General features: G+C 32.5%; 2 protein-coding genes and 1 long non-coding RNA gene across 6 annotated transcripts in view; 2 read left to right on the top strand and 1 right to left on the bottom strand.

Moving 5' to 3' along the window:
- The first annotated feature begins 15872 nt into the window (after positions 1-15872).
- Positions 15873-49553, top strand: LOC139528627 (lim and transglutaminase domain protein ltd-1-like). Of its 3 annotated transcripts, none has more exons than XM_071324693.1 (7): positions 15873-16893; positions 39991-40107; positions 41294-41677; positions 42341-42481; positions 43280-43362; positions 47052-47195; positions 47813-49553. In XM_071324693.1, exons 1-7 carry the CDS (start codon positions 16564-16566, stop codon positions 49158-49160), a joined length of 2547 nt encoding a protein of 848 aa, XP_071180794.1. In that variant the 5' UTR covers positions 15873-16563; the 3' UTR covers positions 49161-49553. The 3 variants fall into 3 exon arrangements, with proteins under 3 accessions (XP_071180794.1, XP_071180795.1, XP_071180796.1); XM_071324694.1 differs by lacking the exon at positions 15873-16893 and adding an exon at positions 20719-20940; XM_071324695.1 differs by lacking the exon at positions 15873-16893 and adding an exon at positions 39227-39351.
- A 4111-nt stretch (positions 49554-53664) lies between these two features.
- Positions 53665-58842, top strand: LOC139528636 (uncharacterized). Its single transcript, XR_011665652.1, has 3 exons — positions 53665-54173; positions 55635-55716; positions 58518-58842. It is a non-coding gene; the product is annotated as an uncharacterized lncRNA (long non-coding RNA).
- A 10573-nt stretch (positions 58843-69415) lies between these two features.
- The window catches only part of LOC139528594 (arylacetamide deacetylase-like), a 14022-nt gene continuing 11348 nt past the window's right edge, over positions 69416-72089 (bottom strand). For both annotated transcript variants that reach the window (XM_071324627.1, XM_071324628.1), the window contains exon 5: positions 69416-70424. In XM_071324627.1, the coding sequence (XP_071180728.1) occupies positions 69638-70424 (787 nt within the window). In that variant the 3' untranslated portion in view covers positions 69416-69637. The remainder of the gene's footprint in view (positions 70425-72089) is intronic.

The raw sequence follows: 72089 nt of genomic DNA on the forward strand, positions 1-72089 counted from the left end.
TGTAGCCATGTCCGTTTTGTTTTGTTTTTTGTCATGTTTGTTTTGTTGACAACTTTAACCAGTATGAAAGTCGTCATTTACTTACAATATTCCGCATAACTGACCACAATCTATTTAGAATTCGGCATATACGCATGTATCAAAACAGAACTCAAGTATCTTTTCACTTCTTTACTATATCAGCTTGTATTGATTTGGCAAATTTTGTCAAGCTTTGAAGCATCAACAATTGATTTTGAATCATCGGGATCAATATACTCACGTGTTGGAACTTAATCTTTAGTTAAGTTTCATTTCAAAGACCTCTTTCAAAGTTAAGTAAGTTTGGAATAAAGAAATCCGATTTGACATTACATTAGATTTTACTACCACCCCTAAAAAAACTGAACTTAGACGATTGACACAAAATATCAACGGACAACACCTTAGAAAAATCAGTCCTCTGCACAGACGGCCTATATTGAAAAAATCAGCTGTAGGACTTTAAAGTAACACTTAACTTGTCCTTTGTTATTCTGAGTTTTGTCAATCCAATTTCGTTCTTTATCGGCCATTTTGTTTTAATTCGAGCGTCTAATGAGTTCTTGTTGTATATAAAACGCGTACCAAATAAAAAACCTGGTATCTTCAAAGACTTTTTCATATCAGGTTGCATATTTGTAAATTCAGTATATCCCGAAGGCTGTACTTTGACCCATACTGGTTTACTTTTTACCAATTTTTTTGGAGGGAGAGTTTCCTCATTGGCACTCATATTACATCTTCCTACATCTATATCCATATATATCCCCCCCCCCCCCCCGGTTATTGTAATATCAGGAATGCTATGATACGAGTTTTTGTTGATTATCTAGGATATTTTGAATAACATTTTGTTATGTCAAAAATTTTCATAGCTACTATACAGAATGGCTGTTGCTCGTTAACGAAGTATGCATCGTGACCTATAGTAGTTTTATTCGTGTCTTTTGTAGCTGGTAACTAGTTGTTTCATTGGAACCCATGAAATCATAGTTTCTTAATTTCATTCTGTCATTTTTAAATCTTTGTTTTTAATCAATATAAAGCGATTCTATTGAGTAATGTTTGTCCAAGCCTTCAAAATTGTTCTCCATTTTTAGCTCACAATATTAACAGCAGAACTTCTTTCTAAAATAAAGCAAGTAACGTAATATTATTCAATTTCATAAGTAACATTATTTCATGTACTTTAATTTGTATTTGGCAAAACTATTAGGAATTTTCGGTCCTCAATGCTTTTCAACTTCGTACTTTATTTGGCCTTTTAAACATTTTGATTCGAGCGCCACTGATGAGTCTTTTGTAGACGAAACGCGCGTCTGGTGTATATATAAAATTTGAATCCATGTTTCTATGATGAGTTTATTATTATGTTCTTTCAAATGATACAAAACTTTAAAAAAAAAGTAATGTTCATAGAACTATTTTCTTCAAGTACAAACTTTTTACAAGTCGCTTTATACATGTTTAGACCCATTGATGGCCTTCTGCTGTTTCTGCTATATGGTCGGGTTGTTATCTCTTTGACACATTCCCCATTTCTATTCTCAATTTTATTAATAACTCTTTAATTTTGAAATCATACGAATGTTGATATCACGTTGGTTTATTTGAATAACTAATTTCATTTCATATACAAATACATACAAGAATTTCAGAACTAAAACATGACAAACATGAACGAAACCATGATACAACTTAACTAAATCATGACATCGAATTTTCATAAATACTAAACAAATTGTAAAAGTGGCGACTTTTTGCAGAATGTTATGAGAAAAATAGTGTTTTATAACAAATAATGTGTTGTTACATGCAAAACAAAAAATAAAAAAAAACAGCACAACGTTTACTATAAGACATATGAAAGCGTTATTCTGTATCATAATGTTACATCATATAGCAGGTAATATGAATGTATGCAAACATAATTACAACCAATAAAAAAGATAAATGCCAGGCAAAGTTTATTTTCAGAACTGCTTTTAGAAATAAAAATAATCTTTAAAAGAAAAGTAAAACCCTACTTAACATTATTGATTTCATGGATATGAAACACGGAAATAAGTTTTTGATATGTTAAAGTCATAAGAAACGAGTGACCGGTGAAAAATAATGTTCTTCCAATTCTTGAACTAATGCATACAAACATCCTAAACTTCGTCTTCTGTGCTCGAATTTATCAATTTTTTCGTGTAAATTTCGTATAATTGTCAATTTTTTTTCTCAATCGGTCAGTGTTGTTGTGAAAATATGGCAGGTAATTAAAGTTCGTGTTTTGAAGCCGAAGTTTAACGATTGTCACCTGTTTGTCAACAATTGACGAAAAATAAACAAAAAAGCATGGAAATTGAGCACGTGTTTAACATGTAAATTCAGATAATAGTTTATTTTAAGGACATCCATGCGTATTGTGGTCACCGGATTTTTACGAGATGGGTCACACTGAGGTCACCTTGCATACGGAAAATATGTCGGGGGAATAGCTTGCTGGAAGGAAGCTATTCAAATAAAGTAAACTTCTTCTAAATATGAATAAATTAAAGAATTTTCTTCAGAAAAAAGTATATGTACATAAGTTTTATAATGAAAACTATCCATTGAGTTATAAAAATCATATGCATTATTTTTTTTTGATTTGAGGTTTCTTATGACTTTAATTGAACTCAAACTATAATAATGAAATTCAATCAGGCAAATACAAGCTCGACTTACGTCGGTTTTTGAAGCAATTCAACACCACATAAACCGAGTGTGATCTCGCGTGATCCAGAAGGGCCAACAGTTCATATGCGGATCATTATATGTTATAATTAAGCACTGACATGGTGTCATTTCTGTTCTTTGTTTCTCACCATACAGGGCCGATGATTAAGGTAAATTATCTGATTTTTAAACAAAGGAAGAAGCTTGAAAAGAAAACAAAATATGGCAACGGTATTTCCCAATTACTTTGAACTGTATATGATTTAATACTCTGATAATGTAACGAAACAGTTCAATGTGAATATGTTTTCATCAATAGATATTTTTACCAAGCAGACTATTTGCCAATCACAAAAGATTATATCCTTCATGGCCATGTACTGGAGAGAGTATCGGATTCAAAATATCTTGGAGTTACAATCAGCTCAGATTTAAATTGGAGTACTCATGTACATAACATCTGCCAAAAAGCAAATAAAACTATTGGGTTCTTAAAAAGAAATCTTAACATCAGCAACAAACAACTGAAAGAAAATGCATACAAGCCATTAGTCAGACCAACACTTGAATATGCAAGCGCAGTTTGGGACCCCCATCAACAGAACAACAAGAAAAAAATTGAGATGGTACAACGCAGAGGGGCTAGGTATGTTACCAACAAATACCGTAACACATCATCAGTAGACGCCATGATAAATCAACTCGAGTGGCAACAACTAGAAGAGAGGAGATCAACAACAAGGATGTGCATGATATACAAAATAACTAACTGCCTAGTTAATATAGATGCAACATCTAGGCTTATTCCAACAAACCGAGCATCAAGAACAACTCGGACTGGATGTTTCCAGGTTCCTCTTTGTAGAACGGATATAAGGAAAATGTCATTCTATCCAAAATCAATACGGGAATGGAATGCCTTACCACTTTCCACTATCACCGCCCCGAGTCTTGAATGCTTCAAGGCTCGGCTAACAAAATAGACATAAACACTAGTTTTTAATGAGCACCTGTATATAGGATTTTAACTTTCACAAAATGTAAATATAATTAAATTTTCTTTGGACTTTCATGCGCAACACACAGTGGCAGAATAATCAGACAGTTGATTGCGGCCGCTTAACTGGAAGAAGAAGGGACATTTACAAAAACAGAATGGAACTAAACAGGACAAAAAAGGAAACACAATAATATATGATCAGTAAATTCAAAACTTGGAGGAGGGGGCAATCATTATAACCTAAAGCAGAATTATTCAAAAACTTATAATGAATATCAGTAAGAAGTATAACAATTAAAAGATGTAAGGAATTTATTTTTAAAATTCGACAAACAGCAATGCAATCATGACGACTTCAAAATATTCAGGGAGATGCAAACCTAATGCTCTATTACTAAGTTATTACATAAATAAACAAAAATGTTTCCATAGTACACGGATGTCCCACTCGCACTATCATTTTCTATGTTCAGTGGACCGTGAAATTGGGGTCAAACTTATAATTTGGAATCATAATTACAAAGATCATATCATAGGGAACATGTGTACTAAGTTTCAAGTTGATGTAACTTTAACTTTATCAAAAACTACCTTGACCAAAAACTTTAACCTGAACTTTGCACTATCATTTTCTATGTTCAGTGGACCATGAAATTGGGGTCCAAACTATAATTTGGCATTAAAATTAGAAAGATCATATCATGGGGAACATGTGTACTAAGTTTCAAGTTGATTGGACTTCAACGTCTTCAAAAACTACCTTGACCAAAAACTTTAACCTGAAGCGAACGGACGCACAGACGGACGAACGAACGAACGAACGGAGGCACAGACCAGAAAACATAATGCCCCTCTACTATCTTAGGTGGGGCATAACTATATGAGGAAACAATACTGGATATAAAATATTACAAACATACAGAGAAAAGTTACATTATGCATTCACTTGACACGATCAGAGAAAACATTTGCCGAAGTCCCTAACTTTCTTAACTTCTTTGTCAGTTGGGCTCTTGTGGAGACTTGCCCAATTAGGAGATAACTGTATTGTATTTTAAGCTCCAACGGCATCAATTGGGGATTTGATGGTCCCAAATTAAGTTTACTGGCAACGCGTTAGAGGAGACAGTAAACGGGTATTTGCGACCATCAAATCCCCAATTGATGCTGTCGGAGCTTGAAATACAATATTGTTATCTCGATTCTTATGAAACTGACATAAAACAACGTTAAAACATGTATTTTAAATCTGTCAAATCCCGTCTGCGCTTGCGCGTACGTTCCATAGCATCAATTGACAATTGATGCCATGTAAAGAAGTGATGTTATCCAATCAAAATGAACGTTACATAGTTGTTGCATTAGAATTAGCAATCATACCTGATTTTCTTACTTTTATAGAAATAATTATATAGTTTAGGAATAAGCAATGGATAATGAATTGTGATAAAAACAAAATAAAACGAGATAGTTTTTGTGAGCAAATCCAAATGTACAAACCCCGCCCTTGATTACACAAACGATATATATTACTGTCAACAAATAAAATCCTAAACATTGGTTATCCTAAGCGAAGGTTTGAAACCAACCTATGTTAGAATTGTTAAAGCGGTGCCCAAATGGGTAATACATGCAAAGCAGGAGTTGCGAAATATATGTTTGGTTAAAAGACCCGGAAGATTAAAAAAAAAAAAGAATAAGAAAAAAACCCAAACTGTACTATACTATATCAAACATGAAAGAATAAGAAAAATACAAATGTTAAAAAGTAAAATGCAAAAAATAATGGAGAAAACAATATGCAATAACGCTATGTTGTTGAAGGAGAAATCTGTTTCTCGCTGAGATTGGTTTTGTTTTAAAGGTGTGCCATATGTTTATGTTCTTAGACTTTTAAAGTTGGTATAATTGTCGAAAATATTAAAATAATTGCATAATCTTTCTTTTGAAAAATATATTATAATCAGATTTTTATGTTGACGTATGCCCATAATATTATTTTTAAAACATGTTTTGTTGTAATCTTATTTCACGTCTATATCAATAGATATAAATAAATATTAATAACTGGATACCTCATTGTACCGTGTTCACATTTACATGAAGTAATTGTAAGATGAGGCTATTTTCGGCACCTTGAATGGAAAACTTAAATTATATTGTAAATCAATTACTAGCAACACTTCTTAAACGTTGAATACAGATAGATTGGTACTTACACCACACCTTCCTATATCTATTTGCAGATTTCATTATATATATTTTGATTTACAGGTGCCCTTTTTAGTATTAAACCAGATGTTGACCTTTTCCCAATGAGACAATAACCAACAGAGACCAATGACGTGGATGTAATCATAAATGGAGCACTGTAAGGCCTTCAACAATGAACCAAATCAAATCCGTATCTTAATCTATCCTGAAAGAAAAAAGCTACAACCTGAATTTGGCTTAAAACAATAGACGAAAAATAAATATGGCTGACAAAAACTGACTACATTCGCCGAATTTCAGGCTTGGGAAAGGGACATGCTGAATGTGGTGTTGTGAGCTCTCAACAATAATGTTTTTGAACTTGGACACCACTAAGACTTACTAATTAAATCTGTTAGAAACTTGACTAATCGGATCGACATTGACCACACACATACGGAATAGAAAGAGAGATTAAGCGCAAGCTACCGATGTTAGAGTGTTCACAGTGTTTGCATGTTAACCTCAAACGTATGCTAGTATGGTCTTGAGGAAACGATCATAGTACAACGGAAGAGGACGATAAATAGCTGACCCGGGTTAAGAGAGAGCTATATATCTTGCACGCAAAAGACACCACTGTAGATTTCGATAAAGAGCAAGATAATGCCGCTACAAGGCAGCCATCGCACCCGCAAAGTATAAAGGGATTAATACCGGTATAAGTTGCAATAACGTGTTTCCCAATCCACTATAAATAAATGTTTAAAACAAACTTCATACGTATTACATTTAAGGCAAAAAATCCTAAATATCCTGATGTTGAGGTTTGTAGAATTACTATACTTGCATATGAACAAAGACATTATCTTAGAAGCATAACATTGCTGAAAGGTGTCGTACATAAGAATGTTTTACATGGGTAAAGTTACAGTAAAACTATCTTCTGGACCGGATCCAAGGGGGGTGCACTATACGAAAACTAGCATTGCTTGGAAGCAGCGATTTTAAATCCTCAGAATCAAGATGCCCTCGTTGTGCAACTTTATCATTATCTAACTTATTATTTCAAACATCTCTGATGAATATTTGTATGGAATAATTGGGATCCTATTTGCAAAAACATTTGACTTCCGATGATATTAGCATAGCTGAGACGAATGATTCCATATATACCAACATACGACATCTACAAATTATAGAAATACAATGCTCAACACAGAAAATCTTTTTTGTACTAGTAACATAACATTTAATATTAACAAACGCAATCGTAATACTTTTACCTATATAACTCTTAATTTTCTTTTATACATAAATCAATACACAAAGCTAAATATCAAGCAAATTTTGTTTTAAAAACTTCTTTTAGAAATAAATCTAATCTCTAAAAAGAATAAATAACACAACTGTACATTATTTATTTGATGGATATAAAAATGTTGAAATAAATTTTACCTATACGTAAATCGAACTCAAAACTATAAAGCTGAAACACTACCAGTCAAATATGGCATCTTTCCAAAAAGGTACAACATAGCAGAATAAAAGCATAACTTAAAGTAAAGACATCAACAACATAACATAAAAAGAAATCTGGACAAGATAAACTGACAAAAACATAGACAATATATACAGTCATACGAACCCATAGAAATCGAGTGTTAAGAAGCAAGTGATCCTGTTGCACAAGTGACAACATTCGAACGTTGAACATTTTTTCTGTTTAAATGTTTTTCTTCCGCGCAATGGAATAGAAAGCAGTGGTTATATAAAGCGCGTCTATCGTCCTTCCCTATGCCTATATCACCCTGCTCTGTCGCTCCGTAATTCTCGTATCAAGGCTTCAAACGAGACCAGGCCTTGAAGTCAAAAAAATTTACATTGTAGCTCGCGATTGATATTTTCCGATATCAATGTGTAGACTGAAACCCGATAATCTATACTTCTTACGTACTAGTATATTCTAATATCATCTTCGCTAGCTTAAAGTTATTATTCATTTGTTATTTGGCGCGGTAAATAGTATATGGGTTATTTTACTAATAGTAGGATCATACTATACTTGTAGGTTATTATCTAGCACTTGCACGATATTTCACGCTATTACTCACATGCAAGGTGGATCAACGATAAAGATTATCTGATTTAAAACAAAATCATCAACTTAGAAAGAAAACTATGGCAACGGTAATTCACAATTACTTGCAACACTACATAATTTAATACGCTAATGATGTAATGAAACAGGTTAATGAAAATGTTGAAAATAATAATTTTCATCGACAGATACATTTTCCAAAAATACTGTTTTACTCGGAACTATTGGATACCTAAACACGTTAAAACCTGTATTGCTAGACGTGTGGATAAACTGTTTATACCCAAAATATAAAAAGAAAAGAGTCAACAAATGAAGAAAGCTTAATATTCAGTTAAGACATAAAACTGAAGATGTACAGACTTGATTCAAAACTGAAAATGAATATACATGTATAATGACCAATTAAAAAATATAAGAATTTAGTTTACAAAGTAGACAAAGAACAATGATGAAAATCATGGCAACTAAAAATATTAAAGGAGAGGCAAACCTTATGTTATTTTACTAACAGTGTGTTCACATAAATAAAATATACGAGGCTACGATAATAGATAAACAATATTACATACATATACAGAGGAGAGTTACCAGATATGCATTATATTGACATGATAAAAGGAACCATTTGCAGAAGTAAAAAAAAATATAACAATAACGGAACTCAACTATAACATCTATATCTTGAGTTTACGAAAAAGTAAAAACACAAAAATACTAGACTCCGAAGAAAATTCTAAACGGAAAGTCACTAATCAAACGGCAAAATCAAAAGCATAAACATATCAAACGAATGGACAACAACTGTCTTATTTAGAAAATGGTGGATTAAACCTGGTTTTATAGCTAGCTGAACCTCTCACTTGTTTGACAGTCACATACAATTTCATTATATAAGTAAGTAATGCGTATGAGTAATCCCGCCCTAAATTAAACAAATGATATATAATGCTGCCACTCATAAAGCGGTGTAGTTCTTTATTTCTAACTTTGTTTACACCAATCAATAGTCACATCTTTTATTCTGTTTCTGATAAAGTATCAACTCCAGCAGTTGTCATAAATCATGCAGAAAACCTAGAAATTCTAAATAATGTTACATAGAGCTTCCTATCCTTTATAGGGTATATAGTAAATTTATAAATTAACTGTTTACAAAATTTTGAATTTTTTGAAATACTAAGGCTTTTCTTCCTCAGGCATAGATTACCTTAGCTGTATTTGGCAAAACTTTTAGGAATTGTAGTCCTCAATGCTCTTCGACTTCGTTCTTTATTTGGCCTTTTTAACTTTGTTGCATTCGAGCGTCACTGATGAGCCTTTTGTAGACGAAACCCGCGTCTGGCGTATATATAAAATTTAGTCCTGGTATCTATGGTGAGTTTATTAATAAATCCTAGGAGTCATCCCATGCATGTCGAGTTCATGTATTTCACTTCATATGAAATTACATTGTGTAGATATCTTAATAAAGACGCCAATACCGTTTATAAACAAAGGTGTTTCCTATGAAATGTTGAATGGCATCAGACAATACTTTACTCCGTTTACCACCTTTAAATCCCAAATCGACGGCGGCTACCCTGAAACTACATTTATTTACTATATTACAGTGTTTCAAGCTATGATCAGAGACGGGTTAATTCGGTTAAAATTCATAAAATTTGGTATCCTTATATTATAGTTAAGTAGATAGCTGTTTTGTTGTTGGAAAAATATGTTCCTCGTTGAGATTTGTTTAGTTTTAAGGGGTGTACCATATGTTTTATTTCTTTTACGCAATTAGTAGAATTGCAGAAACCATTAAATTAATGGTTGCAAAATCTTACTTTTGAATTATAAAATATATCAGGAATTTTATAACTCACGTATGATCATAATAATGTTTTTAACTATTCGTGTTTTGTTATTTTATATTACGACTTTATCAATTCTTGATAATTTGTTTTACATTGTATTATTTCCAAATTTACATCAAAGAAAAATGATACTTTGTCTAGTAGTATCATAAGACCACGCTTTTGGCATCTATAAAACAAAACTTAAAAATGTTATAAATCTATATCAAATAACATGTTGCAGTTATTTATGACATTTCTACCTATTATGTCTCTATATTTTGTTCAAACATCGTTGTCAATAAAATGCACGAATTTGATACGAGTCATACATTCTATTTTACAATGCGTATATTCTTCCACATTTGGATTACGGTTGTTCAGTATGGGGAAACTGTAACAAGTTTTTAGTTGACAGTTTACTAAAATTGCAAAAAAAGGCAGCTAGAATTATTTTAAACGAACACGATATTCGTTAACCATCTATTGAACTATTTAAGGAATCTGGAATTATTCCTGTTACTAAGAGAATATTTTACCACAAATCATTATTAATGTATAAATCAAAACACCAACTAGCACCAACATATTTATCCAATCTTATTGTGCCTACAAGTAGTAAACAATCGTACAATACTCGACTTTCAACATCGGATAATTTTATTGTCCCTAAATCAAATACAGAGTTATACAAATCAAGTTTTTCTTTTAGTGGTCCAAAAGTGTGGAATTCACTGTCCAGTGAAATAAAAAAATCAAAAAGTATATCTGCATTCAAAAACTCTTACAAGTCATTTTATTTTTAAAAGTGTTGAATTTATAAGTTAAGCAACAGTGTATACCATAGTTGTTTTTGTTGTTGTTGTTATATTACTTTATATACGTCTATTGTTTACATGTGTGTAATAGTAGATTAATTTTTTTTTATTCATATTGTTAACATTGTATGTAGAGAGCCTTATTGAAAATTGGTTTAATCCAAATGAGTTACTCTCTTTAAATAAAGATTTTATTAAGGTCTTTCCTTTTACAAAAAGGAAAGACCTTACTGTATTTCTTCTGTTTATTATTATTATTATTATTATTCTTTTTCCGCCAAACTTTGACAAATTTAGCCGCGTTAACCGTAAGACATGTCGCTTTCATATTCACACTTTGTATCGGTGTCATGAATACCTATCCGGAACTCACCCTATGAGTCGAAATATTTTGTCGGTTCGGAGTAATCCCTCCGAAACCCAAAAACCTTGTTATCGTTCCAACACCGTAACCGTAATAGGTAGAAAAAAAACAAAGGGTGAAATCTGTTAAGGACCAGACCCCGGTTCTTCGTTACATTTGGATCGAAAAGATTCAACGACTCATTGGTAGGGTTATGCCCCTATGAAAATTAACCGATGTCGGTTGGTCACCAAAACTCAGAAACCGTAAGTCGTAGACACCTAGGATCTTCACCAATCATCATCAATTTATGCATCTTTGAAAAATACCTCAAGGTCAAATTTGTATGTTGACCTTGACCTTTGACCTAACACCTTGTTATGGGATAATCTCAGAAACCATTATACTTACAGAAGTTTTAAATAGTGGAAAATGTTTGGGTCATTACGGCGCAACTTTGTTACATTTTGACCGAAGAGATTTGACCTTTCTATAAGGGGCATAACCCCTGTTTTAGGTTTCTGAAAAGACAAAATCAGCTTTTACTATATAACCAAAGGTCCTAGACCCTTGGGGTCTTCTGTAATGGCATTGGGGACTAATGACCTTGACAAAGGTCAAAAGGTCAAAGGTCAAGGTCATGTCCCAGAGAGCGAATTTAGTGTTTTTAACCTTATATAAAGGATTTTTAGTGTGTTTTCGAGCGTTTTAAGGTTGACGTTGACCTTTTCAATACATTCTACGTCTGTTGGAACATGTATTTTACATTACAAAAGGAAAGACCTCTCAATTGTTCAAGAACAATTGACAGTTTATTATTATTAAGGTCTTTCCTTTTACAAAAGGGAAAGACCTTACTGTATTTCTTCTGTTTATTATTATTATTATTATTATTATTATTATTATTCTTTTTCCGCCAAACTTTGACAAATTTAGCCGCGTTAACCGTAAGACGTGTCGCTTTCATGTTCACACTTTGTATCGGTGTCATGAATACCTATCCAGAACTCACCCTGTTAGTCGAAATATTTTGTCGGTTCGGAGTAATCCCTCCGAAACCCAAAAACCTTGTTATCGTTCCAACACCGTAACCGTAATAGGTAGAAAAAAAACAAAGGGTGAAATTTGTTCAGGACCAGACCCCGGTTCTTCGTTACATTTGGATCGAAAAGATTCAACGACTCATTGGTAGGGTTATGCCCCTATGAAAATTAACCGGTGTCGGTTGGCCACCAAAACTCAGAAACCGTAAGTCGTAGACACCTAGGATCTTCACCATTCATCATCAATTCATGTGACTTTGAAAAATACCTCAAGGTCAAATGTGTATGTTGACCTTGACCTTTGACCTAACACCTTGTTATGGGATAATCTCAGAAACCATTATACTTACAGAAGTTTTGAATAGTGGAAAATGTTTGGGTTATTTAGGCGCAACTTTGTTACATTTTGACCAAAGAGGTTTGACCTTTCTGTAAGGGGCATAACCCCTGATTTAGGTTTCTGAAAAGACAAAATCAGCTTTTACTATATAACCAAAGGTCCTAGACCCATGGGGTCTTCAGCAATGACATTGGGGACTAATGACCTTGACAAAGGTCAAAAGGTCAAAGGTCAAGGTCATGTCCTATATAGCGAATTATGTGTTTCTGACCTAATTTAAAGGATTTTCAGTGTGTTTTAAACATTTTCAGTGTGTTTTAAAGCTTTTTAAGGTTGACCTTGAACTTTGACCTTACCACTTTTTAGTCGATATCTCAAAAACGATTGTACTTACAGAAATAATAAACAGTGAAAAATGTTTAGGTGACTGAGGCACATCTTTTTTACATTTTGACCGAAAGTATTTGACATATTCTTAAGGGGCATAACCCCCGTTAACGGTTTCTGAAAAGGTAAAATTAGCCTAAACTCTTGAACAAAAAGTCCTAGACCCATGGGGTCTTTTACAATGACATTGGGGACTAATAACCTTGACAAAGGTCACAAGGTCAAAGGTCAAGGTCATGTCCTATATAGCGAATTATGTATTTTTGACCTAATTTAAAGGATTTTCAGTGTATTTTAAAGCTTTTCAGTACATTCGACGTCTATTGGAACATGTATTTTACATTACAAAAGGAAAGACCTCTCAATTGTTCAAGAACAATTGACATTTTAATTATTATTCTTTTTGTTCCGCCAAGTTAGCCTCCGTAACCGTAAGACGTGTCGCTATCATGTTCACACTTTGTATCGGTGTCATGAATACCTACTTGGAACTCACCCTGTGAGTCGAAATATTTTGTCGGTTCGGAGTAATCCCTCCGAAATCCAAAAACCTTGTTATCGTTCCAACACCGTAACCATAATAGGTAGAAAAAAAACAAAGGGTGAAATTTGTTCAGGACCAGACCCTGGTTCTTCGTTACATTTGGACCGAAAAGATTCAACGACTCATTGGTAGGGTTATGCCCCTATGAAAATTAACCGGTGTCGGTTGACCACCAAAACTCAGAAACCGTAAGTCGTAGACACCTAGGATCTTCACCAATCATCATCAATTTATGTATCTTTGAAAAATACCTCAAGGTCAAATTTGTATGTTGACCTTGACCTTTGACCTAACACCTTGTTATGGGATAATCTCAGAAACCATTATACTTACAGAAGTTTTAAATAGTGGAAAATGTTTGGGTCATTACGGCACAACTTTGTTACATTTTGACCGAAGAGATTTGACCTTTTTTTAAGGGGCATAACACCTGTTTTAGGTTTCTGGAAAGACAAAATCATCTTTTACTATATAACCAAAGGTCCTAGACCCATGGGGTCTTCGGCAATGACATTGGGGACTCATGACCTTGACAAAGGTCAAAAGGTCAAAGGTCAAGGTCATGTCCCATATAGCGAATTTGGTGTTTTTAACCTTATTTAAAGGTTTTTCAGTGTGTTTTAAAGCTTTTCAATACATTCTACGTCTATTTGAACATGTATTTTACATTACAAAAGGAAAGACCTCTCAATTGTTCAAGAACAATTGACAGTTTAATTATTATTATTATTATTATTATTATTATTATTATTATTATTATTATTATTATTATTATTATTATTATTATTATTATTATTATTATTATTATTATTATTATTGTTATTATTATTATTATTATTATTATTATTATTATTATTATTATTATTATTATTATACAAGTGAGAGGCTTAGCTAGCTATAAAACCAGGTTTAACCCACCATTTTTTCTACATAAGAAAATGAGTGTACCATGTCAGTAATATTACGGTTGTTATCCATTCGTTTGTTGCGGGTGAATCTTTGATTTTGGCATTTGATAAGGAACTTATCTTTTAGAATTTTCCTCGGAGTTCTGTATTTTTGTTATTTTACTTTTTTTCACAAGAGTTTTTCAGATATTAGTTTTTATGTTGAACATGTGCATGAGTTCCCAATCATACTCTTACTATGGACAAAGGGTTATCAGCACAACACAACAAACAAGTTTTAAAAAAAATCAGATGGAAAAATATATAACTCAACAGATCGTCACTAAGCACAAAGCAAACAATAAAAAAAAACTTTATATAAGAGACTAGAATCACAAGATCCCGGTGCAAGAGTTTTCGTAGTTTCTGCATATTTGCTTCAAACGTCTATTGCATTAAATTACAAAAATGCCATGACAGTCTAACTTTGCTTTTTTATATATAATTTTCGAACTTCTATGTTCTTTACATTCAGCTTACAATAATTATAAAACTTGTAATGAATTTCATATTGAAATACTAAATTGTGAACAACCAATTTCGATTGGTTCCATTATCGACTAATGATTTAAAACTCATTATGTCGTTGATTGCCGAAAACTGCTTCCAGGTACCCCACATACAGATTCGATACACAAATCAGATGTGAACTTTAATATTTAATATTTAGGTGACTTATAGACCAATTGGGTCGGGTGTATATGTATATATTATGTTAATTGACACACTACTGTAATTACACAAGTCACTATAATAAAAAATCTACTTACTTACTTACAGATCAGAGCTTACAGATGTGCATATGAGGGAATTACCTATGCTGCCAATGTAACCAAAAGGTTATGATGACATACATTTTTAATGGCGTAAAATTACACAGAGTACAGACAAATCAGTGCAGTTTTGTCATTTATGCACCCACTTGCCATTTAATTAAAGTGTTTGACAGTCTTATTGGGACAAAGGAATTGTCATGATTGTTTCCTTCTTGCTCGCAGAAAAAAAATATTGAGAAAGAAACAGAGTTTATTTACCATTCTGCTACAATGGTGGATCCAGTTTTATTTTTTAAGGTTTTTGCACTGGTAGTCTCTTTATATCGTTGCCATATTCTGTTTCGATTTTCTATTTTTTTCTTAAATTTAAAGTTTAAAGTAGGGCTATGAAGATGAAACCTTGGTGAAATAACACGTTTAAAATACCTGGTCAATTGAAAACCAATACTATTTATTCACAATTAGTATTGAAGTACAAAATTTTGAAAATACAGTTTCAGGTCCTTCAAAACAAATTTATGAGACATGCAGCTGCCGTCGCGTGCCTGGAGTTTTTATTATTTGCATCTGCCAATAGAAAACCCTACGTCACTGTTTTATTTTATGAATGGCAGATGTCAATTATTCATAGAAAATTGCAATATTTTTATGATTTTATGATATTATAATAATTTCTTACAAAAATGTCGTACAAAGACAGATGGCAATATAACGAAAAAGTTAAACAACATTAAAAATATTTCTAAGTTTCTCTACAGATGAATAAAATGTAGGATGTTTACAAGTTATGCAATATTATTAGAGCTTAATGATATATTAGCTTTCAACTTTATTGACATATCGTAATCTTGTAAATGTGTGGGTCATACCTGTGCAAATACCTGACATTATATAGGTACAAATTAGTATCGATCTACAATTATAGAAAGGATGTTATTTTCATTCTTTGTGAAGTCCGAGTTTATATTGTAAATCGTATTGCCCTTTTGTTATTTTCAAATAACAATTCCACGGCAAATTAACAATAAACATTTGGACAATGACATTCGATAAAAATAATTAGATACGCGAATGAGATCATCATTAATCACCCGCCATTGATTTTTTAAACTGACCAATCAGGTGACACTATAACTATCACCTGGGTGTTACTTTCCTATTTGAACTTTCGGTTTACACAACGTTGTTAATGCAATAGTAAATTGTAAACTGACATGCCCGTTAGATAGTAATGGAATTATAATTTGCTAATAATTGGAAAAACACATTGCGTCTATTTAATGCAGCAGAAAATTACATAAAAGAAATGGATGAATTTATCTGATTTCTTATTAGTAAAAGTAGTGTATTGGAATTTAACTAGCATGGAAGTGGATGTATCATAGAAAATAATATTGAAAATAACTATATAGCACAGTGAAAAATATTCAATCAACTGAAAATATTGTGACAGGTACCATTTGACATTTTGATTAGGATTTTTCATATAAATTTATTTTAAACACAATGGATGATTTGGGTTCCAGTGATGGCGATTCTGACTGTGATAATTTTGAAGCCCTCTCACAGACCAAAGACCCATGTTATAGATGTGAGAAGAGGGTATATCCCGTAGAACGTGTGGATATTGGTGTTGTTTTCCATAGACGATGTTTTAGATGCCGGGTTTGTGGAATACAGTTAGCACTGAGGTCTTTCCATTGGGACCAAGAGAACAAGCCAGATGTTTACTGTCAGGCCCATGTTACCAAACTAGTTGGGTCCATAGATAAAGATTGTGTAGGCATTAAGTCAGCGTTAAATGCACCTAAACGTGGACCCAATTCTAATGAACAGGTAAGTTGCTATTTTTGTTTGAAAATTTTGTCACCTGTGGTGTATTTTTAAATTTTAGTTATTTTTTTTAGCAGTTTAAATTTAGGTTATTTTTAGCAGTTCAAATTTAGTTATTCATCAAAAACAAATATAAACTTTTGTACACTGACAGTGACACGTATCAAGTTTGTTAACAAATAGTTAGGACTGATGCAATATTTACTGATACATAATCTAAACATAAACATACTGTGTAAAGTAGCATTAAAACATCAGATGCGGATCCTTGATTTTGAAAAAAAGAAGCAACGATAGGAGTGGGACTTGTAAAAAAGTCTATGTACTAACCATATATGTAACTTCAATTAAAGAGACCTGCCCACCCTCACTCCCTTATTTCACCCTTGATTATAATATATTCTTGAGAAAGGTTCTAGAATAAGGTATTTTTTCTCTTGATTTTAAGAGATGTGGAGGTGAACATGATTTTTTTCGTTCTTGAAGTTGCTAGGGCTGCTGACTATTCACCTCCTCCATATCAAAGAGCCATCAAATGGTCATTTTAAAAAATGGGTAAAATTTCAGCATGAAGCACGTTTCTTGAAATTTTGGGTAGACAATCCGTCGATACGCATCAATATGCAATTGTTGAGGTAACCCTAATATCATTAAATCATACCGTTTATACATCTATGATTATATAAAGTAAACATGTTATAACTCAAAATAATATTGCTAAGAATCCGACTTCATACTGCTTAAGCAACAATCAGGTTTACACTTTCTTAATTGAACTAAATTGAATAAAGACAAAAACAACATCTTCGTGATGCTACATAATTATGTAGTATTGCTTAATATGTTACAATACCAATTTCGTGGTAAAAGAATTAGTATAGCGTATTGGCTTGGGAATGAGATATGTCCCTGCCCGAGAGGACATATGAAATATTCAAACGTTTTTTTTTAATAAGCAATTTGCCCAATTTTCTCGGCTGTTTGATCTTACTATTAACCAGTTAATAAAAGTGATACACGTCTAATCCCTAACTCCTGGCTACTAGGAACAAAGCAAATTAGGCCCTGTGATCTCCGGAACCAGACAATGACTAGGATTGATCTGATATTACGTAACATTTCTTGTTTGTCTCAGACTTAAATGAACAACCTTTTCTATAAAAAAAAATTATACAGACGACACTTGCATCTGTTTCATTTTAAGACACTCTCAGTGCACATTAACATGATATTGTATGATGAATATTTGATAAAATTGATGATGAGTTCGTGTTAGTTGACACAAAGTCAATTGGATGGTTTGTATATAATATTCATTCCGTTTAGAGACTTACATGCATCACATAAACACACTTACATTTTTTTCAACCTAGTAATAACATGTAAATAATCCAAGTCTATCCAAAACCTATCAGACAGTCATTGTTGCGAAACCAACCCCAACCAAACGTCATGATAGACTCGGGATATTATACAGTTTGAAGCTATTTAAAGGGGCATTGGCTGTCAAATTCATATGTTCACCGACTTGATTCAAATTCTCATATTTGAACGTACATCCAAATTATAAAAAGCCTGAAATAGTAAACAAGGCATGTGCTCCATAATATGTATCATCGTTTCGGCTGTATTTTAGTTCAGGCGCCATCTAATTAACTATGGAGTTGACCTCTGAAGACTGCCGACGTTCATATAAGCGATGGTGACTTAAAAATTTGTAAGGCAAACAAACGTATTCATAGATCGTACTTATTATGTGCTGTTACACCACTGTCAGAGGTTAAGGGAGGGTTTATCACTCACAAAGATGCATCTTAGCCCCCCTTATTCTTTAAGTGCATGTCACAATTCAGGAGCCTGTTATTTCCTTTGATGCTATCTGCCACATTTTTTTTTTTTAATTTATAATCTCTACCTCCTAGCATAAATAAGGCTGTTAGATTCTACTTTGAGCTTACTTAACGTAAAATGTTTTGCTCATTGTTAAAGGTCATACAGTGCCCTACAGTTGTTTACATCCTCACCCTTTGCACAAATTGTTACCTTGTGGATAGCTGTCTCATTGACAAACATGGCGTATATCGTGTTACTGAAAAGACACCAACTGTGCATGCTTGAGGACGTTTCACCTTTTTGTTTAAGTACAATTCGATAATTAATAAATTAAATTATGAATCATTTAAATCAATTTTGAGATACTCAGATCACTTCGAAAGTTGTATTTAAGTATCTAAACTCTTTGACAGTAATTCATCTAGGTTAATTTAAGTATTCGTTTCGGTTCGAATAACGTGACTGCAGGTTCTCGTTTACCCAGTGACATTACAATAACCATTCATGCATTAACAATTCCAGTACAGAATTAAAAATATGCTATCGTCAAATATGAATTAAGCCTGTTAATTGATAATCATGTTGTTTGCTCAGTTTGGCACTGAGATATTTCAAATTATATATACCGTAACTAAAGGTATTCAAAGTAATCAGAAAACATTTATACCTAATAACAGATAACGATTTTCCATTCTTTTAAATGTCTTTTGTATTATATGAGTCATTTTTGACGTCTTACAAATTACTTGAATGTCCAGTAGCAAATGTTTAAGGCAGATTGAGAACGATACAGTGATACAATTTAACAATCAGATTTTTTCTTCTTCTAAATTTAACATTATAAGGTATGGGGGGAATTAGCATTCAGAATATTTTTTTTGTCAACTGCTCGACCAGAATATATATAACCCGTCAAACACCCCCCCCCCCCCCTAAGAAGTTAAATGGTCGTTCCCTTAGACAACAATATAAGACTTCACAACACTTCTGTATTTGATTATCGACTTAATCTTTTGACAGTTGACACTGATGTATAACGTTTTATATCCGACGTGATTCGGTACCTATGTGTAACACTATGTACAGTACATGCAATCCTTTTACATTTTCTTAGAACCATCACAGAACGGATCATAGAACTAGTGACGTCAAACCATTGATCTTGTTTTCTTAGTCACCCAGAAAACGATTTACCTTAATTCAGGTGAAAAAAAAATGTCATGCAAAACAAAACAAAACTTCCATGAGTCACAGGTGACAGTGTCTGAGCAAACAGAACATGATTATGGATAAAAGAGAAAATGCTTAATTAATATTGATACTTGGATACTTGGATACTGATAATTCTGCACTTAAATGGTTCGTGATCATTAAACAAGAACTACCAGCACGTGTAACGAAACCAACCGAATCCATAATAACTTTAGTAGATTAATTAATGTCACAGAGCTAAGATAAATTATGGTTTCTATGCGATTACTCCAGTTAATGATGTTATGACAACGAGTTCGTATTAAATCTTCCCGCACTGAAAGTCGTTTCAGTGGAATACTGCAGATGAAGAAGAAAATGCGCAGTTACTACATACGTGCAGATGAGCAGGACTTGCCCTATATAAGTGCTGATAGCAATTGTGTTAAGGATTGTAATCATGAATCACTGTTTTCACCGGAAAAAAAGATTAGATACATTAGAAACATGATTTGCTATACTATTCATCGGCTTTGAATATGCTTTTTATAATAGTTAGTTTGAAATACCAGATAGGTAAGGGTTTTCAATTACAAGAAAAACAAAAATAACTCTAATGGGGATTTGAATGTTGGTAAGAATATAAACTCCATTTATTTCTTCTATTGAAAAGGAAAATGTTCTCTTTGACCATTATATATCTCCCTGTGCAGTCGAAGTCTGACTATCTTCAGACAATCCCCAGTTTTTGTACGTGCAGATAAGCAGGACTTGTCCTATATAAGTGCTAAAAGTAATTGTTTTAAGGATTGCAACAATGCATCACTTTTTCACCGCAAAAAATAAGATACTTTACCAATATGTTTTGTTACACTGTGACTGTTCGTCGGCTTTGAATACATTAGACGTAGGAAGCAGTCATTTTGAAACGCTAGATGGTTTAAGGGGTTACAATAACAAGAATATAATCTTCAATTTGTTGAAGGTGGTAACTTTATGGTAGAAGCAGAATTAGAAGGAATACTGGTAAGAAAATTAACACATTTTTTCTAATATTAAAAAGGAAAATGTTCTCTTTGACCACTTAAATATCTTCTTGTTGCGTCTTTGACTCGAAGTCTGATTGTCTTCAATTTATTAACTAAAGCGCGAACAAAATCATGTCAAATCTTCTGGAAATCGTAAAAGCAACACACAAATGCTTGTCCCTTTTATGCATAAATGGCAATACATTATATTAAGTCCTGATATAGTCATCAGCCTGTCATTCATATCAGATATTAATTAAACTGTTAAAAATATGACATTAAAAAAATGGCGCAATAACATGAAGTTTCCACAACCGTCGCTTAAATTATCCCGATCTGATGAGTTTAAAGATAAAGAGTTGATTCAGCTTTGGTGGTAGAATAGAAATCAATCTGTTAAAATAATCACATGACATATCTAAATGGAGCTAAGCTCGTAATGACTTCGTAATGAGACCCAAGGTATCTGACACAAATAAAATAACGCGAGATCTCGTAAACATCCACAACGCATAAGTTATAGAATAAATTAATTGCCTACGCTTGAATAGTTTGAAATACAGCATTAAATTTTCGCATTTAAACCGTTATTTTCAAATTTTCAAAAGAAGGTAGGAGGGCAGATCTGCTTTCTTCAATTAAAGTACATGTAGGTATTGCGTACTGGAGAGAAATCTGAGAATTAATGTTAATTTGTTTTTCTAAAATTTTATTGCTAGAAACTTCCTACACCAGTCTGATCTTATGTAACAAACATATTAAGTAGAACACACGCCTTCCTCGTGCTCTACTAATGACTTTGAATAGTAAAGTGCAAAGGTAGATAGGACTAGTTTCTCTGGAAAAGCGCGCGAGAGTATTGCGTTACTGGAGAGAAAACCGGGAAACTTCTGATTAATTTTATTTTTTATTTCGGACGTACCAAAATACCATTGCCATCTGATGTAACAAGCAACTTTTAGTGTATATATCTTCTTCTTGGTCTACAAATTACTGTGTGTCGCCGGTATCTGTCCTGATAGACGTCAGATACAATAGGCTTTTAGAATAACTATTTTGGCTCTCGTTTACAGCATTGTTTTCTGAGTTTTTGATTTACATTGCAATACCATTAGGAGATAACTGTATTGTATTTTAAGCTCCGACGGCATCAATTGGGGATTTGATGGTCGCAAATTAAGTTTACTGGCGACGCGTTAGCGGAGACAGTAAACGGGTATTTGCGACCATCAAATCCCCAATTGATGCCGTCGGAGCTTAAAATACAATAATGTTATCTCCATTCTAATGAAACTGACAGAAAACAACGTTAAATCATATATTTAAAATCTGTCATATGCCGTCTGCGCTTGCGCGTACGTCCCATAGCATCAATTGTCAATTGATGCCATGTAAGAAAGTGACGTTATCCAATCAAAATGAACGTTATAAACGTTGTTGCATTAGAATGGATTTTGCAATTGTGTACAACAGATTTTGATCCATGTTATACCCTTTGCATTTACCGTAACGAAAGCAGGTAATAGGGTGTGGTAAAGAGGACATTCATTGGCAGCAGTTCGACCGACGTAATGCCAATTCCTATCTTGTGAAGACAAGATAACTGTAACTGTTCGACGCACTGGCGGATCTATAAATTTTCACAAGGGAGGGGACCCGTTCCAGTCATGCCTTAGTGATTCCCTATATAATCAACCAAATGTTTCCCACGAAAGGGAGACTCGGTCACCCTGCCCCCTCCCCTAATCCGCATGTGACACGCTTAATACATCATTAGTTCAGGGATAAACAATGATATGTTTAAGAAACAGGATATGACATCCGATTCCAATGTTGATATTTCCATGTTGATAAATAGTTCGCTTTATGAAGAGTAAAATCAATTACAGAGCAGCAATTAATGACAGATTTTAACGGTTGAAATAAATAATGGAATACAGATTAACACAAACGTTTATTACACAATAAGGATCTGTATGACAGTTATATAATAAAAGTTGTTGACTGATCTTTTCTCAACGGTGCAATGAAAATAATTCATTGACATTATTCATTTGTGATCAATGGAAAACATACGATATCAGAATAACCATATTTAATACTATTTTGTGTTTATGTTTGCGTTAATATTATTACGATTTTGTCATTGCTGTCAAGTCAAAATGATTCTAGTTGAAAATATTTCATCCTTAGTTTCAGAAATGTTATCATTTATTTCTATTCGACTGTATTTGTAGTTCCTTGACAGACTACGTACATTTGGGAATAAGAAGTCAGTATATATTTCATTTATAGTCCCTTAAAGACGTTCACTATTTTGATCACTATTTTTCTATTAATTCGATACCGTTTTATTTTTACAATATTCCCATCTAAATCCTAAACTATGCCATAGTGTGTGGTGAAACATTTATTGTTAAAGACTGTATGCCCTCTAGCAAGTCTAGATGTCTTTTGATTATTTTTGTTGCTGTAGTTTTGTTTCATACTAAAACGAATTTTAGCTTGGGATTTTGCGTGATTTAAGAATGAAAAGAACTCTATGAATTGATGCCGGTGAATCTAGTATACGATCGTGTCTGTTAAATATTGCAAATTCGTCCTAATTTGTCTAGGGCTTTGTCGGATTATTTTGTTTACTGTTTTTATGGATATATATATATATATGTAAAGACAAGACTTTCTCCGTTCCACGTGGTGTAGTTATATGCAAAAACTTATTAAAGCCAAGAGATCGTTCATTTGAGCACAGTCTACCAGAAAACATTAAGCAAATTGATAAGAAGCTTTGTACTTATCACTACAATTCAGTAATAAAAGCTTAATCCTATCGAACAAATAATTATATAACAGTAATTACTGAATAACGTTTGCTAACATTGCAAATTCTTCTTTCAATAAACAATCGTGTGAACTGTAGTAATTTCAATCAAGTTGTATGTATGTCCCAAAGAACTGTAAGAACATTTGCCATGACAGATAACGGTGGATCCAAAGCCTTGAAGACAGATATAATATAATAGTACTTATCATCCATATGACACTGAGTTTCCCTTAGCGACCGGTTATGTTTAAGAACAGATTATTATTCTGGATTCCCATGTTTACAAATACTTTGTTTGGACTGAAATCAATTGAGAAGAAGTTAATATTGAATTTAACAGTCATAATGCATAATCGAGCGGAGACTGAGCCATTTATTATAATACAAGAACACCGGTGACAGACAGCTATACATTGTAAAGTATCATAACTGAACTATATTGTTGGTATAGTTATTATACTTCTGTATGGATTCTAAACCAAATCATATGCATTTAGTTCATTGCAAAATACAAAATCATACATATAAACCAAATCTTAAACACGTTTCCCTATCAATGTATGTAAAATGTATACACATCTCTGGTATAATTTATACAAAATCATACAAACTCCCTGTAACTGCAACAAAAATCATAGAAAAATTACTGTAGGTTTATGCCAAATCATACACGTCTTCCTGTTAATGTATACAAAATCATACACGTCTTCTTGTTAATGTATACAAAATCTTACACGTCTTCTTGTTAATGTATACAAAATCATAAACGTCTTCCTGTTAAAGTATACAAAATCATACACTTCTTTCTGTTAATGTATACAAAATCATACATTTCTATCTGTTCATTTATACAAAATCATACATGTCTCCCTGTTAATATATACAAATCTCCTTGTTAATGTATACAAAATTATACCCTTCTACCTGTTTATTTATACAAAATCAAACACCTCTATCTGTTCATTTATACAAAATCATACATGTCTCCCTGTTAATATATACAAACTCATACACGTCTCCTTGTTAATGTATACAAAATCATACATTTCTACCTGTTTATTTATACAAAATCAAACATCTCTATCTGTTCATTTATACAAAATTATACATGTCTCCCTGTTAATATATACAAAATCAAACACGTCTCCTTGTTAATGTATACAAAATTATACATCTCTCCTTGATAATGTTAATATATACAAAATCTAAAACACGTTTCCCTATTAATTTTTAGAAAAGCATACTTGTCCCCCTGTTAATGTATACACACTCATACACGTCCCCCTGTTAATGTACACAAAATCATTCACGCCCCCTGTTAATGTATACAAAATCATTCACGTCCCCCTGTTAATGTAAACAAAATCATCAACGTCCCCCTGTTAATGTATACAAAATCATTTCCGTCTCCCTGTTAATGTATACAAAAGCATACGTGTCCCCTGTTAATGTATACAAAATTATACAGGTCTCCCGGTTAATGTTTACAAAATCACACACGTCTCCTTGTTAATGTATGCAAAAGTATACACTTCTTACAAAAAGCATACTCGTCTTCCTGTTAATGTTTACAAAATTATAATCTTCTTTCTGTTAATGTATACAAAATCATACACATCTCCCTGTTAATGTAAACAAAATCTTTCACGTCTCCCTGTTAATGTATACAAATTCATACACGTCTTCCTGTTTATGTATATAAAATCATACACGTCTTCCTGTTAATGTATACAAAATCATACACGTGTTCCTGTTAATGTATATACACTCATTCCTGTCTCCCTGTTAATGTATACAAACTCATTCACGTCTCCCTGTTAATGTATACAAACTCATTCACGTCTCCCTGTTAATGTATACAAACTCATTCTTGTCTCCCTGTTAATGTATACAAAATCATACACGTCTTCCTGTTAATGTATACAAAATCATACACATGTTCCTGTTAATGTATACAAACTCATTCCTGTCTCCCTGTTAATGTATACAAACTCATTCCTGACTCCCTGTTAATGTATACAAACTCATTCACGTCCCCCTGTTAATGTATACAAAATCATTCACGTCCCTCTGTTAATGTAAACAAAATCATCCACGTCCCCCTGTTAATGTATACAAAATCATTTACGTCTCCCTGTTAATGTATACAAAAGCATACGTGTCACCCTGTTAATGTATACAAAATTATACAGGTCTCCCGGTTAATGTATACAAACCATACACGTCTCCTTGTTAATGTATGCAAAAGTATACACTTCTTACAAAAAGCATACTCGTCTTCATGTTAATGTTTACAAAATTATAATCTTCTTTCTGTTAATGTATACAAAATCATACACATCTCCCTGTTAATGTATACAAAATCTTTCACGTCTCCCTGTTAATGTATACAAATTCATACACGTCTTCCTGTTTATGTATATAAAATCATACACGTCTTCCTGTTAATGTATACAAAATCATACACGTGTTCCTGTTAATGTATACAAACTCATTCCTGTCTCCCTGTTAATGTATACAAACTCAATCACGTCTCCCTGTTAATGTATACAAACTCATTCACGTCTCCCTGTTAATGTATACAAACTCATTCTTGTCTCCCTGTTAATGTATACAAAATCATACATGTCTTCCTGTTAATGTATACAAAATCATACACGTGTTCCTGTTAATGTATACAAACTCATTCCTGTCTCCCTGTTAATGTATACAAACTCATTCACGTCTCCCTGTTAATGTATACAAACTCATTCACGTCCCCCTGTTAATGTATACAAAATCATTCACGTCCCCCTGTTAATGTAAACAAAATCATCCACATCCCCCCTGTTAATGTATACAAAATCATTTACGTCTCCCTGTTAATGTATACAAAAGCATACGTGTCACCCTGTTAATGTATACAAAATTATACACGTCTCCCGGTTAATGTATACAAAATCATACACGTCTCCTTGTTAATGTATGCAAAAGTATACACTTCTCACAAAAAGCATACTCGTGTCCTGTTAATGTTTACAAAATTATAATCTTCTTTCTGTTAATGTATACAAAATCAAACACATCTCCCTGTAAATGTATACACAATCTTTCACGTCTCCCTGTTAATGTATACAAATTCATACACGTCTTTCTGTTTATGTATATAAAATCATACACGTCTTCATGTTAATGTATACAACATCATACACGTGTTCCTGTTAATGTATACAAACTTATTCCTGTCTCCCTGTTAATGTATACAAACTCATTCACGTCTCCCTGTTAATGTATACAAACTCATTCTTGTCTCCCTGTTAATGTATACAAAATCATACACGTCTTCATGTTAATGTATACAAAATCATACACGTGTTCCTGTTTATGTATACAAACTCATTCCTGTCTCCCTGTTAATGTATAAAAACTCATTCACGTCTCCCTGTTAATGTATACAAACTCATTCACGTCTCCCTGTTAATGTATACAAACTTATTCTTGTCTCCCTGTTAATGTATACAAAATCATTCCTGTCTCCCTGTTAATGTATACAAACTCATTCACGTCTCCCTGTTAATGTATACAAACTCATTCACGTCTCCCTGTTAATGTTTACAAACTCATTCACGTCTCCCTGTTAATGTATACAAACTCCTTCTTGTCTCCCTGTTAATGTATACAAAATCATTCACGTCTCCTGTTAATGTATAGAAAACCGCCCACGTCTCTTTGTTAATGTATACAAAATCATTCACGTCTTCCTGATAATGTATACAAAATCTTACAGATCTCCCTGTTAATGTATACAAAATCGTACACGTCTCCCTGTAAATGTATACAAAGTCATACAAGTCTCCCTGTACACATAGATGTTATACCCATCTATCATTGGGTATTACATCTATGCTGTAAATGTACACAAACATATACACGTCTCCCTGTTAATGTATACAAAATCGTATACGTCTCCTTGTTAATGTATACAAAATCATACACGTCTTCTTGTTAATGTCTCCCAGTTATGTCTGAAAAATCGTTTACGTCTTTTTGTTAATGTATACAACATCATTCAAATCTACCTGTAAATGTAGGCGTACACCTCTTTCTGTTAATGTATACAAAATCACGTATGTCTGTCTCCCTGTTAACTGTTAACGTACACAAAATGAAATAATTGTCATAGTCTATCTAAATAAAATGATTTTGAAAATAAGTTTATGTGTTTAATAATTGAATTTTATTGATGGTTAAATACCCGTGAAAGTACCACTCCATTAAATTATATTTATAATGTTTACTAGTGTTTGTCTTCAACAAGAAATAATTGAATACTTGGAATCCACAATATTGTTGATAAATTAGGTCCAGTCTATCAAGTTAATAACTGAAAGCAAACATGTATTTAAGTTAAACAGCATGACACAATGCAAAATGCAAATAAAACTATAGTTAAAAAGGATAGTCAGATATGAAAATAACTCATTGCATTTGTTTTCACTCCATGCGTCTTCACACAGCAGGATGGGTTTTAACTACAAAACAGATTAAATAGAATATGCCACATTAACTATCAGCCCATTAATTAATTAGGAATAACTGTTTTATTATAATTTCGCCATTGCTTTTCGTTTTTTCTATGATCGTTAAAAGATGCGCTGCGACATGATATTGTATGAAAGCGAAACAAGCACTCGTGAAATACAACACAACGCATATTATTTGCACATAAAAGATATTTTTGCCAACATTTCAACACATTAACGTTTTAGTTTGATCAAAGTAAATTGAATCATACTCACGAATAAAAGTAAAAGAAGAAAGTAACTGGATCGTTTTAATGCATTATAAGTATAACATGCAATGGAATTATATTATCAAATGTACTTAAATCTTTGGTAATTTCATAAACAACCTTAAGATTTTATCGTTTGGCGATAGAATATGCCTTTGGGAATTGTTAAGAGATAAAAAAAAAAAAAAAAAAAAAAATGAACTTAACACGATTCTTCCAAATTTGAATGATAAAATACCGATCAAAGACTTTATTAGTTTTCAATATAGAATAACAAATTTAAGAAAAGAGTTCATAAATTGTTGGAGAACAGTCAGTTGTACTGTTTATAACACGGAATTCAACAAATAGTGGAAAAGTTTGGGAAACAAATATGAATATTTTTTGAAAATATATGGTTCTTTGGTCTTTCAAATTAAACGAAAGCGTATGCGTGACCGTAAATCACCTTGTTACATAGGGTTTTAATAATTGAAATATTCGAGAAAATGAAATTGTCTAAACCATGGGCGGTTCCAGTAAGTTTTAAACGGGGTTCCCAACACAGGAAAAATGGGCTAGGTTCTAACCACATGTTCCCATTCAAATGCATTGATTGATTGTTCAAATAAAAGGGAGGGGGTTTTACCCCCTGGATCCCCACTGTATACAACAGCTACATGAACAAAGTATGTAATATGCTTTATGTTGTTTATGCTAACTCATGCATGCTATTTCGTCTAATTTTTTTTAATTGATTAAAGAGCAGTTAATTACTCGATGTCATATTGCTACTTTGCGTACTGTTTCAGGGATCAATGAGTAAAGTGAAGTTAATTTATTCTTCAGTTATTTATTTTGAAACACGTTTTTGTTTGAACTCTTTGAAAATGATGCACTATTGTAAGTTTCCTTTAATCCATCATGTTTCATTTTATATATCATAAATACATTCATTTGAAGTGCATGCGCGCAAAAATTCTATAAATCAAAAGCGAAATGACGCCTTTTCAGGCCTTTACAAAAATTTCTATTCGATCAAATAGAGTTACAAAATAAACTGTACATGATGTATAAACTCATCTAGTTTATCTCGCAACCTCTCTACTAGCCTCTCTATTGCGTACGAAACTTTGAAGATGAAAATACATTCGATATCGGTTATAATGAGCATGATTTAAAAGAAAACCCAGTGAAATATTTGTATATGTGGCATTTTTATTTTACACAAGGAAATAAACATGACACATTTAATGCTATATAACAATGCTAGTTAATGCACGTATCTCGTGTGTAGAAAGACTTATAAGCACATATTATATTGTCTAACAGAAGAAATAATTATTTTTACGACATTATTTATGTTTTAAATAGGTGAAATGTACATTGCATGTTGAAACAATAAATTTAAATGGAATTAAAGCTACAAATAAAACGGTTATATTGCGATCGTAGGCGGTAGTCTTTCTAGCTTTTGTAGCAATTGAGCATGTTCAGAAATAAATAGAGACACTAACTGGTACTTGATTTATTGTTGCCATTTATTACTGTATCTTTTCAATTGCTATTTCGTTAAAAGTTCGTACACTATTTTGAAAAGTCAGAGTTTCTTTTTTAGTTTGTTGTTGTTGTTTAGTTTTCCAATAGTGCAGATTGACCAATCGCCTTTTACAAAAAACACTATACTAACTTTTGACTTTCATTCGTATCTTTTCTCAGCTTTATGTCATTTATGTAAATCATGATTTGAAGATTAAGGTTAGAAAAACGATAATGAATAAATCAAAGTTGCAACGTAGTTTTAATTGGATCTAGATTGTTTATCATTTATTTTTGTAGGCAATTTACTTTCATTGGTTTTTTTAATCAGAACATTTGAAATGTTTCAATATAAAAACTGAAAATGGCGACATAAGTAGTAATTTAGTCACACGTTTCTATGGAAACATACTAAAGCCTTTTGATTTAGATGACGTTTTTTAATCAAGGTTTGGTGACTCATCACGAGTTCGCCACTACTCTGTATTTATACCTAATTTAAGATCATTGATTTACCATAAACTGTACAATCACCTGTTTGACTCTTATGTCGGGTTTAATTTGTAATGGTCGCACATCCGGTTAATTGACTCTATATCCGGAATAGCACTAATAAATTGTCATGATTTACAAATTTTCTCTACTAATGACTATGTATAGGTATTTGGTCATTCCCATAAACTCCGTGATACATCCATAAACTGCTGAGATATGTAGATTTCATAGCGATGAATACCAAAGTAGAGTTTGATGTCTGCCATAGAATATCAGAACATAAAAATAATAATGTAGACATGGCATGACTTGAAGGTATGAAAATATGTCTAAACATTGATTTTTAATAAAATACTACAAATGCATTTTCCCCAGTGAAACTGATATTGTGATAAAATTCCCCCTCGTTTTTACTATTTATCAGTGATGTAACTTCTGTGCCTCAATGTGATTAAAGGAGATTTTGGTTAAAACTTTAATCATACAGGAACCCGACACCAAATATAGAAAAAATACATGTGGTCAACAAGTCTACAGATAGCCAAAAATCTAGACAATTTAAGAATTCAATCATATTATACGATGTTTATTCATTCATAGATGTTTACATGTTTTAGTTGTCTGTCTTTAAAAAGCTGCAAGTCCTTCATTTTGAAGTTTTCTTTAGGTCTACTGATGTATCTCAAAGCCATCGCATGTGTTTGACTTGCGGTGTTATTTTGCAATGGAAAAATAGCTACCGACATATTCTACTGGTATTATTGGATACTTCATACTTTCGGAACTATTTCGCAAATCAACATAACTTATATATATACATACTGTCATCTTGATGTCATTGCATGGTTTCAACAAATGGCGTTAGCGCCATTCAATATCAACAAATGGCGTTAGCGCCATTCAATATCAACAAATGGCGTTAGCGCCATTCAATATCAACAAATGGCGTTAGCGCCATTCAATATCAACAAATGGCGTTAGCGCCATTCAATATAAACCAGTGTCATTTTGATGTCATTCTGTGGTTGCGAATTATGGCATAGTTGCACCATTGACTTTAAGCTACTACAATCTTGATGTTTTGCATGTTTCGATTTGAAGAAAAAAGTACTGAAGTAGCCATGATTTCATCATGTTCAACTGAGGGAAGAACTATAAAATACGAAAGAAAAGAAAAACAACGATAAAATCAATACCAACTCAAATTGGATAATGATTTATCATATGATATTATGCAATTGGTGCGGAACCAATTTAATTATCAAACTAATATTGCACCTATTCAAATTCATGTTTTTAATTTCAGCAAAAAAGTTCCAAGATTTTTTTTATTTCGCTCCTTTTTAATCTTAGAAATGTCTGTTCTGTTATTTCTTTCACGGGAGAGTCAGTAACCAGACTGTATGATTCGCTATATCTTCTCAACTTTCATGGATTAATTTAAGATCAAGGAATATTATTTCTTTGATACCAAGATGACATGCTTAAAGATAAAAGAAAATGATTTATTGAAAATTTTATCAATGTCAGTTTCTATCAAGACAAACTTCTCAAAGGAGTCCTTGATAATCCTAATGAATAGAGCCTATTACAGACTATTCATTGTCTTTAGAAAACATTTGTGAAATTTGTCAAATGGACAAAATTACAAGATCTCAATTAATTCATCTAAAATTTGAATTAGTCATAGCTTGATAATTCTTTAATGCGTCATCGAACAGTATTGTCCACACGTGATGCTAAATTGTTCCATAATAAGTGAATCAAAATGGTAATGCGATATTCCTTGAAAAAAGAGAAATATCAATTCACAACGCGCATATCGAAGTTATTGAATGTCAGGTAAGATCCTACATGAATACGAAGTTGATAACATTGTTTGCAACACAACATCAGTGCCATCCCATCATATATTCAAATACAAGTTGTGGATTCCGGAAACTGATTCCGGAAACTGATCGTGTTATATGTATTATATGCAATTGGATTTTTTTAAAATCTATTGTTTTCTAGTTTTGACACATCTATATTTGGTGAATTGACAAATGTATCCATAATTTCCAAAAATGAGAAGAATAATACATGTTCGTTTCCGTAAATTGTCCTTGTGTGAATGGCTCACGCGAATGATCACTCAGACAGTTACTCAAGATGTATAAAAGGCGACCGACAAAATCTGAAAATCTGAATGCATGCAATAATAAAGGATACTATCATTTTATCTATAGTAAAGAGAGTATTATCAAGACATCGGTGAACGTTATTTTCATGTTGCTGACTACCAGTATCTATTAAATGAAAACTTTTAAGTTATGCTAGTTATTGTTACTGAGATGAAGAATATGAATAGAAGAACTTTTCCATTTACGTTTAGTTATTCCTCCGTATATCCTTTTAATATTAGACTGTACATTAACAACGAACCCAGTGTATACCCTCTACTCAAGTGCCAGTCCAAATAGTTTTCTCTTTACATTTGTCTATCCATGCACTTTACAGAACCTACCTGATTAAAATTGTTAGTTCTACTAGATCCCGAAATATTTGCATCCCAGAAAGATACAAAAAAAAAAATGCAATAGAAAAACAATAATTATACTAATATACTAATGAAATTTCAGTTTTTGTTGGTTTGTTTACTGCGCGATTTCAACTATAAATGCCATTGAGCCAGTTAAATGTAAGAGGGAACTGTTTTTTTTTTTAACTATGCCAATTGATAATTTGATTTGTTTGGTCTTTGAGAAGTGTAGTTGCTTTTTGGTAACTTCTTTTGTCAGCTATTTTGTCGCCTGTATTGAATTTATTCACAACTTTTTCTAAACTAATACGTTATGAAGATATGTCCGTCGTTAAACTGACCGCACCACGGACCCATAGATGTCTACATGTATCTTTGAACAAATTATTTCTGTTGTTCAGTTGCTAAATCACTGGTGTTTTCCCTATATCTACTTTCATTCATTTTTATTAATTAACAATACAGTTTTTATATTTGCTTTGCAATTATTGAGTAAAGAATTCATTGGAAACATCATGGAATATTTATAATTGGAATTGAATAATGACGTTATGATTCAGTGGTTTAATTTCTCGGAATGTTTCGTGATTTATCACCTTGATACCATCTGTTATGGTAATATCTATAATTGATAAATTACTACGAACGGTCATTGATAAATTAGATTTATATTATCAATTATACCGGTCTCATGACAGATAATTCATACTTCTAGTCTACGATGTTTACATAAGACAGGAATATATGACATCATAGAATGCTAATATCCACAACATTTCAACTCTGGTAGATAGTTGTCTAATTGGCAATCATCATAGATTACCATATATATATATATGCTTGTCTTTGTATATATAAATGATATACACTAAAACAAACATTTATTTAAGAATTGAATGCTTCTTTTTGTAAATTCATTTGGGTGTAAAAGCGTTGACCGAAGTTCATTCTAAAAATGTGCGCACGGTCAACGCTTTTACAACCCTATGAAGTTACAAAAAGAAGCATTCAATACTTATAATTACATTTTTTTAGCTATAATCAAGAAAAAACGAATTTTATATTGTTTTTTATTTAATTCACCTGTGCACTTTATTGTGGGACCACGTGCTATCATGAATGAAAAGTATTATTGAGTGATACAATTGCTTACGGAATAACACGTGATGTGCTGTTAGCTAATCAGAATAAAGTATTATAATGAAACATACATCTAATGTAATTATATAGTTTTATCAATCAAAAACAGATCAGTCTTCTAGCATTTTGTAATTCACTTATTTTGTACCACTAAGTATAGTAGCCAGACTACCAATAGTTTATGACAATTACACACGCTATAATTTAATGCACATGGCAAAGAGTTTACTATACGAACAAAAAGAATCCGTCAATGAGACAGTAACCAACAAGGAACAAGAAACATATTCAGAGATTGCTATACAACATCTAACAACGAACAACCCCCACAGAGTATGACATGCTCTGAATCACACCGACCTCAGTATATTTTGGCTTACCATTATAACATTTAAACTTCTGTTTTTAATTTATATAGTAACCATTCGTGAATATAAGTCTATAAGGCTTTGTAGCATTAGTAATGGTACCTTTAATGCTAAAGAAATCAAACATGATTGGAGATGAAAATCGACATGCCACCTTTGATTGGTTGGTTATTACAATGGAACAGAATTAAGCAATAGTATATATAAAGCAAGGAATAATCCCTTTTAGCAAAAGAATGATTGAATCGGCAGTTTTTGTATTCCTTTGATTTGTATTTCCCTCCCTTCTCTTGAATTTTGTGTTGGTATTTTCCTGTACCCAAATGGTTCACAAAAACATTTGTTTTATTTTATATTATAGTAACATTGATCAAACATATTTCCTGAATAATAAATTATATCAAATAGTTATGTTTGCCTGTTTGTGATATTGTATGCTATGCTTTTGCCTTGTTACTGGTGACACACATATAATGTGAGCATCTTGCTTTCAAGAGAAATTAACACTTTGTAGTAATGACAAATCAATTAATCCTATAACCTGTTGTTGTATGATGGAATTAACTTTATTATCGACTAGATGGTCTTCTCTGCAACAAAACACCATTCTATCTCCATTAGAATTGACAGATTACGTGGTTTATAGTTGGATTATGGGTCTTAAACAATAGACGTCAGTTTTAATGAGTCAGTCCTGTTAAATAATGTACATAGCTATCTGTTGGGTTTGTTGGTTATTAGTTATGAAGCAAAGTTAGCCATATTCTGGTCTGAATCTTAAAAACAGCCATTTAATAACGATGATGAAATGACATAACTGTCATATATTTTTTTCTAGGATGATAAATTCATTAAATTATTTTAAGGTGGTACCTAACACTACAGGGAGATAACTCTGTAAAGTCAGCTAAACGTTTTAATTACGTTGTGTTGTAAAAGGAATATTAAGCTTTTCAATGATCAAAATTGATACTTGTCAAACTGCTATATAACCAGTGTAATTTTTCTGACAAAACGGTTGGTTAAAAAAAATTTTATTTTTATATTTTTGTTAAAGGGTCAAAGTTAATATTTTGACAAAATTTTATGAAAATTAAACGAGTCAAATTAATTTTAGTGAAAGTGTTGGGTACCACCTTAACAAGAGTCATTTGCGATGTCATGTTCAATTTAATATTCTACTATTTTTTTTCCTTAATGAAGCCGCAAAAAATGTTCAAACGATTAGTGTTTAGTTCACGTAACACAGGCACTTGTCTCAGAATTTGTTTTTTTCCTATATATTTTAATAAAATATTAAGGTATATATGAATGTTTTTTTCTGAGACAAGTGTCTGTGTCACGTAAGCAGAGAATGAACTTCAGTGTAAATACATGCCTTGCGAGAATTGTTATCATGAACAGTTTCACAGTTTTCTGGTATTTTGTTGTACCTTCAGAACTTAGACAGCAGTGACTGTGAGACAACGAACATCAATAAAGTTTTTTCTTTGAGTTTTGTAAAGTGCGAGTGATATGCATTAATACAACTATAACCGTCTTGTCCATTTGGTTATTACAATGTAGTTTTATTGTGGACATTCAATCAAAGTTATTAACTTTAAGTTAGTAGAAATGAAAATATTACCAAGATAGCTGTCTATTCTTTTGTATAACTTCGTTATCTTTGATACCAGACAAAGTAATAGAATTAAAATAATCGGACTCTCTGAATTATAGATGATTTATCTGTAAAATGACCACGAGCATGTGGTCAATTTTGTTTCGACAGCGCTTGATGATGGATAATTTGGTTTAGATTTTGTTCACATCTCCTTTTAATTGAGCGTGTCCTGAGGCTTTTGTAGAGTTTGTGTCTTTCCGATCAATCAACTCGTATAGTCTCCAGTGTACGAAGACAACATAAGATACCAGTTTCTCTTCGTAAACAGCAACATTGACTTGCTAAGGTATAAATAGTTATTCTATTTACTCATCTATTTAATTTTCTATACAATTGTAGTCAAATGTATTCTGACGTACATGAAGGATCATGAAGTAATTTTCAGCAAATACATATACACATAATATAACCACTCTAAATTTTAGTGCAGTAATATTTAATTTGCAAATATGCGGATATATTTGTCATTAAGGAAATTTTGTGTTTATTGCAGACCTCTGGTAGTTTTTGTTGGAGTTATACATATGTTGTTTTAAAACCAGGAACAATTTAAAGCTGGACAAAGGGAAAACAGTTGTCTATTGTTGAAGCGGCATGTTGCGACTAGTTAATTGTTGTCTTTCTTTCAATATCGTTTGTTTGCTGTCTTATCATTTGAAGTATACTAGTTTTTGTTATGTCATGCAAATATAAATCGCCAAAAAGGTTGATTTACATGTACATGACGTATGCGTTCTTCCAAAGTGTTGCACAAACTATTGTAGAGTGTAAATCTAAAATCATTATATACTGCGATCTATTGATTCTTTTATTTTCAAATTACAATCATGTGGAAGGTAAGATCGTTCAAACACTATCTTACATGAATATCCCATCCCACAGTTCATACAGGTACGAAGTGTGTCATGCTTTACTTTAAACCCCATGTTGAATTAACAAAAGATATCCCTGCTTTCGAGTTGGCTTTAAAGATGTTCAAAATAATGGCTCATTGCTGAAGGCCGTATTGTGAACTAAAGTTGTAAATGTCTGTGTCATTTGGTCTCTTGTGGAAAGTGCAATTGTCTCATTGGCAATAACACTACATCTTCTCTTTTATATAAAGGTACTATATACGTGTAAAAAATATATCAAGGGGCAATCAAAAGTCAGAAGTAGAAATAGAACTGTATTATTCGATGGAACTAAAATAATAATCCCAATAATTTAATTTTAGTCGAAAGAAGTGTTATCAACACATATAAAAACGCAGGTCAATTGATATCTGTCATACTTGTACGTATCTTCGTTCGTTTGTTTGTGCCTATAAAAAAGGACATAAGACTTTTAAATACAAACGTGTCCACAAATCTATTCTTCATCAATACATGTCCTCCTATATGTATTTGCATGAAAAAATTTTGATGAACTTTTGCCATTAGAGATATGCAACATAAACCTATGCATTAAATTCCACTAAATGATGCTTTCGATACAGCAAAAAGACAAATTTCATACACAGGAATAGACAGGGAGCCATGGTTAATTGTTGAATTATGGTCTTTTAACTATGACACAGTGGTTTTAGGATCCAATCGTGTTAAATAATTGATGTATTAGGATACATTATTGGTCATTTGATATGATCATAAAAGGCTTCTAAAATTGTTATTGTATCAAAGAAAAATGAAGAGTGTTATTTCAGTTGCGCAACAAAACACAGAAAACCAGCTTTAAAGTGGTTTGGAAACTCTCTGGGAATAACTGTTGTATATACTCAGATGATGTATATATTTGAGTGTAAGAAATAAACCTATTTCGAATGACGTCTGCTCATTAAATATAACGAAAAAAAGATACTTTAATATACAACGGAAAACAACTGCTATTAAAAATATAGTCTGTTCTTTAAATATAGAACTATTTAGGGTATGGAAGCAATACGTTATTTAGTATTTATAAATCTTACGAATAAAAGAACAGTTTAAAACTTGCTGCTATCCCTAAAACTGTAGAAATTCAAAGGTTATTACAGACATTGTATAATAATTTGTAGTACTATGTATATTCAGAATTGGTTATTAGAACGGTTATCAATCCTTCAACATTGTTCAAAGACTAGACTAAGTTAAGTTTTAATTTTCTGTTTCAACCCTTTAGCTCCATGTATTAACACATCTTTGACTTTCCTAACTTTGCAAAATGAGCGTTCTCTCCGAAAGCACCAAACTCAGTACAGTTTACCATATATCTGTTATGTTTCGTTCCTGTCATGTTTAATACAGGTTACAATACAGAGGTATACTCGAGTGATAATAGTAGCTGACAGTCTGTTAATTAACGATGCATCATTAGGACGTCTCTAATATCATGTACAACATATGGCTAAACCATTTAACTCTCAGTCTTACATAATTAATTCTCTGATCTTTAAACAGCTGTGCGCTTCAAAAACATCTTTCCTGTTACCAGCTGTTTGTGTTTTCTTTCGTTTTCATTATTAATAATCTATAAATACCGTCTTTCCTCTAAACAAACGTTGTCTGATGTAATTTTTGTTATGATTTTCTGTCTGTTGTGTTTGGTACAAAGCTGTTATGATTTATGTCTTTGATTATATAAACGTGTATGACGTATGAGAGAGAAAAGTTTAGCTAATATCTAAGTGTAATTTATCATTTGAAAAAAATGAAAGATTGACTTTCACAACTGTTACAGAAATAAGGCATAATGACATGGGTTATTGATATTTCTTTTGCATGTGGCATATAAGCATATGGAGATATAACTCTTAAAAAAATAAACTATATGACATTTGATGTACACGGAGTAAATATTTGAATAATACCAAAAAAGTTAATCCTATATGAGATTTCTTTTCTTTTTCAAATAATATTAGGGAAAATAGTTTTGCCAGAGAGTTATTAAAGAGAAATAAATATAATCTGTAACTTCTTCACTGAGGTTTATTCCTCTAGGTATATTATGGTAAAAAATAATCTGAAATTGACGTCAAATTCATCGCATGCATGTACGCGCGTCAGTCTGTATTCTAATCAATTGAGAGAGTTATATACTGCACAATTGCTTCATAATAAACATTAAGTGCAGACGTGAGAGTTATATAATGGTAAGCAGATTTTTGTCATTTATCATTTTAACACCATGTATTTTTATTTTGATACAAGTAAAAATGGATTTTGTTCATGCTGATTGTCATTGGTCCTTGAGCATGCACATGTTATAAAATCATTAAACAATTTGTACAATATTACGTAACAGCACCCAGACAACGGCTTTTTAATAGTTAAAATCAAATGTTTTCATCGAAAAACATGATTTTTACAAATCTATTGAAAAAAAAACTGAACTTGTTCACCTTAATTGTAATAAAAATTATACTTTTGTTACTTAAATAAAATAACTAACCAACAAAGGAAACAAACTTTAAATTGATATCTACCGTACACAACTTCATCTGTAAAAACGAATGATGTTGCATGCCTCGGATAGCAACACGATACAGTATGTTTTTCTGTATAATATCGAAAGTCTTTCAGTTATTAACATATTTTCTTTCAGATATGTCCAAATGAGATTGTTTAAGAATTTGAAATCAAACTAAATGATATAGAAAAAAAAGGTTTGATCATTTGCAAGGACACTGGTCAACAACTGAACATTTTTTCTGCATACAGACAGGGTTTACATTTCATAGTACATGATTTCTAGACACATTCATCATGAGCCTTATATTTTTTTTTTACAGATTCGAGGAAGCAAATATAATCCAGGGTGGCAGTATGACGCCAACGCGATGGAATTTACTCATCAACGGGAGCTTGCGCAGAGGGAGAGGAAAAGAACCTCCCTAGGAACTTACAAGGTATGATCATTCTAGTAATAGAAAGAAAAACAATAGATAAACAGAAGGGGAAATAGATTTAAAGGAGGGAAATAGATATAAAAGAGGGAAATAGACATAAAAGGGAATCAAAGCCAATAAGCCAAGAAGACAGAAAAACCCAAGGCAAAATACAAAAAAAAAAAACAAGATGAAAAGATAAACAACAGTCCACAAAAACCGATTTCAACTAATAATAATTCAAACTGCATATAATTTTGGAAAACATGATCTTAATGTCCTCGCTTCAACCCGACTGCGCATTTTTTATTAACACTATCAAGCACAAAAAAAATGACAAACATGATAGTTTTTGTACGAATTAAGAAGTACTAGTAGTTGTCAAGACAAACATGATAGTTTTTGTACGAATTAAGAAGTACTAGTAGTAGTCAATCCAGAGTTCCCAAAAAGAACACGTTATATTAATAATCAAGTTTGATTATGATGTAAAATTTTACAAGTTAACAGTAAAGAACTTTTAAAATCTATCAAATTATTGCTTGCCCTCATTGAAAAATATACTATCCAAGATATAGGACAATTTCTAACTTTTTTTTTTGTTTATTTTCAACTCCAAATTAATGTTGATACACCTCCTGATAATAAGTTCCAAAAAGGAGTGCAGGTGAAACAAAATTATGGTGGTAAGAAACTGATACACATTTAAAGCAGTAATTGTTGTGTTTATTGTTTGACAATGTCATAAAAAGGAGAAGTTGGATGCCGATGAATATCAAAGACTTACAAAAAAAAAAGATTAAACATAATAAAAGAATGTGTAGAACAGCATAGTCGAAATAAATCTAAAATTAGAAAAGAAAAGCTGAACGTCTGCCCTGACTGACATAATCTGATAACAAATTACATTTTCAGATGCCAGCAAGGTTATTATTTTTAAGTGGACAAAAAATATTCATTCAAGTGGTAAAACTTTCCTTTGAATATTTTTTTTTATCTCTTTGTTGCTCGGTCTTTGATGCGTGTGCTGTGTAAATTCTTACGCTTGTTATTTTGTTGTATATATACACATGTTGTTTCTGTTTATATAGGATTGAATTTTCCTTTGAATGTTTTTTTTTTGTCATTTTGTTGCACGTGCTATGTGTAGATTCTTACACATGTACTGTTGTTGTATGTTCAAATGTTGTTTTATGTTTTTTAATAGGATTATGAAAGTACAGGGATATTCGAGGCTCAGACAGAATTAGAGTCAAAACAAAAAGCAGAAGAAGATAAGTTATATGAACAATTCTCACATGAACGTCAAACTCTCAAGAAACGCTTAGAAGAGGAGTTTCAAAAAGAACAAGAAAAATCTGCCAAAGAGCATTTATCAAGTTTGACAAAAAGTTCGCCAAGTAAGACTAAAGTTAAAAAGTTAAAAGAACCAGATAAAACGGGGGAGCAGTATCAACAGCAGAAGGATGAACGTCTCAAAGCATCATTGGAACGTCTTACATCAGAGGAGAGGTCACGAGTAGCAAAAATGATACAGAAACATAGCGAGGAAATGTTACTGATGATAGCTGAAAAACTGGCTGCCAACGAGGTATGTAAATATACTGTGAATTCATTTTTATTCATTGTAGTCCAATTTTTGTGGGTTTCGTGGGTACAGGTGAACCCCGAATTTAAATGTTCAACAAATTTCAAATTTTCTATGGGCTTGTATGCAGAGATTGGTAAAGCCACAGAATCAAATATCCACGAAATTGCAATTTTTCTTTAATCAACGAAAATTGATACCCACGAAAATAAAGAAATCCTCAGTAAACAAACATGTGCAGCACACTTAACATATAAATACGGATGTTTTGATAAAAAATTTCAAACTTATTTATTCAATATTATCTGAACTTTTGATATTATTTTGATGAAAGGAAACTGGTGTAGTGGACATGTGTTACCTCGCTTAACTTAACATATAAATCAAACAATCTGTTTATGTTACTTTCTGCACGCTCGAGATCAATGAAGATTTTCAAATAAAAACATTGTATACAGACAAAAAAACGAGGCAGATTGTTTATTATGATTATTAACGATATAATCTTAAATCAGCGTTTCACATGTGTACATCAGAAGAAAAAATACGAGATGATCTCTTGATAAGGAAGAAACATGGTACAGAGTATATCGCATACACAAAATATCAACTTATTTTTTCTTGTTTGTAATTGTTTGTAATCAATATATTTAATTGTTTTTATAGAGTTCCCCAGAAACAGAAGAGGCAACTCCAGATACAGAGGTTCTGTCCCGACCCCCACCTGTAGCACCGCCTGAGTTCAGACGATCAGGACTTTTCAAAACCCCGGAGGAATTCAGTTGTATAGATGACCAAGTTATTGAAGTGAGTAGAAAAGTCTTCAATAAGGTAGACATATTTCTTGTATAAAGGTTGAGTTGTTGAGAGGGGTTAAAAAGTGAATAGATCGGGCTTCAGTTTGTTTTTACATTCTCGAATATATTGATTGGAGCGAAACCTTTTTACTGTTATTTTTGAATTTTAGAAATACTACAATCTTCCGAAAATCTATATTTGCACGAACAAATAATAAGAATACTGGATATTGAAAATTATTGTTTCTAAATTTCTTAATTAAAAAAAAAAGGAAACACAAATAAAATTTATAATGATAATAATAATGAAAATACTGATGACAAATGAAATAAAACGATAAACTTAAAATAGAAGCTATCTCAAAATAGTGATTTTTTGTAATTGTTCAATTGTCTTGCATAGGTCGTAGTGGCAAACATTGGAGTACTTTTTAAGTTAGCTCGGTTATACAGTTTTGTGTTTTTACACCAGATGTAAAGCAGCAATGCAATGATTGAGACAAATAACGAATGTCTTTTAATATCTAACATCAAGTACATCTTGAAAATTATCCAAACCTTTACAGTAAAAAAAGAAAGATCTAAGATGCACTTTTTGCACCATTTTCACCAGTTCCTTTGTGATCTTATCATCAGTTCTCTTCAAAAGTAATATATTATATCTGATGACTTTTTCACTTTTATCTAATGAAATTACGACAATGCGTATTTACTGTTTTTGCCTTATTATATCATTATTGCATAATTTTTCAATTTGTTTCTGATATTTCTGATGTTTATGATCGATAGTTATGTGGATATTTAACAGGTTGCGAAGCAAGAGTATTGTTCCTTCACAGACTTGGTTAAAGATTTGATTACAAGTTGTCAGACTGATCTGGAAAAAGTCAGGTAAGTTAAGATTTATCTGTCGGTAATTCGGTAAGGCAAGGTAAACGAGGCTGTTAGAAAATACAAAAAGGTATTGCAGAATATAAAACATCATATCATCTTTGCTGCTTTTTGAACAGAATGGTATAAAACCAATTTATTTCAATGTACATGCATACATAATATAAACATCATTATTATTTTGTCCATTCAAGTTTAAGATTAAAATTTTAAAGCTCTGCCGGCATAGTCACGAGGTTAATTTTTTTTTTTTTTTTTTTTTTTTTTTAAATTATACATACTTTATTGAAAACTTTCACATTTGTTAGTTTGATACAGAAAGTACCGGTACCTTATCCCGGCCTCGTTAAACATTAGATTGTATATTTAGAAAAATTGTTAGTAATTGTTAGTACTCAAAATTACAAAATATATATACAGTATATTATTGTGTATCAATTATTTCAATATTGATCAATAAAGTGAGAATTTTATTTAAGAGAGAATGTGAGAAGAGAAGAGAAAATAATAAATAAAAAAAACACAAATACAAAACAAAAAAAACAAAAAATAAAAACTAGAGAAAAAAAAATAAAAATAAAAAATAGAAAGTCCTTGAAATTTGGAATTTGGCAGCAGTATTTTTTTTGGCAACAATTAAATAGATTTGGCAAAGTTGGTTTTCCATTGTAAATAATTCATACAAACACAAAATAGATATTAGAGAATGTATATGCATTTTAGGCACAAAACAAGAACAAAAGACAATAAACAATAAACAACATATAACAGTATATTAAATAAAAACATATATGATGGTGTGAAAAGGCTAAAATAAAATGCACAATAACATTACATAGGGTAATGCTAATTAAGTTGCTTAAGTGTAAATTATTCTAATAATGGAAGCCAGGGGTCCCAGTAGAGGTTGGCAATGTGAAGAGGCTTTGTTTTAAAAAATATATTCTTTTCTAGTATTAGATTTTCTTTTAGATAGTTTTTTAGCCCTGCAAAATTTACTTGATTTTCACACAGTTTTGTTCTATAGATAAAGAATTTTGATAAAAGTATTATTAAGTTTTTTATTTTATTATTTTCTGTTTTTCCTAAATTTCCAAATAAAATTATATCCATGTTAAATGGAATAATTATTTGTGTTTGGTTATAAATCCAGTCCATGAGTCTTATCCACAGATCTGCTATTTTATGGCATGTCCAAAATATGTGTTCAATATCTTCAGTAACTTCACTGCAGAAAGTACATTTATCGCTTTGTTTTATTTTTATCTTAAATAAAAATTTATTTGTGCCCAATATTCTGTGTATTATTCTATATTGGAACCAGTGGAGTTTTGAGCTTTTTGTGGAGTAAAAAGACATATTATGCACAGTTTTCCAATCAAAATTTTTGTTGAGTGTTAAGGACCATTTTTCTTCACATCTAAGTTTAGTACTGCTTTTTTCAAATAAAACATTATACATATCTTTCGAGCCTTTTCTTGATAAAAAAAATATTCTTATATTATTTGGCATAATTGGTCCTAGTGTTTTATAACAATTGTTTATAGATATATAGTTTTTTAAAGCCTTTTTATATGATTTTATTGATGAAATGACCCCATTATAAGTAAGAAAGTTTGACTTAATTTTATAAATGTTTTGGAATTGTTGAAAAGTCATTAGTTTTCCCTCATCGTTTAATAAATCATTTATCAAAAAGATCCCTTTATCTATCCAGTCTTTATAGAAAATGGATGTTGTTCCTATTTTTATGTTTACATTATTCCAGAGCGAATCTGATAAAAACTCCTCTTCATTTTTTGGTATGAATTTATTTTGTAAATCTGTCCAAGCTTTAAAAACTTCTTCCCAAAAAGGGTTTTTACATCTTTTTGTTGGGCCTAAATAAACAAGGTTTTCAATACTAATTTTTTCAGTACTTTCTAATAGCTTATTTAGTTTTGGGTTGTTTTTCAACAACCGTCTTATCCAAGTTAGTTTCAATCCTTTTATATATTTGTCAATATCTATCATTTTCAGCCCTCCTAATTTGTGTTCAGAACATAATATTTCTCTTTTTATCTTGTCAGGTTTGTTTTCCCAAATAAATGAATAAATTTTGTCAGTTAGTTGTTTTAAAGTATTTTTGCATGGTGCTTGTAATGTTAAAAACAGATGGTTCAATTTTGAAATAATTAGTGTCTTAATGATAGTTATTTTTCCAACTGGTGTTAATGTTTGTTTAGACCAAATTTTTATATTTTCAATTTCTTTAATTCTTGGACCATAATTCAACAGTTCCATTTCATGCAAATTGACAGAAAAGTTTATTCCTAGTAATGTAAACCTACTGGAACCCCATTCCAATCCCCATTTTACACACATTGTGTCTTGACTATATTTTTTTTTGCCTATCCACACCACCTTTGTTTTGTCCAAGTTCATATGGAGACCAGACATTTCAGCATATTTTTGGAGTAAGCGAAGAGATGCATCTAGAGATTCAGGTGTACCGTCAAGTATTATTGATGTGTCATCTGCGTATTGGGAGATAAGATATTCTGTGTCATCAATTTTAATTCCTTTAATTTCTTTGTTTTTTCTGATTAAAATTCCTAGAATTTCAGCACATAAAAGAAAAATATAAGGTGATAAAGGATCCCCTTGTCTACAGCCTCTTTGAATCTGAAAGAAATCTGATAAAAAACAGTTTTGGGATACTGATGATCTTATATTTGTGTAAAAAGTCTTTATCCACAGTTTTATAGAGGGTCCAAAATTGAAAAAGTCTAATACTTCATTTATGAATTTCCATGATACCGAATCAAAAGCTTTTTCAAAATCTATGAGAAGGAGAAGACCTGGCAAATCATTTACCTCTGTATAGAATAAAATATCATATATGAGACGAGTGTTTTCTCCAATATATCTTCCAGGAATAAAACCTGTCTGATCATTGCTAATAATAATGGGTAGAACAGATTTCATACGCTCTGCTATACAACTTGATGCTAGTTTATATGTTGTATTCAAAAGACTTATTGGTCGCCAATTTTTCATAAACTGTCTAGGTTTATCACCTTTTGGTAAACAAGTAATAATACCCTGTTTTTGAGTTATTGATAATACCCCCCTTTTGTAACCATAAATTATAGATCTGAAAACAAATTTTCCTACATTTATCCAAAAGAATTTAAAGAACTCATTTGTAAAGCCATCTGACCCTGGACTTTTCTCATTTTTCATTCTACGCATAGCTGTTGTCAATTCATTATAAGTTATCTCCCCCTCTAAAGATTCTTTTAAACTATCATTTAATTTTTTAATATCAGAATCAGGTATTTCACTATTAAGATTTACTTCACTCAAGCTTTCTGTTTTAGTATACAGTTTTTTATAGTAATTTTTGGTCTCTTCTAATATTTTATCTTGTTTACAAATTGTCTCCCCTTTTTCATTTACTAGTTTGGGGATGGTTTTATTTATAAAATGTTTAATTTAAGGTTAATTTAGCAAAAATTACATAAAAAGGTCATTCCAAAGAACATAATATTGTATATACATATCAATACTTGGCACCTTTTATTACTAATTGCATAATATAGAGCGAATGGAATAACATTGGTAGCATGAACAATATAAACGAAATTTTGTTCAAAGTAAATTATGATACCAAAGAATTCTATTCAGCATGTTGTTTTTACAAATAGGTCTATATTTCGATGGGTTACTGTCAAAGACTTGAATAAAATGGAATTTGAAGATAGCATTCACCCAGAATCTCCTCTTGGACTTCTACGTGGTATAAAGGTTGGCACTGAAAGCTATCATGATCTTTTCAAACGACTGTGCAGGTAAGATGCTGATTTTTCTGTCTTTTTATATATTGTTTTATCATTAGAGCCAAATAATCCCCGGCGAATAATCTAAATTCTTCAATAATTGAAGGATCGCTAGAAACTTAAATAAGAACAAAGGTGACCTATAGTTGTTAATGTCTGTGTCATACCACATCTTCTTTTTTTAAATATTAGCGGTCTTCATTTGTACCTTTCAGAACGCGAAATGAAGTTAAAGAAAAGAACCCTTTTCATTCATTTTCAATACCGTTTTATCTACATCGACAGAAATTAACTTTGATCATGAACGTTTTGGAAAAAACAATATCAAAGTAATGAAAGAGGGATAATAACATTTAGAACTGAATAATATAAAATAGACATAAAAGAATAATGTTGACAAATCTGTATTTCTTCATTTTGTAAGCAGGCACGTAAGATTTGTCTGAACTAGCGATAATAAAAAAAAATACACATAAAGAAAGATTTTTATCTTGTGTATATTGATTTTATATTTGCGGAAAACTTTAAACATTAATTGATTATATAAAATTATCAACTGATACACTAGTAAGAACTGTTGCAGCAGACCTGTAACATGCATCATGCTAAAACAAAAAGTTGTTTTTCAGTTACGCTGGAATTCACTGTGAAGTGATTCAAGGTTACTCCAAAGGTGCAGGATACAAGCCAGGGATGAGAATAGATAATCCAAAATTTAAGAACTCATGGACTGCAGTGTCAATTGAAGGATCATGGTGTTTTGTAAACTGTAACTGGGGTGCCCGCCATGTTAAATGTCCTAACTCATCAAATGACGATGATATGGAAGGTGGTTTGTTCTATCAGTGTGACGAGTTCTACTTCATTACTGATCCAGAGGATCATATTTATCAGCATTTCCCCAACGATCCAAAATGGCAGCTACTTGAATGTCCAATCACGATGACAGAATTCATTAATCTCCCAATTGTAAAGTCACCATTTTTTAATTACGGTTTGAAGTTTGTCAATCATTACGATTGCACCCAGTATACAAGTAACGGTATAGTTATAATGCAAATCAAAATGCCAAGTCTACTTGGATTCGGGTATACACTCGAGGCTAAAGACACTAATGTAGATCAAAGTAAATTAGAAGGAAGAGTGTTGCTAAGAATTGTGGGCCATAAAGCTATTTTTACAATTGCACCTCCTAAAGCTGGACGTTTTTACTTTATGATTTACGCAAAAGATAATTGGAACTCTGAATCCTTACAAAGTGTGTGTGGTTTTCGTATAAAATGTAGAGAGAAACGAGATCAAATCAAAAGTCCATTTCCTAAAGTGCCATTTTTTGGTCCGACTCCTGTTATGAGCCAATATGGAGTCTTTCCACAAACACATATCGACCCGTTAGTTGTTTATAGTTATGATGACGTTATTTTTCAGTTCCAGTTACAAAGTGACGTCAAACTGTCACATACATATCAATATCATGGACCATTTCAAAGTGATATCACAGACTATCAGAGATATATTTTTATCAAATATCGAGATGACAAATCAGTAACATATCAAGTTAGATGTCCGCAGATGGGCAAATATGTTTTCTTTATTTTCGGTTCCAAATCAACGTCTAATGATGACAATGCGCAACTCGATTGTTTGTTCAGATATATGATTGACTGTAAACATCCGGCTAAAGACAAGAGACCATTACCACGTGCTTGTCACAGATGGTATAACAGTACTCTTCTTGAACCTACAATTGGGGATCTAGAAACGGAAAAGAAAGTGACTTTCCGTGTTCGAAATCCGGTTGCTATTGATGTCGCTATGCTTGTGGGTGACGCTTGGTATCATTTCAAAGAAGTTGGAGACAATATGTGGGAAGGTGCAATATACACCGGTAAACAGCATTGTAAGGCAAAGTTATACGCCAAACTGACAAAAGAGTTGACAAGATTTTCACCATTGGCTGAGTTCTGCATCAAATGAATTTTGTTTATGGACAAAATGAAATGCTTTATATCAAGGTGAAAAGTTAAAATCATAAGAAGATATCTAAATTTTCAATTAAGTCCATTTTTGACAAACATGAAGATGCCTGAATCACAGTATTTATATTTCCTTTTTGTTTTTATATTTTTATTACTTAACCCTATTTCATCATATCAATTTTGCAACTACTTAACATTCTAGATTTGATTGTATAGATATATGATACGCTTTTAGGCGGCAAACCTTTTGTCTGTGCTGATGAGCGCATTTAGTTTTTATTTATTGCTTTTGAAAACGAGACCAAATTTAACGAATGCATATAGTTCTATTTTGTATTAAAGTTTGTATTTCTCGTTGAAATAAAACAAAGGCAGCTTGTTGAACCTTGTACAACATTGTTTATGGTTATTTTTTGGAAAATGCTTATATATTTAATAAGGCTAATAAATCGGGTTAAATACCCGGTAGTTGAGAATCAACTTATAAAGCTACCAAAAGAAGGCTTTAAACACATCCTATACAGACTTGGTAAGTTTAAATCTAAACGGAAGTAAGGAACAACTTAATAATGAAACTATGCATATAAAAGAGGGACAAAAGATACCAGAGGGACAGTCAGACTCATAGATTCAAATAAACTGACAACGCCATTGCTGTAAATAAAAAGACAAACAGACATATAATAGTACAGAAGACAAAACATAGAAAACTAAAGACTAAGCAGCACGAACCCCACCAAAAACTGGGAATGATCTTACGTGCTCCGGAAGGGTAAGCAGATTCTGCTACACATGTGGCACCCATCGTGTTGCTTATTTTATTATAAATCCTGCAAAAAGTCTAATTCGGTAGGTCACAATCGTGAAAAGGGACGGGTATTGTAGTTATGACATAAGGAACATATCCTATCATGTAATAATGATTCACTAAAAGCGAGTTATTCGTTATATTCATAACAATGACAAAAAGGGACCAAATGATATCAATGTCAATGTATTGTCTTTAACTATAAACATGATCAACATGTTTCTATACACAGCAGAAAACAAGTACAAAAGAAGGCATTATTATGTTTGTCTGTTTCCATTTCAGTAGTGTGGCAAACACAATACTAAAGTGTAAACAGACTACACAGGTAAAATAGCTACGGACGTTTCACGGCCGTGGTAATAAACGTCCGTAAAACATCCGTAATACGGATGTATTACGGATGAAACGGTTACGTCCGTAAAACGTCTGTAAAAATACATCCGTAAAACGTACGTGTAAAAACTGACATAAAACGGATTGTCCGTTTCACGGACGTATCGTAAACATACGTATTACGGACGTTTCTACAACATCCGTATTACGGCTGTATCATATTCAAAGATGTAAAAGTACCATGCATGATATACGCACGACTGCTTATACATGTATAAAGTAAAATTCTTAACTTGCTTTCAACATTCTGCATGCCAGACATACATATGTATAGTGAATCTCTGCTTCAAGGCTATAACTTTAAATATTTGCATAATATGAGTACATACATGACATACATGTACTAATATAATTTTTTATTATTAAAATAATTAACTTTTGTTCATTATGAAGATCCATTCGCAACTACCCTATATTTTAAGCCTAGAAATAGGGTACCGATTATCAATAAGCACTGTTAATGTCAGAATTTCTCTCCCATCAGCCCAAAGAGTCAATGAAAAATATGTAAAATGTAAAATAAAAAAAATCCCTACCTATCCTATTTTTTCAAAGGTGTTATAGCTGAATAGCATGAACACAGATATTATTTTATTTGACCTAATTGAAAAAGAAAAAAAAATTGAAAAAAATCTTTCTATATTTTTTTCTAAAGGTTGTAATTACAATTAAGTTGAATTATAAATACAAAGAGTGCTTGGCAGTGGCAGATCCAGGGGGTCCGGGGGTTGGAACCCCCCCTTTTTTTTTTGGCCGATCAATGCATTTGAATTGGGACATATAGTTGGACCCCACCCCCTCTTTTTAAAATGGCTGGATCTGCCCCTGCTGGGTGTCTTTCAAACAACCAACTAATCATGCTAATGATGGATGGTTAAATAATTGCCATAAAAGCAGTTAAAACAATATAAAACATCTAACATTTAACCTTATTTGCAATGCTTGAGCAAAAATGACTGTAGTATATTGTCACAAGGCTGAATTAAAATTACCTCATACCAGGTTTCACCAATGGCAATAGACCTGACTGTTGACTAATATACTTGATTGTTGATCATTCTGATTATCTGTCCAAGTACAAAACTATGCTAACAAGAAATTGCACATGAGCATATAGAAAGTACCTGAAAAGTTTCAGATTGTTTAATGTCTGAAGTAGTTTCTACTGTTCAATGAGGATCATAAGATGCAGGGGGAAGGAAACACTCTTATCATGTTTTAATCACAACAACCAATGCAATAGTCACATGGTGTTTCATTCGTCCCTTATACCCGCCCTTTAATATATTAAAGCCCTTAGAATGTATATATGTTAAAGTAGTATCAGAATCAATGTATGTAGAATAATGCCGGTAACATTAAAATGTTATCATACATTTATCCTCCTTTGGTGTGGAATAAGAGCAAATTACCTGCTTCTATTTTATTGTGGGACTATGGGAAGAAAGGGGTACTTTTTAAAGTATTTTTAGGCAAGACAGAAAATTAAAGTACAGGGCCTTTTGCTGTAGGTCTATTGTTAACGATGAAATTGGAAAGAGGATACCATTTACATTAATTTGTAACAAAAAATACAATCAAACGAGATAAGACAGAGAATAAAAGATAAAAATATCAATATTTAAAGACCCCTTTAAACTTACCATTAAACATAAACTGACTGATCCAGAAATTTTTATAAAGGGATTGGGGGGGGGGGGGGGGGGGCACTGACTGTTAAAAAAACAGGCCTCACTAGTCATGTCATGTACTAGCGAACAGTTCGGAACTTCCCGTGGCTTCTCAAAATTTGGCAACCTATACATCTCAATTGCAAATTTAGTTTAGTAAGTACAATTTTGATTTGATTCGACATATTGACAAACATGATAACATAAGTGACACACTGACGACATTAAAAGATCAATGTAGGATAAAAAAAAAATTAAATCAATTAGTTTAGGGGTGTGGTGGATGGGTAAACATTGCTGCAAGTTTTGCTTATCTCACATCAATTCTACATGTATATTCAATCATTTTTTCCAAAATTAAGTAAAGAAGGTGGGGGGGGGGGGGGGGGGGCAGTGAAAAAACTATGTTAATTAAGTTTTGTTTATTCCACATTGAACTTTTGATGTCGTCCACAAGATCTTGTGAGCTTTACGTTGAATATAGAAGGAGAATTATAAAACAAAATAAATTGTCAAGTCCAAAATTTAGCCATTTCAAGGATCTATCAGGCTGATAATGTAGCACTGGCTATTATTAGAATCTTAATTGTATCGAGTAAATCAAGGAGACAGTATAGGAAAACTTATAAGATGTTTCCTAATAATCATGATTACAAAACAGCTTGATTAGACCGTTGGTTTTCCCGTTTGAATGGTTTTACACTAGTAATTTTGGGGCCCTTTATAGCTTGTTGTTCGGTGTGAGCTAAGGCTCCGTGTTGAAGGCCGTACTTTAACCTATAATGGTTTACTTTTTAAATTGTTATTTGTATGGAGAGTTGTCTCATTGGCACTCACACCACATCTTCCTATATCTATTGACACGAATTTTTAACTGAAGGTCTGTCCGATTGGTAAAATTTTGATTGCACTTATCGGTAAATGAATACATAAGTGACCCCCCCCCCCTGTCCTCCCCCGCCCATAATAAGTGTCCAAGACTTTAATTCTTCTCTGATTTAAGCTAGGATGTGTATAGTAAGTAAGTCAGTAATTTTTATTGGTTTGAAATCCAAAATCATAGGATTGATACCAAGACAATACACATTGGTTATACACAAACATCATGACAAACATACAGACATATATATCATACCAAATTCATAAAGATTGTACAATATATATATACACAGCCATGTATCACCATCATTGCTGGTGATCCGATGGATAAATCTGATGTAGAGTTGTCACTGACTTAGACGTTCTTATACATATAATAATTTCTGTGACTGTATCTTGCATTAATTTGTACTGAACAATAACATCTCCATGGCTTATATAACATGTAATGTAGTACGACGTTAGATTAAAACTGACGAGGAAAGGTAACACACGGCCACCGAAAACTGTATTCATTGTGAGGCCCAGGTGGTCGTGTGGTCTAGCCGGCGGGACGGCTACAAAAAGGGGGGGGGGTTAGGGGGGGTTCTAACTATGTCCCCCCTGCAAATGCATTGATCGTCCCAAAAAGGGGGGTCCAACCCCCAGAACACCCCTGGATCCGCCACTGATGTATGATAATGTCATGTAAGCCTATGTCTCCGATTCATTTCTTCATAGTTTTATATAAAGCCGCTGTGACTGATTTGTAGACAAATCCTTGTTTATAACAGAGGCCTATTTTAAAATACTCAGTGTACCACTTCTGAACTTTTTTGTATTTATTTTCAATACTTAAATCCCCATTCTTGATTCCAGACCGGGTTCCGGACTAACTCTCAATCATATACGTAAATGATCGTAAAGTGTATTCTCGAAAGCTTGACAAATGGAATACGAAAACCCGGAAAAATCACCGTTGCCGTTTTTTACACTATGACGCAACTCATCCATGGACGCTCGTCTGCTGCTGAATTCATGTTTTACAGTTGAAAAGAATGGAAAGATGTATACTAGTCTGATAGATAATACGAGGACCTCTGGTTTTTCAAAACTGTTGGATCAACAAGTTATTATAAACAGATAAATTGAAATGGGTTGCTTGTCGATTAACTTGAAGAAACCGGGGAACGAAACGCACACAAACAAGAAAGTTGTGTGTCTTTTTGATGGATTATTTACATACCCGCTATTTTGTACTTTGAAAGCGCACCGAAAGGTAAATATTATCATGCAAATATTTAAGAAGATGCTAGTGGTATACTTTTCACGAAAAAACATTTGAATTTATAAATTTCATCGCATGCAAGCCCGAAAATCAGTCTGACAAAGATCAGAAGATTGGCAAGAACGGACGCAAGTCAACTCGACCCACTGCCAAAACGGCCTACTTTTTTAACAACACGTCTCCCTTTCTAAAAATGTCCCACTCTTGTTAAGGGAGCTACCATGCGAGTTTTATTGGAGGTGGGGGGTCACCATGTCACAGGCACTTGTCTCAGAAAAAAACATTCCCTAGGCTATATACCTTAATATAACACATATTAAGGTATATATAGGATTTTTTTTTCTGAGACAAGTGCCTGTGTGGGGGGTGCTTGGATGTTATTTGAAAAATATGCGGAACTGGAGTTCTGTCAACTTTAAAAAAAAAATGCAGGATAACATTTTTATCGTAGCCCCCACCCCATAAAAGTCAAGTGGTGGCTTCCTTACCAACTCGTCCTGCTTTAAAAAAAAAATGCAGGATAACATTTTTATCGTAGCCCCCACCCCATAAAAGTCAAGTGGTGGCTTCCTTACCAACTCGTCCTGCTTTAAAAAAAAATTGCCCTACTTATAAAAATGGTTAAAATCTGTAAAATATACTCCTGCAAAGAATGGCCTTGCCCAACTTGCATGACTTGGGTAAAATCCAAATGAATATAATTAATATTTAATTTATATAAAAAATAAAAGTCTGCAAATTTGCCCTTATTTACATTAATTTGTAATTATCTAGACTACCTAGTTCAAATAATTATGACTTCTTGAAAGGCTATTACATTTTTTTTATTTGACGCCTTACATTAGAGTAAAGCGTCCAAAAAATAATATTATAATAGCCATTCAAGACGTCATAATAATTTGGACTACTGGACTACCCAGAAATTAGAAAACACTGATATAAAAATTTAATATACATAAAATTGATAATGGAAATGGGGAATGTGTCAAAGAGACAACAACCCGTCCATAAAGCAGACAACAGCAGAAGGTCACCAACATGTCTTCAATGCAGCAAGAAATTCCAGAGGCGTCCATCAGCTAGCCCCTAAACAAATATATATACTAGTTCAGTGATAATGAACGCCATACTAAACATGCTAAACTCCAAATTGTACACAAGAAACTAAAATTAAAAATAGTACAAGACTAACAATGGCCAGAGGCTCCTGACTTGGGACAGGCGCAAAATTCAAGCGGGGTTAAACATGTTTATATATATAAATGAGATCTCAACCCTCCCCCTATACATGTACCTCTAGCCAATGCAGATGTATGATATCTATTGATTTAAATTGATGTGTCATTTCTGAAACCATGATTGTGGATTCATATTTATTATTAAATTATTATGTACATGTATAAATTTATGTATTTATTTAGTGTATCATAATCTATTTGAACTTTTTTTTAGCTGACTCAAAATCAAGCTGTTTGGGCCTCCTCTTGTACATGGGAAGTGGACTCCTTGAGAAGGTGAAAGGTCTGCTTTACATGTACGTAATGTTAATATAAAAATACAAAAAATATGGTGATCATGGTGATAGTGAATGAGAAAATAGAGGAATTTTTAAAAGTGTAAATTCACTTTTTTCCACTTATAAATCTGTCATATTGTAATTATGATAATAATGTTAACGTTTAAATTACATAATTAGGGAGCTACCATTTGATTTTTATGGGGAGGATGAAAAATTTTGTCCTGCATTTTTTTTTAGTTGTAATCTCTGTCCTGCCTTTTTATTTTTCACTCTATTCGGTCCTGCCTTTTTTTTATTAGTTTATTCCGACTTTTTTTTTACCTAAATTGTCATCCTGCCTTGTTTTTGCAAAGTGTCTCATCCTGCCTTTTTTTTTTTACTCAAAACTCCTGTCCTGCCTATTTTTTTCAAATTTCATCCTAGCCCCCCCCATAAAAATCAATGGTAGCTCCCTTATTTTCAAAATAAAATATTGTTTAGGTTGCTATAAACAGTTTCGTATAAAAACTAGGGGTTATTCCCCAACTAAAAATAGACATGGAGGGAAGTCCCTTTTTATCAACATAATTGGTGAAAAAGTATCATGTTTTTTGTATTTGGTTGTAAAGATATATTAATTAACTTCAATTAAAGCAGGTTGAATGATTAAAATAATTAAAAAAATTAGATTAAATATACATGTTTTGAGGGGAGACAACACTGTAAACAGTCTGTTTTTTTGGCAGTGAAAATTGAAAACTTATTTGCAGCCACTGTAGCTCTTTATGGAGCAGGCGAACGTACCCTGAAGCATGAATTTTTTTAAAGACCAGGTAAAAATCTATGAAATTCATACAACTTTGATTATGAAAAATGTGCAGGTATCATGTCTTCAGGGGTGTGCACATGACCTGATTTCAGGTTTTTGTCGAGCCTGCAACTTTTGTTGCAGAAAGCTCGACATAGGGATAGTGATCCGGAGGCGGCGGCGGTGTTAGCTCACTTCTTAAAAGCTTTATATTTTAGAAGGTGGAAGACCTGGATGCTTCATACTTTGTATATAGATGCCTCATGTTACGAAGTTTCCGTCAGTCACATGTCCAATGTCCTTGACCTCATTTTCATGGTTCAGTGACCACTTGAAAAAAAAGTTCAGATTTTTCGTAATGTTGAATTCTCTCTTATTATAAGTAATAGGATAACTTTATTTGATATGTGCGTACCTTGAAAGGTCCTCATGTCTGTCAGACAGTTTTCACTTGACCTCGACCTCATTTCATGGATCAGTGAACAAGGTTAAGTTTTGGTGGTCAAGTCCATATCTCAGATACTACAAGCAATAGGGCTAGTATATTCGGTGTATGGAAGGACTGTAAGGTGTACATGTTCAACTGGCAGGTGTCATCTGACCTTGACCTCATTTTCATGGTTCAGTGGCTATAGTTAAATTTTTGTGTTTTGGTCTGTTTTTCTCATACTATATGCAATAGGTCTACTTTATTTGTTGTATGGAATGATTGTAAGGTGTACCTATCTAGCGGGCAGATGTCATGTGACCTTGACCTCATTTTCATGGTTCAGTGGTCAAAGTTAAGTTTTTGAGTTTTGGTCTTTTTATCTAATACTATATGCCATAGGTCATCTATATTTGGTGTATGGAAATATTTTATGATCTTTATGTCAGTCGTGCAGGTTTTATTTGACCGTGACCTCATTTTCACAGTTCATTGCACAGTGTTAAGTTTTTGTGTTTTGGTCTATTTTTCTTAAACTATAAGTAATAGGTCAACTATATATGTTGTATAGAAGCATTGTTAGCTGTACATGTCTGCCTGGCATGGTTCATCTGACCTTGACCTCATTTTCAAGGTTCATTGGTCTTTGTTTAGTTATCTTGGTAATAATGTTAAGTTTATGTGACAGTTGTATTAAAGCTTAGCTTTATACTTAGGACTATCAACATAATATCAATGATTAGTATAGAAGGCGAGACATTTCAGCGTGTGCACTCTTGTTTAAGCTTAAATTAGGCAATGTTTTTCCCAGTTTCTCTGGATAAAACTTTTTTATACTATTAAAAGTACACTTTTTTTTTATTCCATTATAAACTAGAGAACATTCTGATTCCAGTGATATCTAGTTTTATACAAGTATCTTTATTAATCAGTCTACCACTAAGGGTCACTTATACATGGTCCCTCAAAATATGACGTCATAGAAAAAAACTGTTGATTGCACCCTTAACAAAAAAAGAAAACTCTCCACCAGAAATCAAGTGACATCGAAGTTAACTGTTAACAACAATAGGTCACTTTACATCCTTCAACAATGACTATGAGCAAAGCCAATACTGCATATTCAGTTTTTAAGGACCCTATATGAGAATCACAAATTTGTAAATCAATTCAAACAAGAAAACTAAGAGACTGATTTATACAATGAAAAATATAAAAAACAGAAAAAAAAAAAAAATATGATAAACAGCAAGATAAGACAAATTGAACCACTAAATTACACTTATTTAGTTAGAAATATGTGTCAGATGACCCCTCTTGCTAACTAACATGCCAACATGACTAAAAATAGAACATAGGGGTAAAATGCAGTTTTTGGCTTATACATGTATCTCTGAAAGCAGAAACTAAAGCATTCAGAGCAAATTTGACCTGGGGTTAAAATGTTTACCAGGTTAAGAAGAGCTATCCTTTTTTTTTTTCAGGGAAAGTTTTTTGTTCTAGTTTAAAAGATCAAAACTAAGCCAATTTTGCAAGGTCAAATATTAAATGCAATTTCGGCAGATATTATAACTTCATTTCATTAAACATTATTTCTTTTAGCATTTTCAAAGAATGTACAAGTACAAGTACTTTGAGAAGTAGGAGAAGATAAGCAACAGAACAGAATTCATTCGGATCATTGCTGTCTAGATTATATAGTGGATTCATAGATTGTCATATTGATTTATGTGCATATGAGCACAGAGGAGCAGTAGTCAATGAATAATTTTGTGATGAGAGGTATGTTTATATTAAAATGATGCCTAGTTTATTTGATAATTTTGCTCTCTTGTCAAACTCGGTAAATCATGTACATGTAGTTTCCAAGATTTATTTTAAAATTTTAGGTCATAGAGTTCCAAGTTTTGATTCTTGTTGTGGGCAAGATTGAAAACTATCCATGTTAACAGTTAGAAGTGACAAATTTTTTTTTTTACAAAACCATAAACAATTTAACTAAGATTTAACCCTTTCCTCCATGGAATTTTGTTTTTTACAAACTTGATTCGCATAGGATTTTTTCAATAAAAAAAAAATCATCAGGTTTAAAGTATTAATGCATTGTGAAAACGAACATTTCATCAATGAAATTCAAGTCAGATATTCTCCTGAATATCCTTTTCATATTGGATACAATTTTTTTAAAGTCTTTTTTAATATGCAGACATTTTGTAGTCAATGCGTTTCAACTGAGGTACTACACAGGCGTCAAAAGGCGTCATTATGGAGTAAAGGGGGTGGGGTCAAAAAGCGTCATTATGGAGGAAACGGTTAACCTCAAACTAATTAAAACAGAAAATGTTTTAGTTCTAATCTATAGCGTTATGCCCTTTATATACACAGAAAAAAGTCCCATAAAATCTAACTTGAGAAAAACTCAAAAGTGGCATATTATTTTCCCTTTGGAAATTAACATTGGAAGGGGAGATAACTCCGCAAAAATGAGTCCTTTTTTGGTCAGTTTTTGGTTGATTTTCTTGAAATTTATGTAAAGGCTTAAGCAAGATACTTTTATGGAGTTATAAGTTTGTATTTGACTAAATTATATAATCTCCTGCTCATGAAATGTACAAAACCGAAGTGTTACAGGTATTATTTTTTTTTGGTGCATTTTTCATTAAAGAAATTGCAAATTTGAAGCTTTGAGACCATTTTGAAAAAATAATGTGAATATTTGGTATTGTTTATATCTGTATATTATATTCTTTCAGCATCTTACTTGTCTAAAGAAACATTAAACCACAAAATGAAGAATACGTGCTTAATTATTTTTATCAAATTTGAGATTCTTTACCTTGACACCAAGCAATAGGTATGGGCTTTGCTCATTGTTGAAGGCCATACGGTGACCTATAGTTGTTAATGTCTGTGTCATTTTGGTCTTTTGTGGATAGTTGTCTCATTGGCAATCATACCACATCTTCTTTTTTATAATAACTTATGGTAAAGTGATTAATATTGTGCAATTGTAGTTATAATATAGGGTTATTGCATGAATATTGTCATGAGTAGAATTTATATTCAGGGATGATTCCAGGTGTTTTCAAATGGGTCCCTAGAACATCAAATTGGGAATTTTTATTCTATTTGGGAATTTTTTAAGCATAAAATCTAAGACGAAATAACATTATTTTCCTGTAAAAACGGAAAATGTATATTATTAAGTTTAACCTGTACACTGATGTTCATGTAAGTTGTAACATTTTGAATAATTATGGATGGGCTACTGTTATTACATGAATATCATTGAACATGATGCACTAGTCTGCTAGTCATTGCTAGTCTATCATCTTAGCTATAGTTACGTAGGCCTATTACAAAAAATATATTTCAGCTAACATAAAGCACTGAAAAAAATCATTCATCGGGTATTTTTTCCACAGCAGGTCATCTCTATAAATTTACCTTGATTCAAATGGATTTCTAATTGAACTGGTCAATTGTCGAATTCAGAAAAGCAATTACAAATTAAAAGTTCATATACTTAATTGATAAGATATTTAAAGCATTAAACTAGTGTTCTTTAAAATTATTTGGATCATATTCAAAACTTTTGAAATAGTTCCATAATGATGACATCGTATTTCATGAATGGTCTATCATCAACATTATTTTCAAAAAACGGTCAAACTTTTGTCTTTTGAGGAAATAATTTCTTTTTCAAAACAAGTTTTCATCATATTATATAACCGGCTCTGCTGGGCGATCTGCTTTTACGAGATCGGTGACCATTAAACTTTATCCATCAATGTTATATCAAAATTTAAATTTGCTCTCTGCCGAGGTCTGCTTTGACACCCATTTTTATCAACCTGCTGGGCGATCTGCTTTTACAAGATCGAATACTCCCATAACATATTAATCAATTGAATTCGGCTGCTAAAATTGTTTGCCACATGTTGACATAATTAAATCGTTGTTACAAACTATGAAAAATTATAGTTGCCTTAATCGGTGAGAGAAACTTTTCCAGAAATATCGATTTTTATTTTATTTTCCTGAATTGGGAATTCATTTTCATGTACATTTTTTTGGGGCCGCTTCAGACTATCATAGCATTTACATTACAAACTTACCTAGTCAGACTGGCCAATATTATGTTTTGATAAGTTAACGTTGTTATTTAGAAAACATAAAATATTTGCCACTGGACATTCAAATAAGCAAAAAAAAAAACGACCAGTTAATGATTTTGCATTAACGGAATGAATTTGCAAACATATAACAATTAGCTTATGTAATTCATGGAAGTTAGATTTATATTCTTTATGAATATTTTATTTCAGTTACCATCACATTGAACATGGTGAAGAATAACCAATACCATGAATACAGGACACAGAAGACTACCTCACAAACTTGGGAATTTTACAAAAAATAGAACGTTTAAATTTACAAAGAAGACATTTATTTTGACATTCATAGACTTGGAAAGTAGAGAAATTATAATGTGAATATAAATCCTTGGAAATAAAATTTTGAACTTTGAAGAAGATTGAAGATTATGTTTGTTCCAAGAAAGTTTGAAGAAAAAGGATACATTCAAAACTGTAAAAAGGAAACATTACAGTATTCTCAATTTATACTCTTGAGATCAATTACTCTTGATATATAATTAAAAGGACTTATAAAAGTAAGGACATTTGGTTGAATTGCCAATGAGAAAAATATCCACCAGAGTTCACATGATGTGATAGTGATAGTGAGCTATTATAGGTATCCATATGTCCTCCAACAATGAAAAAAATGAACTATATGACAAATAGAGAAAACTAAGAGCCTTATTTTATCAAGTTAATACATGAAAGCAAAATATGAACCAAAGACCACCACTGTAATACTTCTGATTATTTTTGATTTACTCTTGAAATATCATGTAAAATGTTTAAAAAGATATCATCAATATTCAACTTGTTAAACAACAAGTCACTGTATGACAGAAAGTTCTTTGACAAAATCCTTGTATGTGTATAACATCAGAATATTTTTTTTAGATAGAACACTAGGAGACTATATACATGATATAAGGAAATGCAAATAAAAAGTATCATCACCTTAAAAAAAAGTATAGCATTTTATCATTGACAGTTCCATCAAAAGTTTCAGCAATACAATGCAACTGTTACATAAAAATCAAACTATACTATACACTATAATAAGTGTGTTATATATACTACAATAAGTGTGTTATATACTATAATATATATATATTATAATGCATAATTATAATAGACGTTATACGTCCGTGGTACAAAACATCCGTATTACGTCCGTGGTACTAAACGTCCGTAATACGGACGTGGTACTAAATATCCGTATTACGGACGTTTAACGGACGTTTTACGGATGGGAAGCAACAGACGTTTTACGTCCGTGGTACTATTCGTCCGTAGACGTGCCGTATAATACGGACGTATTACGGATTTTTTACGGATGTAAAACGTCCGTAGCTATTTTACCTGTGTAACATAAGTAACTTAATAGTGTAGAACTGATTCAGTACTTTCAACGTTTATTGAAACATATTGACCCAAGGTTTAAATGGACTAACTAGATTTCAGCGGATGTGATTCCAATGTAGGTAGATTTTCTGGAAGTGTCCCAAAAATTTCTTAGGACAAAACAAATTGATGATTTCCTGAGTTTTGATTACCTTAACTTCTCTTCATAATTGATTTATCAGATTTAATCATCGGTAAAAGAGAGGCGAGTTATACCAAAGGGACGTTCAAACTCATAAGTCGGAAATAAACTTAAAACGCAATGCATTAAAAGGAAAAGGCCAACAGACAAATAACATTACACAAAACACACCACAGAAAACTAACGACTGAGTACACCACCCAACCAAACATTTTCTCGTTTGAATTGTTTTACATTGTCATATCGGGGCCTTTTATAGCTGACTATGCGGTATGGGCTTTGCTCATTTTTGAAGGTCATACGGTGACCTATAGTTGTTAATGTCTTTGTCATTTTGGTCTCTTGTGAACAGTTATATCAATTATTTTAAAAATTCAATATTTTTGTAAAATGATTATTCATGTCAGCATAGAAGTGCTGACTACTGGGCTTGTGATACCCTCGGGGAATTAAAACTCCTGCCTTATAAATTGACGTACATCTAGAAGTTGACAATAAAGGTCGGTTGAGATCAAAGGTTTACAACAAAGTCGATGTCTCATGCAGCAACATAACATAAGCACCTGAGTTTATCGTATATATCTCTCAATTGATACGAGAGTCCAAAATGTGAGTATTACTAGAGACATGAACATTGTCAATAACACATTTATGCGAAATGTTTTATTCAAAGGCATAAAATACTGATGGATTAGGTCGCGGATTATGACAGATAATTGTTTATACGCGAAAAAGAAGACGTAGAAACTCTTTACAGATGGGTTAAAGCTGCGATTTATGGAAACAAATAAGGATAAAAAACTGCATACACATACTACATCGATCTTTTATGAACCACCTGATGCTATAACAAAATTAGTTGTATCTGCAGATGACATTACATAAATTGCTCAATAAAGGAATTATGTATTGCATGACAATTTCTTTGGGAATTCAAAGTTTAAAACCACGACGCTCACCAAGGAGACACCCTGAATAATCATAAGTTTGTTCTATGTTCCTTTGGAATTTAAACCAATGACAAATTACTTAGTCTTCCTTCATTGCATTGTATACCTACATTACATAAATGGCCTTTCAAACAACGTTATAATGATCGGTGTTTCAAGCGCTCCACAAAACTTATTTCTTACATATTAATGTCAATCTCATCTGCAATCAAAGCTGAGCTTAAACATAGATATAAAAAGATCTTGTATGAGAGTCACAATTTGTAAAAGTAAACCACTATAGGTCGAACAAGAATGTGTCCCAAGTACACGGATGCCCCATCCGCACTATCATTTTCTATGTTCAGTGGACCGTGAAAATAGGATAAAATTTTCATTGGCATTAAATTAGAAAGATCATATCATAGGGAACATGATTGCTAAGTTTCAAGTTGATTGGACTTCAACTTCCTTAAAAACTACCTCGACCAAAAACTTTAACCTGAAGCGGGACAGACGGACGAACGGTACAACTGACGGACGGACGAACGAACGCACAGACCAGAAAACATAATGCCCATAAATGGGGTATAAAAAATGGGGCTTGTCTGCTTAAAAAGTAAAAAGCACAAAAATAATGAACTCCGAGGAAAATTCAAAAAGGAAAGTCCCCAATCAAATGGCAAAATCAAATGATTAAACACATCAAACGAATGGACAACAACTGTCATAGTCCTGACTTGGTACAGGAATTTTCAAATACGTTCTTCGTTACGGAGCCTTTGCTCACATCGAACAGCAAGCTATAACGGATCCCAAAAATTACTAAAGCAAAACCATTCAAACGGGAAAACTACCGATCTAAATTATGTAAACAAAACCGTGAAACACTCAGCTTAACACGGGGACAAACAAATGCAGTGGGGTTTAACGTTTTAATAGGTACCAACATTCACCCTTACTTGAAACAACAGTGTGATATCACAACATAGATAGACACACTACAATTATCAAATGAAATGGCTAAACACAATAAATAGATATATTAACACAAACAAGTGAACATACACTGAACGAATAAATTTGATCTATGATATAAATGTAGATATAAGATCAATGAAATAAGGAATGAGATGTTAAACATCAAAAAGACAACAATTACTGGACAACATGCCGCCAAATAAAGTAATGTACACAGGTAAATGCAAATAATTTTGTGTAAGGTATACAGCCATGGAATACGGAATTTATTTTTACAAAATAAATAATTTAATTTTGTTGTTCATTGTACGAGAACAGAAGTAAACATCTATAGTTATGCCAAACACTTATCAATCTGGTATATATTAAAAATAGAGAGGCGAGAATTAAAGCTAAATAAGTAAACATTAAATTACAAAAAAGTACTACAAATTGTATCAAAAGGTCAAATTAACACGAAAGTACGATTTGAGAGTATTCGCATTTACTGAAAGCTAGTCAAAAACAATTAATGATGAAAAAATATCATGCAACAGAGACTGTTTGAAAGACGTATTTAAAAACAAAGACGTGTTTTCAAACACAATCGGTATTCTTATGCCTACCAACAATGCTCCTCTTCTTGCTGACTGGTTCCTTTATTCATTTAAGGCCAACTTCATATAGGAGTTTCATAGGAAGAGCAAAAAAGCTAACATTATCATTTAACCAAACGTTCACAAGTTTTGTGATAATGTTGAAAGCAGCTTTCCTATCGCACTGAACTTGAAATAAAGGATAGCATAGATACAGTTAAGTCTGTCTTGAATTCTATACTATTTCTATCTTATTTTTGATTTAATATGTAAACAAAACCGTGAAACAATTTACTTAAGACGGGGACAAACAAATGCAGTGGTGTTTAACGTTTTAATAGGTACTAACATTCACCCTTACTTGAAACAGCAGTGTGACATCACAACACAGAAAGAAACACTATAATTATCAAATGAAATGGCTTAACTCAATAAATAGATATATTAACACAAACAAGTGAACATACACTGAACGAATAAATTTGATACATGATATAAATGTAGATATAAGATCAATGAAATAAGGAATGAGATGTTAAACATATCAAAAAGACAAAATTTGACAACATGTCGCCAAATAAAGTAATGTACACAGGTAAACGAAAATGATTTAGTGTAAAGTATACAGCTATGGAATACGGAATTTATTTTTACAAAATAAATAATTTAATTTCGTTGTTCATTGTACGAGAACAGAAGTAAATATCTATAGTCATGCCAAAAACTGATCAAATCTGGTATATATTAAAAATAGAGAGACGAGAATTAAAGCTAAAAAGGTAAACATTAAATAACAAAAAAGTACTACAATTTGTATCAAAAGGTCAAATTAACACGAAAGTACGATTTGAGAGTATTTGCATTTACTGAAAGCTAGTTAAAAGCCAAAAACAATTATTGATGAAAAAAAATCATGCAATAGAGACTGTTTGAAAGACGTATTTAAAAAAAAAACGTGTTTAAAAAAAATTCGGTATTCTTATGCGTACCAACAATGCTCCTCTTCTTGCTGACTTGTTCCTTTATTCATTTAAGGCCAACTTCATATAGGAGTTTGATAGGAAGAGCAAAAAAGCTAACATTATCCTTTAACCAAACGTTCACAAATTTTGTGACAATGTTGAATGCAGCTTTCCTTTCGCACTGAACTTGAAATAAAGGATAGCATAGATACAGTTAAGTCTATCTTGAAATCTATCCTAATTCTATTTTATTTTTGATTTTTTTTTAGAAATTCAAATGTGACGTCACTTTGTGCGTTGATGGCTTTGGCTAGCTCCGCTGTGAATTTTTATGTGCTGGTTAAGGTTGTGTTATGTAATGTTTCCGTTTTATTATGTAGTTGGTCACCACTTTGGTTTTATCATGTATATCTATAATATAGTCCATTTATAAACATTTACAGTTTGCAAAAGCATGAATTATTCTAAATAATAAGGATGTTCTTATACCAGACAGAAAACCCTACCGTATTAGGCACAACTTTTTGGAACTTTTGGTCCTCACTGCTCTTCAACCTTGTACTCGTTTTGGCTTTCGAACTTTTTTCATCTGAGCGTCACTGGTTAGTCTTGTGTGAACGAAACGCGTGTCTGACATATACATTTTTAAACCTGTTACCTTTTGTTAGCTATTATTCGTGTGTTTCCCTGTCCTATATATTCTCCCGTTTATTTGTATTGTAGTCCTGTCATGTAATGTTGTCATTTTAATGTTATATTTAACATTGCCATAAAAGCGGGAGGTTTTGCATACAAAAAAAAACAGGTTCAACCCACCATTTTTTTTCTTAAAATGTCCTGTACCAAGTCAGGAAAATGGTCATTCTTATATTATAGTTCGTTTTTGTGTGTGTTACATTTTAATGTTGTGTTTCTGTTGTGTCGTAGTTCTTCTCTTATATTTGATGTGTTTCTCTCAGTTTTAGTTTTTAACCCGGAATAGTTTTTTTCTGAATCGATTTATGAATTTCGAACAGCGGTATACTACTGTTGCATTTTAAAAAAAAATCTTTACTTACATCTAGAAAATTGATAATGAATATAGGTTGATAATAAAACTTTACAGAGAGATGATTCCACCTTCCTGAATGTTAACTCTCAATTGTTATGTACTTCTACTTCTATGTGGTTAATCTGCAGTCGAAATTTCCATAACGCAGATATACTGTGCGAGTGTGTCAATCAGTACACTCCAAGTTAAAAAATAAACAAAAACTTTTGTGTATTTACAGGAACAAAAACAAATAAAATAATGTGATGTTTGCAACAACTGTACAGGGTTAAAATCAGGCATCAATAGTAACACCAGGAATTGCCACACACAGACCCGGAAGGCGTCTGTTGTGGGGGCTTGGATGGCACTTTCAAGTAGTTGGTTCCAGTTAAGAAGTGTTCTTTGGATGAAACTGTATTTATAGGCATCCGTTGAAGTGCTGACTCTGGAAAACCTGTCTCTGTGGTATTGTCGGGTTAGTCTCCTGATGTAATCTGGAATAATGACTGATGCTTCTCCATGTAGGATCGTATATAGGAGTATGAGCCTGGCTCCTTGTTTTCGTGGTGCTAGTGTTGGCCAGCCAAGTGTCTGTAGGTTGTTGGTTACAGTTCCTGGTTCCTGAGAATAGGTTGTTGTTTCAAATTGGGCAGCTCTTCGTTGTATCATCTCGATTTGGTTAATATGGCACTTTTTATATGGGTCCCATATGCATGATGCATACTCAAGGTGAGGTCGAACTAATGTTTTGAATGAGCTCTCTTTTATGTCTTGTGGGCACTTATTGAAGTTCCTTCTTAAAAAAACAAGTGCTCTCTTGGCTTTTGATGTTGCTTATGATGACCCCCATTCATGTCCTCTGATAGTTCTAAGCCGAGGTATGGGTAGTGATAAACAGTTCCCAGGTAATTTCCAATCATATGGTAGTTGTGAACAACAGGACTGCGTTTTCTGGTCACCCTAAGGATGAAACATTTTGCTGGATGGAATGGCATCTCCCAGCATCTTGCCCATTCTACCAGTTGCGTAAGGTCTTGTTGTAGATACTGGTATGTATCCGAGTTGTGGACGCTTCTGTACAAGAAGGAGTCGTCAGCAAACAGTCGTAGACTGGTACATGGCGATATAGAATCGCCTATGTCGTTGATATACAGCAGGAAGCATAGGGTCCATGGACCGTCTTCTGGTGTACACCAGAACATACTGCTTCCATATCACTCATTTCACCATCTACACAAACTCGTTGATTTCCTTTGGTAAGCTATGCGCTCATCCAGCCGAGAACATCTCCGCAGATACCGTAGTAGCTAATTTTTTTTCAAAAGCCGCTGGTGTGGGACTGTGTCAAATGCCTTAGAAAAATATAGAACAAGCATATCTATTTGTTCTCTCATATCTAAAGATCGTGCCACTGATTCTATTGTGTTCACCAGTTGTGTTTCACAGGAGCGATGTTGTCTGAAACCGTGTTGGTAGTCTACTAAAATGTTGTGTTTTTCTAATTGGTTCATTACATGGCGGTATATGATATGTTCCATTGTTTTACAGCATATAGGGGTTAGAGAGAAAGGGAATCGGGATTCACGTCAACTCCGGACTGTCCGGAATATTCCGGAGTGAGGGAACCGGGATGCAGGCGGAGGGAATCGGGATTTAGGCGGAGGGAGGATCCCTTCTGCTGTTGTCTGCTCTTTTCTCGGTTTGTTGTCTCTTAGACACATTCCCCATTTCCATTGTCAATTTTGTTGAGATGATGGCTGGGATGCTGTGTAATCTAATATAAAATTATCAAATTTCGTGAATGGAACATCATAATGAATTTCCTTAAACTTTTCAACCGAGATATGAGGCATATCTATTCATATTATAATGTATACTGACTTTGGAAAAAGTATTTCGTGCCAGAATCAGGTTGAATTGGGGTATACATGACGACTTTCCAGGAAACAGGAAAAGAACATTTGTTTTTTTTTTCAATTTCTGTACATGTATGATAAAAGTTGAAAACAGCAAAAAGTGTTTGCTAGAATGCACAAATCATAGATGTATTGATCCTCTCACTGAAATATCATTATGCACATGTATCATCAGGTTGTGGGCGTCTCGGATATTTGTAAAAAAAAATGCATTTTTGAAGTTGTACAAAAGTTATTGTTGAAACAGGACGGTTTGATTTTCTACATTACTTGGTCTTTAAAAAGGTTGAAAACGGAACTGCTTAATGTGTTTATCACACTAATGAATATATGTATAGCTAATTTGACATAATTTGATTCGATTGTCGATCACGCTGATTTTTAAAGCTTACTGGCAATCCATAGAAAAAACACATCAATTGTAAATTGCACATTGTTGTGTTTCTTTTTTTTAAAGATAACATTTTGTACCAGTTTAATTCATTTTCACATAAATTTTGATGATACGTCCTGACAAATGCACTCATTTGCTTCAAACAAAACTGAACTAAAATCATATAGACACAAATATCCATTCTGAGGCAGCATGTCTGTTAATACTAATATTTTAGCATACAGTCACTAAGATATTCATCACACTGTCAAAGCTTATTTTTCAAAATTCGTACAATATCTGCAATTATTTTAACACCAATGTCCATTTTCAGAGGCCCATGGGGAAACATTAAAGCATTGTGAAATCCTTCAGGATAATGAGCCAGTTCTGTTTTAACATTTAAGTATTTGAGTTTCTCGTGAAACATTATACCATCATCACGTATAAAATCATATCCACATGTCATGATGTAAGTAAACGGAAGTCCTGATAAAGTCTCGTCATCCGCTATCAATGGCGAAATTAAAGGTTCTTTAAGATATCCTTCTACTTTTTTAAATAATTCTTGATTTCCAAAATCTTTCTTATATTCAATATTTTCCCATAAGTCCTTCGTTCGAACGTACTTTTTTGGCATCCATTTTTTCTGATCGACGCTGTCAAAATATTTAGACTTTTTGAATTCAGGTGATGTGTGATTGTTTATCAAAAATTGATGTGCGTACGCAGGTGATAAATTGAGATAGTTTGTAAGAAAAACCAAAGAATTCGGAGAGTTTATACTCTTGTTAAGGTAAAGGACATTTTCCATATATCCTGTCGTCTGCCAATTTATAATTTGCAAAACGGGAACAAGCACGAGTTGTAAAGCTATCCGTTTTTGAAGTCGAAGGGATATTGCTGCCGCCATGTTTCCTCCAGCACTGTCGCCTCCTATGGCAACTCGCGACGAATCAACACCTAGTGTGTCACTGTTATCTAAGACATACTCCACAACATCGAAGCAATCGTTAAGTGGTACTGGAAACGGATGCTGTGGACTGAGTCTGTAGCTTAAATATAAAAATAGATAAAATTGAAAATGGAAATGGGGAATGTGTCAAATCGACAACAACCTGACCATAGAGCAGACAACATTGTAAATACAATGGGACACACTATGTAACAATTAGTACACAACGTCTTTATTTCAATCAAATTTGACGGGTTTTTGTTTGAGTTAGAGGTTACAAGCTTGCCAGGTCGCAGTTCGTCCGCCAAACCCCTCGAAATCGCAGGTCGCCCCAAACACCTCGAGATCGCAGGACGCCCGCCAAACACCACGAAATTGCAGGACGCCCGCCAAACCCCTCGAAATCGCAGGTCAGATTGGATTCATGTTGAAGCAAACAATGCATTTCAGGAAATAATCTACAAATTGCAATGTATATGGCTTTTTTTCTCATCTACGACGAAAGTCGCGGAAAGTGGGACACATGAATTGCTTTTCTCTAGGTCAGAGTCTAGTGTCTTTTAATTAATAAGCAATGTTCAATGCCATGTTTTCTTTCAATTAATAAGCAATGTTCAATGCCATGTTTTCTTTCAATTAATTAAGCAATGTTTAATGCCAAGTTTTCTCCTTAGGCAGCAACCATTTGATTTTCTGGGGGGGGGACAATTTTTTTCTTTCAATTTTAGCATTACATATAGTGGCAGCTGAGGGTGAAACAAACAATTTCTTTTCTCAGAATCAAAAACAAATTATTTTTTTCTCCAAAAACTGGAAACAAACTTTTTTTTCCAAAATAAACCATAGCCACCCCCCCCCCCCCCCCAGAAAATCAAATGGTTGCTGCCTTAAGCAAGTAGATAGGAACTACTTGTGATAGATTAATGATGGTTTTTATAAATTCGCATCACTATCAGATCATATCAGTTTAATGACTATTTCTAGGTCCTATATTCAATGTTATGGTTCAGCGACTTTGAATTATTGCTTTCAATCATAGGTTTTTTTTTAATTTTTTGCCGACAGGTGAGACATAGTTTGTTCAATATTACGTTTCGTTTTCTACCTTTTAGATAGAAATGTTGTGCACTCAACTCAAATATATAAAGCCTACTAAAACAAAGGCAGCTCATAGAGCAGCAGGTGTGTGTCAAGAAAAGGTAAAGATACATGTATGTGTCCACAGTACACAGATGCTCCACTCGCGCTATCATTCTCTATGTTTAGTGGACCGTGAAATTGGGATAAAGACTCTTATTTGTCATTTAAAATAAAATTAGAAAGACCATATCATATGGAACATGTATACTAAGTTATAAGTTGCTTGGACTTCAACTTCATCAAAAACTACCTTGACCAATACTTTAACCTGAAGCGGGACAGATAGACGGACGAACACACGGTACGACGAACGAACGGACCCACAGACCAGAAAACATAATGTGTGAGGAAATAAATTTTACTTTATTAAGTATATTTACAAATGAATTTAATCAATTCTTTACAACTTTAATTTAAAGTCGCTTTAATGTAAAATATTCTCAAATTATGGATTGTCCGTTTTACCAAAAATAAAGTAAATTTTTAATATACATGGACATCACATATTTTGTTTGATGTATTTTTTTTTTAAAAATATTCGTAACTGGATAAGGTTCAATCCATTTATCAATTGATTTATCTGTGTATTCGATATGACCGAAGAAAAGTTGCATAACGAACTTGT

Source organism: Mytilus edulis, chromosome 6, assembly GCF_963676685.1.
Source record: "Mytilus edulis chromosome 6, xbMytEdul2.2, whole genome shotgun sequence".
Classification (NCBI taxonomy): Eukaryota; Metazoa; Mollusca; class Bivalvia; order Mytilida; family Mytilidae; genus Mytilus; species Mytilus edulis.

Bases quoted from the DNA above. Each gene is read 5' to 3' on its own strand.
- LOC139528627 (XM_071324693.1), top strand. From the start codon at position 16,564: ATGGATGATTTGGGTTCCAGTGATGGCGATTCTGACTGTGATAATTTT. The intron at 16,894-39,990 runs GTAAGTTGCTAT...TTTTTTTTACAG, and splicing joins GACCCAATTCTAATGAACAG to ATTCGAGGAAGCAAATATAA. The intron at 42,482-43,279 runs GTGAGTAGAAAA...GATATTTAACAG, and splicing joins TAGATGACCAAGTTATTGAA to GTTGCGAAGCAAGAGTATTG.